The 71,951-nt window shown below is 43.9% G+C and overlaps 2 protein-coding genes across 2 annotated transcripts; one reads left to right on the top strand and one right to left on the bottom strand.

Moving 5' to 3' along the window:
* The first annotated feature begins 21,461 nt into the window (after nt 1-21,461).
* Nucleotides 21,462-57,288, top strand: LOC119973053 (deoxyribonuclease gamma-like). Its single transcript, XM_038810499.1, has 8 exons — nt 21,462-21,720; nt 28,807-28,895; nt 29,377-29,463; nt 34,021-34,124; nt 36,546-36,658; nt 51,849-52,006; nt 54,229-54,325; nt 56,628-57,288. Exons 1-8 carry the CDS (start codon nt 21,577-21,579, stop codon nt 56,724-56,726), a joined length of 891 nt encoding a protein of 296 aa, XP_038666427.1. The 5' UTR covers nt 21,462-21,576; the 3' UTR covers nt 56,727-57,288.
* A 10,218-nt stretch (nt 57,289-67,506) lies between these two features.
* Nucleotides 67,507-71,565, bottom strand: LOC119973052 (protein ATP6V1FNB). The gene is made up of 2 exons (XM_038810498.1): nt 71,042-71,565; nt 67,507-67,797 (listed from the first exon to the last, which is right to left on the bottom strand). Exons 1-2 carry the CDS (start codon nt 71,460-71,462, stop codon nt 67,670-67,672), a joined length of 549 nt encoding a protein of 182 aa, XP_038666426.1. The 5' UTR covers nt 71,463-71,565; the 3' UTR covers nt 67,507-67,669.
* Nucleotides 71,566-71,951: the final 386 nt, after the last annotated feature.

The raw sequence follows: 71,951 nt of genomic DNA, 5'->3' as shown, positions 1-71,951 counted from the left end.
AAGGGGAGTTTTCCTTCTTCTTGCATGTGCACTGGGTATACTCCTGAATAGATTTTTTGTGCTGGGGAAATTGTTACTCTCGGGGGTGTTGGGGCTGGGTACTGACATATTTTAAATAATGATATATCTAAAATATATTTATCACTCTTGAATCCACCAGGATGATAAAATGACCAATGGTTTACTTGTTGAAAGATGAACTATTTAATGAGTAATAAAATAATAAACTGTGAGTCCTTTCACTCAATACTAAACTAATAAAGAATTAAAGTACAATACAGATAACTATATAACAATACACTATTATAACAAACTAGCTCTAACTTCTCTCACTCTAGCTATTCGATGACTTGCTTGTTCGCTGTTCTGAATCAGATCACCATGTCATCATCATCTGCATCACCCATCATCTGCATCATCTGAGTGAGAAAAGGCGGGAAATCAGTTCTTATAGTATCTGACTGTGAGCCATCTAGTGTTGAAATGACTGTACTACATTTACATACATTGATCATGTATATTGATATCTGAATATCACTACAAGTACTTGCTGATTGTAATATCGGCCCATGCCCTACATTATGTGGATATACAGCTGGAGGTCGGCCGAGCCCACCCCCCCCCCCCCCCCACCCCCCCACCTCAGCCTCCGCCAACGGGAACAGTGTAGGTTTTAACAAGAATGGAGAGGCTTCAACCTGCATGTTCTGGGAAGCATTGAAGTCGATGGTCAAGGGGGAGATAATTTTATATACGGCCCACAGGGATAAATCTAGGAGGGCGGAAAGGCAGAGGTCAGTTGACTCCATTTTGGAGGTGGGCCGGCAATACTCCACGTCCTTGCTGGCAGAGTTATTAGTGGAGAGAAAGAGGCTACAGATGGAGTTTGAGCTTGAATCAACGGGGAAGGTGGTGAGCCAACTTCGTCGCTCACGAGGAGCATTTTATGAGCACAATGAGAAGACTAGCCAGTTATTGGCTCACCAGTTGAGGCGACTGGTGGCCACACGGGAGGTAGCCCAGGTAAAGGACAAGTGGGGAGAGCTGGTTACTACTCCGGACAAGATTAATGGGGCATTTGAAGCTTTCTACCGGGGGCCGTGCACATCTGAGCCTCCAGAGGATGACTTGGGGATGCAGCAGATTTTGGGTGGGTTGGGCTTCCCGGTAGTGAAGAGGGAGAAGAAGGAGTGGTCAGAGACACCACTGGGGTTGGAGGAAATTATGGACTGTGTTGTTTCTATGCAGTCAGGGAAGACACTGGGGCCGGATGACTTCCCGGTGGAACTCTATGAACAGTTTGCAGCTTTGTTGGCACCACACTTATTGGGGGTGTTTAATGAATCTCTGTCTCGGTGTGGGCTGCCAGCCACGTTGGCGCAAGCGCAATCTCTTTGATCCCAAAGGACAAGGATCCCGTGTAATGTGGGACCTACAGGCCTATCTCACTGTTGAATGCTGATGTGAAAGTATTAGCTAAGGTGCTGGCTACGTGTCTGGAGGGAGGGGTGCTTGCTGGAGGTCATCTCTGAGGACCAGACAGGGTTAGTCATGGGCCAACAATTGTCAGCCAACATCAGGAGACTTTTAAATGTGGTTGTGTCAACCTCTTTGGGGAAGGTTCCGGTGGTAATAATCTCCATGGATGCAGTGAAGGCATTTGATCATGTGGAGTGGAGTATCTCTTCGAGACTTTGGGGCGATTTGGGTTTGGGACAATATTTATCTCCTGGGTGAGACTGCTGTATCGTGGGTAAGACTTCCAGGATTCAAAGAGCTTTCCTGCAGAGAGAGCGCCAATCGGGAGCGTTGGCCCTACCAAATCTGATGTTCTATTTTGCGGGCCAGGTCCGCGAGCGGCATCCGCCATGAAGCACGGCGCGGCCGCTGCAGGCCGCCGCCATTCACCTGCGCGGCCACGGACCCAGCAATTCTCCGGGGTCTATCGGCAGCTAGAGCCAGGTGCTCTGCGCTGCCTCCCTGCTAGCCCCCAGCAAAACGGGGAATAGGTGTCCATTTTGCGCCAGTTTTCCTGTCTCAACTGAAAGACCTCCAGCAATGCCAGTTCCTCAGTACTGCAATGTCATGCTTGCCTAAATTATCTGTCCAAAGCCCGAGGACAGAATTTGAATTTATAACCAGCTGACACAAAAGTCAGAGCCATGTTGACACTTATTCTGAATCTTCAGATCCTTCAGTTTCTCTTTTCTGCGTAGGTGAGCTTGAATGTCTCAGCAAGTACCAAGTTCTGACAGCAGACCATTCCTGGATTTTTATTATTAGCTACGGCAATACTAATGCCTGCCTGATTATAGGATAAACAAAGACGTGCTAAGCAGAGGCAATTAAAGAACAATGCTGCTACAGTAGGAGCTGTAATGAAGATGGCAGGAATCTATACCAATACAACAGCAAAGTGTGGCACAGGAACACTGGCAATAAGTTCATCTTGCGTTTCAATTGACAAACAAGTCACCTGCACTTTGCAACTTCATCCCAATCACTTGATTATTGCCTCAGTTGCGTCTTGTAAGTCGTAGACCATCTGTCTTCTCATGAGTAAAGTGTAGAATCACTTTTTTTTTGGTTATCTTAAAGCTGGGTAAGTCAACGTTAACAAAGTGATGAATCAGTGACTACGGAAGCCATCTGAAAATGATATGTAATTATGGGACAAACAAATGACGCAAGTACTTTTCAAGTTGCTTTGCAGAAAAGAAAACATTTTATAAATTAATATTTTACAGTATTGGTTATTTCAATGACAACATATTCTTTACAGCATCCAGCAAGTGGGAGATTTGTTCAAAAGTCCCTTCTGAAGTATTGGTGCAAATACGAGACACATGAATGGGTGTAAGGAAGTCACAGCTACATCTTGTTCCTCATAATGAATCTGCCAGATAGTTTCACTACCTGGTGCCGAGAGAATGGGGAAACCAATAAAGTGCAGAATTACCCTAAGAGTTTCTTTTTTTTCAACCTACATGTACATTTTCTTCTATTCCGGTATTTAACATCCAATCATTCAACTTGGAAACTTTCAGTAATCACACTGTTTTAACCACAGCCTATTTTGTGTGGTAGAGAAGTTGAAACTTGTATTTACTATAACTTAACTTAACCTTGAGAGTTAGTTGACAAACGCGTCACCTGAACTTCTCTACTTCACCCCTTAGTCTCGATTATAGCCTAAGATGTACACTTATGTGTGACATGTAATGTCTGGCACATGAAGAGTTAATGTGATACTTTATTCTACCACCAGATGGAGCTGGGGAGCAGACCTATGAAAGTGAATGCCTCTTAGGCTTCTGAAAGAGTGTAGAAAACGCGATAGAAGGTTAGAGAGACAAGGAGCAGAGCAGAGTTCAATTTAAGGTAGTGTGCATGAGACAAGAGTTAGCATAGTGTAGATTGTAGTTTAGTTATAATATTGCTTGCTTTAAGAATAGTGAATGAACTCGATGATAAGTAGTGTAATAAATATTAGCTTTGTTTATTTGACTTAGCCTTTTGCGGACTTTGTGTACACTACAAGTCCATCCTGAGTATAAGCATCACATACCAGCCTCCCCGGACAGGCGCCGGAATGTGGCGACTAGGGGCTTTTCACAGTAACTTCATTGAAGCCTACTCGTGACAATAAGCGATTTTCATTTCATTTCAAAGAACACCACAGTATGGTCATGGACCATCTGGTTTGGGCTGGGTCAATGTATAAACCCTTTTTCTTTGTTATCGTCAAGCTGGTAAGTCAATAATAATGTAATGAATAAGTCAATACCAAAATGATACTGAAAATGTTATCTCATTTTCCACAAAATAGAGATGCAACTGTTTTTCAATGATTTTGTTGCAAAGGCATTTTATTTGGTCCCAAGTGTTTGGGGTTAAAGAATCAATAAAGTACAGAATTATCCTGAGAAAGTTTTCTTTCTCAATTTCAACCAATATATAAATTTTATTCCATTTTGTATTTGACATCTTTGGTGAAAATTCATTAGGACCTGTTTTTGGGCACGTGGGTTGCAAGTTGTGATCTGCATGCACACCTTGGCATTGAAGTAGGCTTGGTTCTTCCTGCTCATTGAATATAAAAACTAAACTGCAGAAAAAATACAGCCGATCTGGCAGCATCAATGGAGAGAGTTAACATTTTGAGTGCAAAAAGATCTTCTGCAGAACATTCCTCCTCATTTACCCGATTACAGTGTTGGTCTAAATGGGGCCTGGGCAGCAGAGGACCAAATATCGTATGTTGAACTCAAGTAATGCAGCCCAACCTGTTCCTCTTAAAGGGAAGTTGCATTCACTGGAAGGATGGTGTGGCTGGCTCCCTGCACTGACAATGGCTGCATGTGGGAGCTCTAGAAATGGGGCACCAGGGAAGAGAATGATATCTTAGGTGCCCAGATGTACCACTGGAGGCGCTAGTCATGGAGGTTAAGAGATGAAGAATTCCTCTTTCGGGATAGCCCTCGAGGTCCAACCTCTGAGGGGAATGGGAGCAGATGACCACAGAGGTCAAGCGGTGTGTCTAAGAGAGCCTGGCAGTAGCTCCACAAGATGTTTAATGATCACCCGTGGATAGTTAAAGTCAGTGAGTGCATGTTGGAAGGACTTCATACTCATTACAACGCCAACCTTTGTAACTGCATTACACCACTATTACTCACCCAGCAGCTGTCCATGGCATTCAGAACTTACCTAATATCTACATTAATATCACTTCAATCTCACACACATTCCAATTGTGCCAGCCTAACTCAGCTCCTGTTGCTTTGAGATACCTTCAACTATTCAACTGCGCCAAACACAGAGGGACATAACCACCGACATACTCCTCTCTATCTCTCTCTGCAGTACTAATTCACTAATAACCGCTTGGTGCAGAGCAGAGCCAATGTGGGACATGGACGCTTACATCATCTGAGCCCTGTGAAGGAGCTAAGAAATGGTTCTCTGCATCATGGGGCTGGTTCAAACAAAGCCTGCAGTATCTGACATTGCTGAGACTATTGACCCCTGATCTGGCATGAAGAGCAAGCTGCTGATTGGGTGGTCTTGTTTCCCACTCCACCTCACTTCCCTCATCCTAACCTTCCATGTCTGAGTTTCAGCTCTCAAACACCATAAGTGCTATCTGCCCAGCTAGAAGACACACAGGAGGAAGGGAAAGAGCAACAGCACAGCACTGATGAAGAGGCACCATCACGTGACCAGGCACATGCAGTCCCCACTTGAGATACATTTTTTCATTGGTTAAGGCAGCATTTGTAGCCCATTCCTAATTGTCCTTCAGAAGGTGGTGGTGAACCGCTTTCTTGAACCATTGCAGTCAATATGGTGCAAGTTAAGCCACAGTGTTGTCAGGAATTTGATGCAGCAACAATCATAGAATCCCAGTGCAGAAGGAGCCCATTTGGTCCATCGGGCCTGCACCGACCCACTGAAAGGGTACCTTAGGCCCACTCTCAAGCCCTATCCCCACCTAACCTTGGTACACACTAAGGGCCAATTTAGCATAGCCAATCCACCTAACCTCCATATCTTTGGACTGTGGAAGGAAAGTGGAGCACTTGGAGGAAACCCACGCAGACAGGAGGAGAATGTACTCCCAACAGATAGTCGCCCAAGGTCAGAATTTAACCCAGCTCCCAAGCGCTGTAAGGTAGCAGGGCTAACCACTGTGTCACCGCGCCATCCAAACATTGAAGGAACAGGTGATATAGTTCCAAACCAGCATAGTGTGTGGCTTGGAGGGAAGGGGGTGGGGTGTTCCCATGCATTTTTTGATCTTATTGTTCCAGGTGGTAGAAGTTGCAGGTTTGGAAGGTGAGTTAATTGCCATTGAATTTCCAGCCCGTGACCTACTTCTTTAGTTGATCTAATTCAGTTTCTGGTCAATGGTAATTTTACATCCAAAGTTGTAGAATTGGTTTCCAGCCAATCCTTGTTTCGGACACCACTTTAGACCTTTTTGGGTGGGTTGGCTAAGCTGTTGCAAAGGTCAAGTAGCTCACATCCTGAAATCGAACTGTGGTAAATATAACTAAATGTTGATTGGATGTCTTAACCCAAGGAATCCCTGCTATGTCAGGATATTGATGTTGTCAGGCCAGCAAGTTTTATAAGAATGTAGCAATTAGAAACTGAAAAATCCTCTGATATTACAGAAAAATGTCACATGGCTGCCATAAGATCACTGAGACCCTAGCACTATACATTGCCAAAGTAAATACTGACTTAAGCATTACTAAATTCTTATAGCCTCTGGGAATTCAATTGGATAACACCCAAAAAAGGGCACAGGATTACGATGTGTGATTAGCTCATGCCCAGAGATTGAAATGCAGGCAGGTGCCAACTTTCTGCTGCCTGTACAGTACCATCATTTCTACAAGCATGCAGCGCACCTCATGCCAGTCATTGGCTGCAGACATTAGCTGGGTGAGCAGCCCGATGAATGCCCAGCACTGCTTTAAGCTTTCCCACCATGTCGAGCTAGCCTGAACTATTTAAAGGGGAAATGCATTGTGGCTGTTGAAGGTGCTGAGACCATTGGGAATAATGTGCTGTGCAACAATCAACAATGGCTGATTATCATAGAATTTACAGAATTTACAGTGCAGAAGGAGGCCATTCGGCCCATCGAGTCTGCACCGGCTCTTGGAAAGAGCACCCTACCCAAGGTCAACACCTCCACCCTATCCCCGTAACCCAGTAACCCCAACCAACACTAAGGGCAATTTATCACGGCCAATCCACCTAACCTGCACATCTTTGTGACTGTGGGAGGAAACCGGAGCCCCCGGAGGAAACCCACGCACACACGGGGAGGATGTGCAGACTCCGCACAGACAGCAACCCAAGCCGGAATCGAACCTGGGACCCTGGAGCTGTGAAGCGATTGTGCTATCCACAGCGCCGGCCCTAGGGTTGCTGGCGCCCCGGGCAAGCTGAACTTCGGCTCCCTTCGGGGGGGAGGTCGGGTCCGGGGGGGGGGGGTGGGTCCGGGGGGGGGGGGGGGGGGGGGGTCGAGTCCGGGGGGGGGTCGGGTCCGGGGGGGTTGTCGGGTCCGGGGGGAGGGGGGGGGTCGGGTCGGGGGGGTCGGGGGCGGGGGTCGGGGGCGGGGGGGGGGTCGGGTCGGGGGCGGCGGGTCGGGGGCAGGGGTCGGGGGCGGGGGGGGGGTCGGGTCGGGGGGGGCCGGAGTGACCTGGTATATGATCGGGACTCACCGATCGGCGGGCCGGTCTCTCTGTCGGCAGGTCTCTGACGCCGGTCACGCACTCGTGGCGCCCCCAAGCACATGGCGCCCCGGGCGACTGCCCGAGTTGCCGGTACCTTGAGCCGGCCCTGGCTATCCACAATGCTACCGTGCTGATGATGGGAGAGCAGAGTGGACAAGACCTTCAGATGCTGCAGTTCTTCATTGCTCATCTCTTGACCACCCTCTCTTCCATTTTCACTATTTTAATATATTTCTATTCCCTAAGTTTTGATGTTTTTTATTTTTAATTATTTTACCTTTAAAGTTCAAGAGCAATACAGCACAGAAAGTGTGTGGTGGTAGGGGGTGGGGGGCGCGGTTATTTAGCCTATTATGATTGTACTGAACCTTTAAAAGAGTTGTATTAGTTCTCCTCCGCAACATTTTCCTTTTCAAATATATATCCAATTCCTTTCTTATAGTAAATATTTTTATTCTACTCTTTTTCACATTGTCATCCAGATTTACACCCACCAACAATCAACGGTAACAAATACAATGTCAATCCCTGGCCAACAATTCCTCCCTCCCACCAACCCCCAAACACCCCTCAACATTTTAAATACAAACATCAAAGAAAAGGATTCAAGAATCCACCATCCACCCATACATAGTCAACAACATACACAGTTCAACCCCCTCCCCACCCCAACCTTGCCCCCCCCCATCCCAAACCCCCTTATGTTCGATGTCTCTATGTCGATAGGGGCTGTTTAGCTTACAGGGCTAATCGCTGGCTTTGAAAGCAGACCAAGGCAAGCCAGCAGCACGGTTCAATTCCCGTAACAGCCTCCCCGAACAGGCGCCGGAATGTGGCGACTAGGGGCTTTTAACAGTAACTTCATTTGAAGCCTACTCGTGACAATAAGCGATTTTCATTTCATTTCATTTTCATGTCATCCAATTCTTGAAAGTGCATAATAAACAAAGCCCATGAATTGTAGAACCCTTCCATCCTTCCCCTCAACTCCAACTCCTTTTTGAAGTTTATTCCTAAATCTGCAGGATGGCATGGTGGCGCAGTGGTTAACATTGCTGCCTCACAGCGCCTAAGTTCTTGGGTCATTCAGCAGAATGTTGGTGAATCTTTGGACTCCAGAAATATTCAAAGTCTAATCCACCAAAACTGCCTTTTCAGAAGTAAACATACGTCAGTGATGAAATGCCAAAGATAGATCAAATAGAAAACAGCCTGCCCACCTTTTGTATATTAATAGGATAAAGGGAAGCAGCTTGCAACTGAGTTTGAACTCAAACTTCCTCTTTACTCTGACTTTACAAAGCTCACCAAGTTCACACCATCCATCGTTGCAATGTGACACAGCCTGTTTACAACAGCAGATCACAATCTGATGTCTTTGTTGACTGTTGGTTAGATATATTGATGCTGTCTGACTAGCCCAGCAACAGTGAGGAAACTGTAGATGGAACATTCCCAGACAGTTGGTGGCAGGGTTTGTGGTGGGTGTGAAATTGCATCACATTCTCCACCCTACAAGCGAGTCTAGTCTCATCCCATTCCCACAGACAAGGTGGCATTGGAAATAAAGGGCACTGTTACACTTCCCAGGGATAGCAATACATGGTTCTTTGAATTAAAATATTAGCATCCCTCAATACCCAAGTGAAGTCTTTTTTTCCACTAAGACTCTTTCAGTCTGCTCTTTTCCAGGCACTGACACATTACATGCCTGTGGCGGTTGCTCTCTGCCTAGTGGAACTCCTGAGGGCCTCTTCAAAGATTTCCCTTCTGTGGTGGTATGAATAGGAACACTGCCATTGGTGCAGAGCACTGGTTTCCCATTGTCTCTGGCTGGTCATGTGCCTCTCGGCTGATTGGCTGGGACTAGTCATATGACTGCTCACCAATTGGTCGAGAGGCAAGTAGACCCCGCCTCCGAGGCGGGGTATAAGTACCCAGCGTTCCCGGCGGTTGGCCTTTCACTGTAGTCGACCACCAGGCTAACATCTAGCTGATTAAAGCCTAAGTTTGGACCTTCATCGTGTCTCGCGTCCAATTGATGGTACATCACCTTCCTTCATCTGTGCAGAGGCAACATTAATCATGGGGTTAGGTGTCAGCTGTTGAGCCTTTCTCAGGGGAACCGTTGTGATGCACTATATTGGCCTTGAGGAAAGCCCACAGTGCTATCATCCTGTCCACCTATTCCCTCGCAGGGCCCATCTGCACCTCCTCGCTACCCAAGTGTAGGGGAGTTTCTGGATGCATTTGAAAGTAATTTAGGTTATCAAGGCAACTGTTTACTCAATGCTTTCTGAAGTAGGTGCCATTATATCAAAATCAATGTTGGCCTGCTGAATCTGATTCTTTGTTAGAATGGTCATTCTTTCAGTGGACGTCATGGGCTCAAATGCCAGAACTATGATGGCAACATGGCCTCAATGGACTCTTCCATCTTCAGCGCAGATCGCACATGCTCTGGGAATTCAGATAGATGAAGATGAGACATTGTTCCACATGTACCTGCTTAGTCAATGGCCATGATCTACCAGCTGAGTCGCCCCTGAAAGCCAGTGCAGCACTGCCGAACCTGGGTTCTCAGCGCCATGAGGCAGCAGTGCTAGCCACTTCACCACTGTGCCACCCCGAGGACACCCTTATAGGTGGGATGGGGCTTTTGGGGGTTGCATCGGGCATCCCAATCTCCTTCTGCGCTGAGGAGTTCCGGCGAGTGGAAAATGGGACTAAGTGCGGCCTTGCTGGGACATTCACCGCTGCAGCCCCGATATACCCGAATATGCGTTCAATAACATGGTGTTTCTCGACGCTCCAAGCGCCTTGAAACACCCGGCTAAATGCTCTCATTAAGGGACTTTATTCCTATTCGGGTAGATCGCGTGCGATGAGTCTTGAAGCTCAGCATCTGCGCCTGGCTGAGCATAACTGATTCCACAGGCCTCCAATGGGGACCTTCCACACCAGCAACTTCTATCACCTAGGGTACCGGGTAGCAGTCATCTCGATGTCTGAAAATTACTGTCAAAGGAACCTTGGCAAGTTGCTGCAGTATCCAGTGGCGCAGTGAGTTAGCCCTGCTGCCTAACGGTGTCGAGGTCTCAGTTCGATACCGGCTCTGGGTCACTGTCCGTGCCCCTTAATTGGAAAAATTAATTGGATACTCTAAATTTATAAAAATGTTTTTAAAATTTTTAAAAAGAGTATGTGAGAGGCTGGAAATTCTGTGGTAAATAACTCACTATCTTACTCCCCCAAATCTGTCTATAAGGCACATGACAGGAGCGTCATGCGAAGTCCTCCACTTGCCTGGATGAGTACAGCTCCCACAACACACAAGAAGCTCAATACCATCCAGAACAAAGTAGCCCGCTTGATCGGCACCAATGCACCACCTTAAACATTCATTCCCTCCACCTCCTTTGCACACTGACACCCATGTATACAGTCTACTGGATATACTTTCTAAAAAATAAATTTAGAGTACCCAATTAATTTTTTCCAATTAAGGGGCAATTTAGCGTGACCAATCCACCTACCCTGCACATCTTTTGGGTTGTGGGGTGAAACCCATGCAAACACGGGTGAATGTGCAAATTCCACACGGACAGTGACCCAGAGCTGGGATCGAACCTGGGACCTCGGCACCGTGAGGCTGCAGGGCTAACCCACTGTGCCACCGTGCTGCCGTACCTGTCACATATTCTTGAAGACTCGGCATTTATGTGGTTGCTCCAATTAAATTTATGGCCAATGTCCAGGCTTTAGTGGTGGGGGTATTCAGCGAATGGTAATGCCATTGAATGTCAAGTGGAGATGGTTAGATTCTCTTTTGTTGGAGGTGGTCTTTGCCTAACACTTGTGTGGTGTGAATATTACTTGTCACGTATCAACCCAAGCCTGAATGTTGTCCAGCTCTTGCTGTATTGAGCACACACTGCTTCAGTTTCTGACAAATTGCAAATGCAGCACGGTAGCATTGTGGATAGCACAATCGCTTCACAGCTCCAGGGTCCCACGTTCGATTCCGGCTTGGGTCACCGTCTGTGCGGAGTCTGCACATCCTCCCCGTGTGTGCGTGGGTTTCCTCCGGGTGCTCCGGTTTCCTCCCACAGTCCAAAGATGTGCAAGTTAGGTTGATTGGACATGATAAATTGCCCTTAGTGTCCAAAATTGGCCTTAGTGTTGGGTGGGGATACTGGGTTATGGGGATAGGGTGGAGGTGTTAACCTTGGGTGGGGTGCTCTTTCCAGGAGCCGGTGCAGACTCGATGGGCTGAATGGCCTCCTTCTACACTGTAAATTCTATGATCATCAGCTACCATCCCCAGTTCTGACTTAATGTTGGAAGGAAGGTCATTGATGAAGCAGTTGAAAGTGATTGAGCCAACACACAACCTTGAGGAACTCCTGAGTGAAGTCCTGGGCTAAGGTGATTGGCCTCTAACAACTGTGCTAGGCTTGACTACAAACAGTGAAGTGCTTTCCTCGATGCCCAATGACTGCAGTTTTGCTCATGCTCCTTGGTCCTACATTCAGTCAAAAGCTGCCTTGGTGTCCAAGACAGTGACTCTACCTTACCTCTGAAATTCAGCTATTTTGTCCATGTGAAGGCTCTAACAAGGTCTGGAGCTAAATGGCCCTGGTGGAACCCAAACTTAGTACCATAAGCAGGTTATTGCTTTGTAAGTTCTGCTGATAGTTGGCGATACCTTTATAATTTTCTGATGATTGAGAGTCGATTGATGGGGTGCTAATTGGTTGGATTGGATTGGATTTTGAGGCCATACCTGGGCCATTTCCTACATTGGCAGGTAGATGCTGGTGTTGTAACTGTATTGGATCAACTTGGCTGGAGGTGTGATTAGTTCTGGGTCACAAGTCCATACTACAGCCTGGGTGTTTTCAGGGCCTTTAACTTATGCTTTATTCCATGCTTTAACCTATGCTTTATTCCATTCCTTCAGCTGTTTCTTGATCTCATGTGGAGTGAATCAAGAGATCTGATGACTGGCATCTATGATGGTGGGGGCCTCAGGAGGAGACTAAGATGGGTCTTCCACTTGACCCTTCTGACTGAAGGTGGTTGCAAATGCTTTAGCCTTGTCTTTAGCACTGACATGCTGAGAACACCTGTCAAATTCCCCTCCAACCCACTCACCATCCTGATTTTGGGGCAGCACGGTAGCATGGTGGTTAGCATAAATGCTTCACAGCTCCAGGGTCTCAGGTTCGGTTCCCGGCTGGGTCACTGTCTGTGCGGAGTCTGCACGTCCTCCCCGTGTGTGCGTGGGTTTCCTCCGGGTGCTCCGGTTTCCTCCCACAGTCCAAAGATGTGCGGGTTAGGTGGATTGGCCATGCTAAATTGCCCGTAGTGTCCTAAAAAGTAAGGTTAAGGGGGGGGTTGTTGGGTTACGGGTATAGGGTGGATACGTGGGTTTGAGTAGGGTGATCATTGCTCGGCACAACATCGAGGGCCGAAGGGCCTGTTCTGTGCTGTACTGTTCTATGTTCTATGATTCCACTGTTTTCATTTCACCTGCCTGCGCCTGAGGAAACAAACAGAAAAAGGGAAAATCTTAAGAGATTTTTTTTAGATTATCTGACAGAATATGCAGGAGTTTCTGAATTCTCCCTGCAAGGTAGTCATTCATTCCTGAGTCAACTGGATAGTAATCTAATAATGGACCATTGAAACATACAGCTGACAATAAAACCAGACAATATTTCAGTAGCATGCCACCTCTGAACAACTTGCTTCAAATTATATTTTGACATAAAATATTTTAGCGACACGTATATTTTTATGTTGCCTTAATCCAAAATTTATGATAACATTTTAAAAGCCATCTCAGTCAAGCATGTGGATCAATCTGCTGCTCAGTAAAAATGACACAAATGGCACCATTTGCTGTTTTTATATAAAAGCACCACATAACTGAATGGTAAAATGTACAAGATTTTTAACTCTGAAACCTCCTACACAGGCTGCTGTTCGTGAATCCACCCTAATACCAGTCCGCCTTGATCTCCCAGAGAAATCTTGTTTTTTGTTTTAACAATCACAAGTCACACAAATTAATAATCATATACAACCCATCTTGGAGCTTTCACGTGCATCTTGTTGATCGGATTATCCAATGGATAATTTTAACTATCATTTTTCCTTAGTCTTCAATGGTCCAAAATTCATTGTTAACGCAAAGGAACCCAACCCTAAATTTAGTTTCACTCAATCTAACAGGTATCAGTGTGTCTATCTGAAGATAGAAATTGGTCTTCTTCAGGTGGGTACATGTTGAGGTGAGCACCTTGGCTTACATATCAACTTCAACTCCACGCCAAGCACAATGTATTAATTCTGCCAGATGGGCGAAAATAATAGTTAGGGGAAATTAATTTTGCCCAATTGTCTACCATTGCTAAATATTAATGGTGGACGGTTGGCTCTTGAGTTCTTCAACTTTCTTAGAGGTTAGGGCAGCTGCTTTTGCAGCTTTTTCAGTCCAATTAAATCCTTTTATTTCTGTCACGTTTCTCTGTGCTCAATAACTTGCTTCTCAAAGCTGCATCACATTAACTGTACTTTCTCCTTCAAAAGAACAGTCTCTCTCACAAGCTGCATTATCTATTCCTCCTACTCAGCTGCTTTTTGTTCAGCCACCCTGACCACAGAGTGTAGGTTTCACCGACTTGTTTCGGACAAGAAATGTACTTCCTCCTTTCAGTCTCCTCTCAAGTATATCTTTTCTCACAGATACACATCCAACTCCATGACAATTGCTTGGCATGTATTCAGGTCTTGAATGGATATGAAGCAAACAATCATGAATACAACAATTCCTGCTGGTCTTTAATCAGAGAATGTTCATGTTTTCTCATTTTGTTTGTATGAGCAGTTTTGCTTTTGTGGCTATTTCTGCACAGACTGTCTTTAAGTTCACAATGTCCCAGAAATATAAATGTACAATGTCCCAAGGATCATTGTTACTCCCATTTAGCCCTTCCCTGAAGTCACTCTGTCAGATTGGCAAACTGATTCATTTTATATACCTTAAGCATTGATTTTGTTTGGGCTGGATTTTTGAGGGGACTGTGATCCCCACTCAGGGTCCTCGGGTGGCATTTTGCTGACTGTAGCCATTTAAGAGGCCTCCATCGGGGCTGCTGTCCAAATGAGGCAGCCCCACTCCCAAGAGCTGCCAGCCCAAACAGAGATGATCTTTGCTGAGGCTGCATCACTAGGGAGAGGGCACTTCAGTGGTAAGTTGGCCCCGAAGAATTGCAAGTTTGATAAGGTGAAGCCAGTTCCAAGCAGGCAGGCCCCAGAAATCGGGGGGGCAAATGGCGAGGGGTAGCTGGTTGTAAACAGGCCCTGCCATCAGCCCCACCATCGGATATCGAGTACCTATCAGGGAAGCTCCCCTCTGAGAACCAGCTGGGAAGTGACCAGAACTTATCTGGTGGTCTCCCTGTGTGGCTGCCCTTCCTAAGTGGGCAAAATACCTGAGGGTGAGCGGAATGGCTCTTAATTGGCCACTTAAATGGCTCAATTGGCCACACAGCAGGCGGTCGGACCTGGACGGCTGCAGTTGCTCGTAATATGCCATGGCAACAGGAAGATATAAGGCTTCCTTCCTGATCCTTCCGCTGTCATATTACCAACCCACCCACCAGCCTGACACCAATGAGGCAGGAAAATTCACCCCATTGTATTAGATTACACATAAGAACATTATTTTTTAACATATTTTTATTCTCCTCCTTTTTCACATTTTTGTCCAAATTTAAACCCACCAACGAACAAGCAACAATAACAAATGCAATGTCAAACCCCTGGTCAACAATCCCCTCCTCCCACAAACCCCCAAACATCACCCAACATTTTAAATCCAAACATCAAAGAAAAGGAATCAGGAATCCACCATCCACCCATACATAGTCATCAACATACACATTCCAAACTCCCCCGAACTCCAACCCCCCCCCCCCCTAATGTTCAATGTCATCCAATTCTTGAAAGTGCATAATGAACAAAACCTGTGAATGGCAGAACCCTTCCATCCTTCCCCTCAACTCAAACTTCACCTTCTCGAGTGTTAAAAACTCCAACAGATCCCCCTCGCCACGTCAGGGCACAGGCTGGAGAGACTGACCTCCTCCCCAACAGGGTCCGCCTTTGGGCGATCAGCGAGGCAAAGCCTAAAACATCTGCCTCTGACACATAGAACATTATTATAACAAGTACTAGAATACATTGTGTCCATTTTAGACTCATACTAATTATTCTAATGTACAGTTGTTGAATATTATAAATCATTTTCCACCATGCATGGTTCAGAGAGGGAAAATCAGAATAGATCCTACAGAAAGATAAAATGGACCAAATGAACAAGAAATTGTGGACTTAACTAGCACTCCCTTCATTCTCATCCACCATGAGTGTAACAGCCCGCAAAGGGCCTAGGGTTGGGAATGATTATCTCCCCCATGGTCCTTGCAGAGTACAAGCTCCCCGCTAGGGGCGGGGGATCTCTATTAACCTTTGTACAAAAGGTCAGCCAGTAAGGCACCAACCTGTATAAGAACCCTATAGGGATCTACTGGGCAGTGTATAGATCATGTTGTAAATAAAACTACGTATCTTTATTTTAGTTGGTGTGGACTCCCTGATGGATCTCTGTGTCTATTCGGAACCCTGGATATCCATTATCCCTTCTTAGTTCCCATATAACAGAGATCAAGTCTGTGCTTATTGAAAAAGCTCAGTTGAACTTTATTTGTCAGCTTGTAGTGCCCACTGGTAACTTTATTTTCAATACATTAAGAGAATTCCGACTAGCCCTTTAGCAGGCTAGTCAGATTGATTGTCTTTAGCAAATACAGTGGTTGAGTTTAAAATACAAATCGTGCTAATTCTTCAAATCATAATACACAGTATAAAAAGACTGAATGATTTAAACAAAAGAAAGATGGCGATTTAGCAAATGCAAGCCAAGAAAATAGGTTTCAAAAAGAGAAAGATTGATTCCGGAATGGATTTTTCCATCCCGACAAATGATTCTTAAAAAGATTATAATCTTAAGGTTTCACCTTCTTTATGGCTATGATTGGTTTTAACTAATTTATAATTCACTCAATTCGGCCAAAGTGTCTGTCCATCAATTTAAAAGAGATATGTATTTAAATAGATCGGTGTGAACTTCTCATACCATCGCTTGCCAATTTCCCAACTTATCGACACCTGCATCTCAACATAGAATGGCTGTTACTATAGAAACGGAACTGACCATACTGGGCAGCCTCCCAGTTTTTACCAAACAATAGGGTCTTTTAGCTAGTTGAGTCACTGACCTTGCAAGCCTCAAGCGACTTGGCAAATGTGAAAATACAGAGTCTTATCTGATTAATTCCCAGCTATAGCTGCACTGAATTAATGCTTAATATGATTTCAGTTAATTATTCTTAATGAGTTCTCAATTAAACCGTTTACCTATATCATCTATAGCTAACTAGAAACGCCAATTTCTAACACTCCCCATGTCTTTATTAAAATGAGAATAATCCTTGCTAAGTATTATTTCTTCCAAGTTTGCAGTTGTCCCAATTTCATTGTTAACTCTAAAGAACCCAACTTTGAATTTTCCAAGTCCAAATTTTGTGTTTCTCTTTGCTTCAATCTCAATCCCTTGGATCCGACCAGACTGCTCATCAGTTAGTTGGTGTCTTTACGGAATATATGTTCAGTGTCTTGATTTAGAATGTTTTCTCACTCTCAGAATAGTCATATCATGCTGTGCTGTTATCAGATAACTGAGCATGCGTGAGGTTCATTCTTCGGTGCATCTTGAGCAAATATTTGCACACGCTCGTTGCCTCACACACAACAAACCACATTTGCTCACATTTGTATCCCAATATTATGCCACACATGACTTTGGGCACTAGCCTTCATTGGGTTTTCAGGTGATCTAATCGAAGATTGGAGTGGGGGTGTGATGGTTGGTATGTGGAGATCTTTGCTTATTTCATCTACATGGCGGGCAGCACGGTGGCCTAGTAGTTAGCACAACCGCCTCACGGTGCTGAGGTCCCAGGTTCGATCCTGGCTCTGGGTCACTGTCCGTGTGGAGTTTGCACATTCTCCCCGTGTCTGCATGGGTTTCGCCCCCACAACCCAAAAATGTGCAGAGTAGGTGGATTGGCCACGCTAAATTGCCCCTTAATTGGAAAAAATAATTGGGTAATCTAAATTTATTTAAAAAAAAATCTTTTATTGAAAGCGTAATTATCCCCATAAACTTCAGGGGCTGGATTCTCTGGTTCCCCAGCCACATGTTTTTCGGTGATCCGCAATTCACTGGCAGCAGGATTTTCTCTTCGCACCATTTGTCAATTGGATTTCCCATTGCAGCCACCCCAATCTGCCAGGAAACCCACGGGGGGAGAATGGGGTTCACCATGAGAACAGAAAATCCCAACGGCCGGAGAATTCCGGCCCAGGTTAATTTCCTCTTCATCTGTAAGGACAGTTCATATCAAATTCTCTTAACAATTCCAATTTCAGAAACAAATGATGCCTAGGCTTGATGATTTTACGTTGGAGACAGAGGTGAATACCTCTGGAGGTATTATTACCTTTGGAGGTAACACTCCCATACCTCCCCTTCTCGAACACTCTGGACAGAAACTTACTAGTCCCACTGGGGTGGCTCTGACCACAGGGAAGCTAAGATAGTGGCTGCAGGCAGCAAATTTGAGTGTGTAAATGTCAATTTGTGAGCAAATTAGACTTGTTGCTGGGACTTCCCTCATGGCGGATAGCTTCCCATCGGCACAAAGGTCTTGCAACTGCCTGGAGGTAGCTTCCAGTGGCTGACCAGGCAGTCCACGAGGCCTCCCACATTAACCCCTCCTCCTCAAAGCTGGAGGGATCAGTGGCTTACAGCTGATGCTCAGGCCATTCCCAGGAAGGAGTAGCAGAGCCAATACTGTCTGGTATCATTGAGAACATTGTGGCTGAATGAATGTTCCTGCCATATGCCCCTTCTCAACTCCCAATTCATCCTCATCCTGCTATTGGACATCATTTTCAAGCTGCAGATGGTATCCTCATGGACTTCTTGCTTCCCACCCCAAATCCTTCATCCCAACCTCACCCTTCTGATTTCCTACTTTCAGACATCAAAGAATTGTCACCTCTCCAGACACAGCAGCCCAAGGAGGAAGAGAGAGAGCATCAATGCAGAACTAATGAAGGGGCCCTGTCACTTCATCTAACATCAACACCCATCGCAACCAACTCAGACATTGGCACTACATATACTTTGGAAACTAGTATAGGGTTGGAACCAACACATGGTGAGCCATGTCGGCATAAATGGGCTGCAGCCAGGCCAAGGTTAATGGATGGTTTGTTTGCTAGCTTGCCAGAAGGTAGAAACTCAGAAGAGGACCTCAAAGGAGCAGCACTGATGGGAATGCACAACCACATGCTTGGCACAATAGCTGGCCTAGCTCACAGCCACCCTGCTATTGTTGAGGAGCATGGAAGAGGGAGGTTTGATAAGGTGCAGAATTTTCCCTCTCCGCAGCCTCTTCTCTAGCTCCATGCTGTGCTGCCGACCCAGAGGCACCGGCACCCCTGCCACCGCACCTATGCCAGTGTGACTAGGCTGCCAACTCCCCTGCCATCCCAGTGAGGGTAAGGTAACGCTCTTTGGCAAATCCAGGAATTCTCCAATATTCCTCAAACATCACTCCAGAGAACATCCAGGCACTTTGCAATTACTGAAAAATGTGAGTGCCTGGCCCTTAAAAGAACATGAGTGCAGGGCCCATTTTCCAGCTTCATGCTTGTTGTGAACGATTGATGAATTCATTTACTGAAGCTGTGTAGCGAAAATGTGGTATCCTCGTGTTACATCTGCAATTTGGCCAGTGCGGATTCAGGATACCATGGAACCACAGGCTTCAGGCACATCCTGGCGATGTCCCCGCTGGCACCATTTTACTATTAGGACGCCATGCGAACCTTGCAGGAAATGGACAGCGGTACATCATGGCCCCAGCAAAGTGGCACTAGGGCAATACTGTGTCCTGACATTTTCTGTCTGCTTCTTACTTGTCAAACTTTAAGAGTTGGGGAGAAGTCAATCATAAAAGCAGGTCTCAGATTTGAACAGATCAAATTAAGAAAATGGTGCTTTATAAAAGTTTGCATTGATTTAAAATGAATTAATTTAAACGGCATGAAGAAATAGCAGTGCCGCTTTATCTGTAATCTAATTAAAGCAACATGCTTTGAAAAACTCAGACTAATCTACCATCAGGCACCATAGCAACTGTAACTTGAAGGTCAATCTTAGTGTTTTTAAATCAAACTCCCTCTGATTTTCACAGTTGCTTAAGTAAGCTTTAGTCAAAAAATACAATAACAGTCTTTAACTTTAGATGTAAGTCACAAAACTTCTCCCACTTCTGGGTGCCCAATTTTAAATAGAAATTATTATACTCAATAACAATATGCATATTTTTATATATCTTAGAAAATGATGATCCATGTAAATGTTGTGCTGTTAGTATTCTATTGCTTTGTATATTTGTCTACACGATAGATTACAAGTGAAATGTAGTTTAATTCAGTTCAACAATAAAAACATCTCAAAAGAAATACACTTGTATACATAAATAGAGAAAAAAATCAACAAAATGAAAAAGCTTGTGGAAAAGACAGTCTAAAATGCATAAAATACTTCCAAGATCAAAGACTACAGATGTTAAACATTCATAGGTTAACAAACCTCCACACAATCACACCCATTTTCAGACAAAGTTGCTGAGGGAATGTTAAAGAATCCCATCTCAGTGCATGCTACATTCATTTTTAATAACAATTTGGGTCACATCACTATTTGGGGAGCTTGGTGCATGTTAGGAGGTCCTGCTTGGGAATCCTAATCATTGCACTCCCTGTCTCAGTTGTCGTCATACTAAAAGCCTCAACTAGTATGCTATACTTTACCTTTTCTTTATTCGATATTCACCATCACTATCGTCGCCGCCATTCATCAGACAGATAATCTTCACGTCTTTACCTCTTCCTTCAAACGAACAATAATTTTGTTAGGTTTGGCATGGGAGATACCATTTGCTATAATTTATCTGATTGTTTGATGCTCTTCTCGTAAAGCAGACTACAGACAACCTGTCATTCCATTGAATTTGCCAAAAGGTGAGTACACAGCTCAGTATAACTACTCAATTTAACAAGACAAGCACACAATAGTATGCAAAGGTAGGGAGGGTACAGGTTCACTTCCAAGGACTTTGGTGCAAAAAATGACGCAATAAACTCAGTAACACACAAGCATAACACAAAAACTCTGATTTTCATATTCATCTGGCAGAGCATAATGTTACTTCAATGCTCAAACAGAAGTCATTTTTACCGTGATGTGCTACATCAAAAACAGCACCAGTTCTAATACTGAATGAAGATGCATTCCTTCAATCAGAATGTGTGGGCACATGTTTTGCATCATCAGAGGCGAGTCACACCATGGTTTATTAGCATTAAATTATTTCCCACAGAATATTCCTAGAATTATAGCTTACAGCTAGGCAATCATTTCACAACAAGATATAGCTTGTTCCTTCGCAGTTTGACAAGATATTGTGAATCTACCGTCTCAGGGCAGCACGGTGATGCAGTGGGTTAGCCCTGTTGCCTCACGGCGCCGAGGTCCCAGGTTCTATCCCGGTTCTGGGTCACTGTCTGGGTGGAGTTTGCACAATCTCCCTGTGTCTTCGTGGGTTTCACCCCACAACCCAAAGATGTGCTGGCTAGGTGGATTGGCCATGCTAAATTGCCCATTAATTGGAAACAAATATAATTGGGTACTCTAAATTTAAAAAAAGTGAATCTATACATGCTTGTGTGTTACTGAATTTATTCTGTCATTTTTGCAGCAAAGTCCTTGGAAGTGAATCTGTACCCTCCCTACCTTTGCATACTAATGTGTGTTTGTCTTGATAAATTGAGAGAGCATCAAACAATCAGATAAATGATAGCACAGAAACATCAGAGATGTTTTAGATGATTTAGTTGCGATCTGAGGTGTCAGGAACTATGCAAAGCGCTTCTCCAATCCAAACTTACAACTACTTGCTGTTGGTCATCTCCACCCATTGGCTAACAAAGCAAAGGGGGAAGGAACAGGGTAGTACTATCAGTGTAATTAAAGACAAACTGTGCTAAGGGAGCTCTCATCATACCAACGCACTGCATTCTGACACTAGTTGGTGTCTCTCTCTAATAGCTGAAGATGGTAAATATGCTGTTTCTCCATGGTGTTCTCCTTCTTGCCAGTTTTCATGAGATTCAGTCTCTTAAAATTTGTTCCTTTAATGTGAGGACGTTTGGAAAATCAAAAGTAGCCAAGGAAGGAATCCTGGATGTGCTTGTGAGGGTGAGTTTGAGACATTTCACTTTAGAGAATTTTTTACTTTGTATTTTTAACATTGAATTTCAGTATGATTTAAAATTGATTCAATTTGTAACAGACTTTACTGATCTTGACTGGGTCAAATTAAGCCGGTCCTGTATCCTTCTGATACATATAAAATTCCTCTATTAAGTATAATTTACCAAACTGAAAGAACATTTTAAGAATGATCAGATTCCAATGCACAGGCTGAATTGTGAATCACGTATGGTCTCCTCCAATTATTTCTGTGTAAGAAGCTTCTAAGTTATATAGGATGAAAAACATGAGTTATTTCCATAAATTGGTTTGACAAGAGTAATGATTAAAATATCAAAGAAGAATTAATGTGGTGCAAAAAAGTCCCTAAGTTCTGAACTAAAAAATGCTTCCATACCAAATGTTTAGTGACTGTTAAAGTCTCAATAACGTTAACAAATAAAAACAATCTCTGATTTCGCATTGACTTTTAACTCATGCTGTCCAGGGTCATTGATATAAAAACAAAATACTGTGGGTGCTGGGAATCTGAAATAAGAACGGAAAATTATGGATAAACTCAGCAGGTCTGGCAGCATCTGTAAAGAGAGAAACAGAGTTAACACTTTGAGTCCTGTATGACTCGTCTTAGACTCCAAACGTTAACTCTGTTTCTCTCCCTACAGATGCTGCCAGACTTGCTGAGTTTGTCCAGCTTTTTCGGATAATTGTTATCTTGTTCTGGTGCAGTATCTTTGGTTCAAACACTTGCCCAGTAACCTGATACAGTGGCCATCCTTCATGCAACCTAGATAGTGAATTTCAGAAAGCTGTTCCATTGTTGAGAGCATTTCAGACAAAATCAATCCTGTACTCACTCTTGTATGCATATCTTCCAGTTACTGGCTAGCAACCAGAAGTCCCAAATGACATTTCTTTTTGCCAGCTTTAGAACTCAGAGTAATTGTAACATCAGTGTTCTGCAGTTAACAATAAATGGGAAGGGTTAAAGTTTCCGTTCAGAGTACAACAACTTTCAATCCAAAACTGTGAGGTCTAGTTATGTTAGCAGAAAAGTCGATTACATTTATGGTGACACAGATCACCATTTCATTTTTATACTTGAAGAAAATGCCTTATAAAATTCGGCGTGTTGGGAACAGTTGTACATTTTGTTTGTACACTTTATATGTTCTGCAGTTAGCGAAATGCGTTTCAAGGGATATCCTGTGAATGGAATTTCAGGGGACAGCTTCAAAAGGAAGTTTAGGAAATCCAAACTGAATGATCAAAGCAGCAGCATTTAAAAATAATCTCCAAAGTAATAGCAGTTTAAGTGACAGATTTTATTAGTAGATTCAGGTTTCACAGCTGCTTGAGCTCACATCTGATCATGCTGCTCTCGGACTGGAAGTTGTAGAGCTGCAATTCACAAGATTGCACGTCCAGGATTGATAGACAGACTGAGCAGAAAGAAATGGACCATCATTTGCTGCGGGACTGACTCTAATTGTCTTGAGACCTGCCCTTGTACGTTTCGGATTTGAAAATGTTACTGTGTGGCTAATTACTGAGAATGCAGTGAGGGAAACCAAGCCGCTGGGGTGTGAATGGACAGGCCATGAAAATGCCTGGCTCTTTACCAGACCAGGGTGAAGAATTGTTGAATTAACGATGCAGGATCTGAAGGAATTGCACATTTGAATGGGTGAATTCAATGTCAAATCAGAGAAATAAAGAGTGAAAAGGGGAGATTGCCTTGAGAGGGAGAAAAATACAGAACAGGAATGTCAATTTTAGGTAAATTAATCTTTTCTTCAATGGTTTCTAACCAGTTGGTTTTGTTACGATCTATTTAGCAAAGAGGTTAATATTTGTTTTCATTCAACATTTTATGGAAAGCTTCAATCAATCCAATGGCCACGCTGAGCCTGAAAAGCAGCTCGCCGTGGCACAGCATGTCCAGTAAAAGCCCCAGGATCTACCTGGCTCCCAACGCCTCACGAGATCCAATGCAATCTCGCGAGACTTTGCAATGTAAATCACTTTTGGCAAATCTGCATATTAAAGCGAGACAGTTAGTCTCACTCTAATGCGCTGATTCCTGAGTTACCCGAAAATGGGGACCAGATGGAACGGCACTCGTGGGAGTCTCCCAGGTGATCAGAAGCAAGGTCATATATATTGTGGATATAAATAAAGGAAAAAAACATGCATTTATAAAGAGTCATTCCAGTTCTTTCTTGCTTGAAATAGTTTTGCAATCTGAATAGGATCTGGTTGGTGAAAGAGGAAATTGGTAAACAATGCTCAGCATGCAATGGCACAGCCAACAAAGACAATAAATCACTTCCCCAAACTTCATTCTGCTTTTCAGGAGTCTCTGTTTTCTGGAGTTTTCTGGAGTCTATTTACTTCCTTGTGCTGCCACTGCGGCTGTTTTTCCTGTTCGCTGTTAAGCTTCTGTGCAGAGTGTGTTAAAACGGAGGATTGTCTATGCAGGGGGTCGGGGTTGAGGGTGTTGGCAACAGCGCCGCTACCGATGGCCCCAGAGGAATACTCAGGGAGTCCGGTGGCAGTGGCAACGCTCAAGATCTGGAGGTAGTTGCGGCAGCACTTTAGGTTGTGGGCGGGGTCAAGGGAAATGCCGATTCGAGGGAATCATAGATTTGAACCAGGGAGGTGGGATGGGAATTTCTGGAGATGGGAGGAGAGAGGAGTTAGGGTATTAAAGGATTTGTTTCTGGGAGGCCGGTTTGAGAAGTTGGTAGAGCTGAGGGGAGGGGGGGGGGGGGGGGGGGATGTGGGTTAGAGCAGGGGGAGAGGTTTAGGTATAAGCAGGCCCGAAAATTTGCCAGGAAGGAGGTTCAGAGCTTTCCGATTGCACCGGCCCCCACACTGTTGGAAGAGATATTGATGGCGGGGGATTGGAGAAAGGGGTGGTGTCGGCCATTTATGGGGTTATTCTGGGAGAAGATAAGGTATCACTGGATGGGATTAAGGCAAAGTGGGAGGGAGAGTTGGGGGAGGGCATGGAGGAGGGGTTGTGGTGTAAGGGGCTACGGAGGGTGAATACATCAACTTCATGCGCGAGGTTGGGGCTGATATGGTTGAAGGTGATGTATAGGGCACACCTCACAAGGGCGAGGTTGAGCTGACTTTTTGAGGGGGTGGAGGATGTTTGCGAACGCTGTGGGGTGGCCCCCGCAAATCACGTTCATATGTTTTGGTTCTGCCCAAAACTGGAGGGGTATTGGAGGGAGGCCTTTAGGGTAATCTCAAAGGTGGTGAACATGAGACTCGAATCAGGTCCCCTAGAAACCATGGGCGGAATTCTCCGACCCCCCTGCTGGGACGCACTTCTCTGCAGTGCAGAGAATCGCTGCCATCAGCGCTGGTGTGGTCGGTGCGGCGCCGGTTGGGGTATGCGTCGACTCTTCGGCCCGGGCCGGCATGAGCCGGCACGCTGATTCTCCAGCCCGGATGGGCCGAGTGGCCGTCAACAAAAAGCCAAGTCCCGCCAGTGTCGATCTAACATCCTCTAAGCCGGCGGGACCTCGGCGTTGAACGGTGCGGGGGGGGTCCAACCCCATAGGCGGGGGCTCTCCATAGAGGCCTGGCCTGCGATTGGGGCCCACCGATTGGCGGGCCGGCCTCTCTTCCCCCGGCCTCCTTTTCCCCGCGCCGGCTCCTGTACCCTGCGCCATTTGGCGTCAGGGCCGGCGCGGGGAAAAAGGCCACTACGCATGCGTCAGTTGGCGCCGGCCCAACTGCGCATGCGCGGACCCCGCGGTGCCGGGTTTAGGCCAGGATCGGCAGCTGGAGCAGCATAGGCCGCTCCAGCGGTGTCCTAGCCCCCTGTGGGCCGCAGAATGGGGTCCGAGAACGGGCGCCGATGCCGGAGTAAAACACACCCATTGGGCGTATCCCGCCCCATATTCGGGGTGTCAGATTGGCTGGGGTTGGAAGCGGGTGCGGAGGCAGATGTCTTGGCCTTCGCCTTCCTGATTGCCCGAAGGCGGATTCTTTTGGGGTAGAGGTCGGCTTCTCCGCTCTGTGCCTCGGCGTAGTGGAGAGATCTGCTGGAGTTATTAACGCTCGATAAAGTAAAGTTCGAGTTGAGGGGTAGGATGGAACGATTCTACAACTCATGGGCCTTGTTCGTTAAGCATTTCCATGAATTGGATAACATTGAACATTAGAGGGGTTGGGGGAGGGGTGTGTTTGGAATGTATAAATGAATGATGATTCTTTTTCATTGGTGTTTTGTATTGGAAATGTTGGGAGCTGTTTGAGGGTGGGTGGGATTGAGGGGGTTATTGACTATTTGTTGTTATTGTTAATTATTTGTTGTTGTAAATATGATAACTGTGAAAAAGGAGTAGAATAAAAATATATTTTTTGAAAAGGTTCTGTGCAGAGCCTATGCCTGGTAAGTGCTCATGATGTACTGGCCACAGTGCCAAGTTGCCACAAGCAGAATGCCCATCAGGGTGCCAGTAATCATTGGTGACCTTCTCTGCACTTATTACCATTCCGCATTCTAACCATATCTGATACGTTCCCCAAGGGAGAGCCACAAATTCCGGTCAATAAATCGTTAAGAGAGCAATGTAGCATCAACTAACTGCAATTATTCAGGGCCGTGGTGAGGCCACACCTGGAATATTGTGTGCAGTTCTTGTCTCCTTATCTGAGGAAGAATGTTATTGCCCTAGAGGGAGTGCAGGAAATGTTTACCAGACTGATTCCCGGGATGGCGGGACTGACGTATGAGAAGAGGTTGAATTGGTTTGGATTGTATTCACTGGAGTGCAGAAGATGGGGGAGGGGGAATATCATAGAAACCTATAAAATTCACAGAATCACAGAATTACAGAATCCCTACAGTGCAGAAGGAGGCCATTCGGACCATTGAGTCTCCTTCCCCCCTTTGAGAGAGCGCTCCACCCAAGCCCACTTCCCCGCCCTATCCCAATAACCCCTTAATCTAACCTACACATCCCTGAACACTAAGGGGCAATTTATCATGACCAATCCACCAAACCTGCAAATCTTTGGTCTGGAAACCCATGCAGATATGGGGAGAAGGTGCAAACTCCACAAGACAGCCATCCAAGGCTAGAATTGAACCCAGGTCTCTGTGCCATCGTGTTGCCCATTTTCTAATAGGATTAGACAGAGTTGATCCAGGAAGGATGTTCCCAATGGTGGATGTATCCGGAACCACGAGTTGCAGTCTGAGGATACAGAGTAGATCATTTAGGATAGAGGTGAGGAGAACTTCCTTCATCCACAGAATGGTGAACCTGTGGAATTCGTTGCCACAGGAAGTAATTGAGGCCAAAATATTGCATGTTTTCATGAAGCAATTAGATATAGCAATTAGGGCAAAGGGGATCAAAGGATATAGCGGGAAAGCGGGATTTGGCTATTGAGTTGGATAATCAGCCATGATCATAATGAGGGGAGTCAATGGCTTAGTGTTATTGTCGCTGGAATCGTAATCCAGAGACCCAAAGTCATGCTCAGGGAACTCGGGTTCGAACCCCGCCATGGAAGATGGTGAAATTTGAATTCAATAAAAATGAAAACATTGTCAATTGTTGTAAAAAGCAATCTGGTTCATTAATGGCCTTTAGGGAAGGAAATCTGTCGTCCTTACCTGGTCCGTCCTACATGTGACTCAAGATCCACAGCAATGTGGTTGACTCTTAAATGCGCTCAGAGATGGGCAATAAATGTGGGCCCAGACAGTGCGTGTTGCACATCCCATGAACAAATAAAAAAAAGAATGGCGGAGAAGGCTCAAAGGGCCAAATTTGTTTTAAATTTATTTACAGGATGTGGGCGATACTGGCTAGGCCAGTATTTATTGTCCATCACTAGATGCTCTTCAGAAGGTGGTGGTGAGTTGCCTTCTTGAACTGCTGCAGTCCTTGAGATGTAGGTACATATACTGTGCTGTTAGGGAGGGGGTTTCAAGATGTTGCCCTAGCAACAGTGAAGGAACAGCAATATATTTCCAAATCGGATGGTGAGTGACTTGGAGGGGAACCTCCAGGTGGTGGGGCTCTTAAGTATCTGCTGCTCTTGTCCTTCTAGATGGTAGTTATCATGGGTTTGTAAGATGCTGCCTAAGGAACTTTGGTAAGTTACTGCAGTGTATCTTGTAGATGGTGCACACAGCTGCCACTGTTCGTCAGTGGTGGAGGGTCTGAATGTTTGTGGACGGGGGAGCAATCAAGCAGCCTGCTTTGTCCTGGATGGTGTTGAGCTTCTTGAGTGTTGTTGGAGCTGCACCCATCCAGGCAAGTGGACAGTATTCTATTACATTTCAGACTTGTGCCTTGTAGATGGTGGACAGGCTTTGGGGGGTCAGGAGGTGAGTTACTCGCCATAGGATTCCTAGTCTTTGACCTGCCCTGGTAGCCACAGTATTAATATGGCTAGTCTAGTTCAGTTTCTGATCAATGGTAACCCCCAGGATGTTGATTGTGGGGGATTCAGCGATGGTAATGTCATTGAATGTCAAGGGTCAGTGGTTAGATCCTCTCTTGTAGGAGATGGTCATTGCCTGCCACTTGTGTGGCATGAATGTAACTTTCCACTTGTCAGCCCAAGCCTGGATATTGTCCAGATCTTGTTGCATTTAAACATGGACTACTTCAATATCTGAGGAGTCCAGTCATCAGCAAAGATTCCCACTTCTGACCTTATGGTGGAAGGGAAGTCATTGATGAAGCAGCTGAAAATGGTTGGGCCTAGGACACTACCCTGAGGAATTCCTGCAGTGATGTCCTGGAGCTGAGATGATTGACCACCACAATCAGGTATATGCCAGGTATGACTCCAACCAATGGAGAATTTTCCCCCTGATTCCCATTGACTCCAGTTTAAATAGGGCTCCTTGATGCCATACTTGGTCAAATGCTGCCTTGGTATTAAGGGCAGCCACTCTCATCTCACTCTGGCATTCAGTTCTTTTGTCCACATTTGAATGACCTGCTCCTGCTCCTATTTTCTATGTTTCTAACCCTTTTTGCAGATATTTATACAGAATCCACTCAGCATCCCTCTTGTTTTCTGCAGATAATTTCGCGTTGTGATCTATTGCTGATGATGGAAATCAAGGATTCAAGTAACAAAGCCTTTCCTATATTAATGACAAGTTTGAACAAGTAAGATCACAAAAGTGCTTTTGCTTCTCTAAACAGTACAGGTGCGCACAGTGAATATGAGCTGCCTTTTTACCTTCAATGCTGTTGTCTGCTGTAGCAACTCCAGGAATTATGTTCCGTAATCTAGGAAAACAACACGCCCAAGATAGAATAGTCCTCCATGGGTTGTAGACGGAACAGGCTTGAAGGATTGAGGAGCCGTTCCAGAATTTCTTATGTTCATACAAAGCTTCATTTTAGTCCCTTTAAAATGAGTCATGGTTGGAATGTCAAGATTATGCTTGATATTAATTATTGGAAATAATATATGGAACTGTCCATTCAGAGCAGTCAATAAAAAACAAGTACCATCTAAAAATAGAAGGTACGCACCCTGGACATACTTTAGTATTCAGATTAGAGATTAACTTTCTATTGTAAAATAAAGTCATTTAATAGTACGCTGAACCTGAACAATAACAATTTCAATATTTTACCCCAGTCAAAGCAACAGAAACGAATACAAATTCATCATTAGCAAACGTTTGGGAAGAAAAGCCTACAAAGAACAGTATGCTTTCATTTACAGGTATTTTTTCAGATTATTTCTATTTTTAAAGATAAATGAACAATACCTATGTTCTAAAGGTGCCAACACCTAACAACGCCGTTACATTGAGAATACTCCCAGTATTTAGCCTGACTTTTGAAACATTTCATCCGCCCACTTAAAGCAAGTTTCAGACTTGGATTTATTTTTCATGTTTCCTACCAAGTGTTTGAGCTAGACAACCTCAAGCACAAACATAATCAGCTGCAAATTTCTGTAAATACATATTCTGCCTGCTGGAACATTTGAGAAATGTAAGTTTATTGCAATTATCCTCTTTCACTTTAGAAAATGTTACATTCAATCTCCAGTAAATCTTCTGGGCAGCACGGTAGCATGGTGGTTAGCATAAATGCTTCACAGCTCCAGGGTCCCAGGTTCGATTCCCGGCTGGGTCACTGTCTGTGCGGAGTCTGCACGTCCTCCCCGTGTGTGCGTGGGTTTCCTCCGGGTCAGGGCCGGCCCAAGGCACCGGCAACTCGGGCAGTCGCCCGGGGCGCCATGTGTTAGGGGGCGCCAGAGACTCGGGTCCCGCGCATGCGCAGTTGGGCCTGTGCCAACCAGCGCATGCGCGGTGGCCGCCCTCCCCCAGGGCGACCCCCTCCACCCGCCCCCCCCTTCCGTCCGCCCTCGGGTCTGCCCCCCCCACCGCCTCGGCCCCGCCCCCCCGCCGCCTCGGCCCCCCCCCCCCGCCGCCTCGGCCCCGCCGAGAATGAAGATATTCATTGAAGATCTGCACAGTGTCTGCGAGGTACGGAGTCCCGTTTCAACACTCACCCAAACACCTAATGTGTTCTGTGGGTGGTCAGGAAATCTGCACAAAGAGTGAGAATCAAGTGGCGTGGATGTCCTGGGATCTGGTCAGTCTATCAGGAAGAATCTGGGATCAGGTCAGTTAATTGAGGCTGGGGGTGGTTGGCAGGGTGTCTGGGTTGGAGTGTTGAAGAAGGGGCTCAATAACATGGCAGGAGGTGATCATTAACGATGAGATGGGGTCAGTGTAATGTGGAGAGGATCAGCTTAAAGGGGTAAGAGTAGTGTAAGGGTAGGAGGGGGTGATGTTTGGTGTCTAGGACCAGTAAGTGTAATTGGTGGAGGGGCCAGTCATTGTATTGTGGGAGGGTTAGGATCAGTTGGGATGAACTGTGCATGAGGAGCTGATAGGACTGGTTAAAGTGCAATTTAGTTCCTTTCCTCTATCTAACCCCCGCCTCGGCCCCGCCCCCCCCACCTCGGCCCCGCCCCCCCGCCTCGGCCCTGCCCCTCCCCCCGCCTCAGCCCCGCCCCCCCGCCTCGCCCCCCCCCGCCCGCCTCGGCCCCCCCCCCCGCCCCCCCCCCCCCCCCCCCCGGCCCCGCCCCCGCCCCCCGAAGGGCGCCGAAGTTCAGCTTGTCTGGGGCGCCAGCAACCCTAGGGCCGGCGCTGCTCCGGGTGCTCCGGTTTCCTCCCACAGTCCAAAGATGTGCGGGTTAGGTGGATTGGCCATGCTAAATTGCCCGTAGTGTCCTTAAAAAGTAAGGTTAAGGGGGGAGTTGTTGGGTTACGGGTATAGGGTGGATACGTGGGTTTGAGTAGGGTGATCATGGCTCGGCACAACATCGAGGGCCGAAGGGCCTGTTCTGTGCTGTACTGTTCTATGTTCTATGTATGTTCTTTTCACCTTCCCAATTGTTTTCATTTTTAAAAGAGCTATGGAAATGAAATAGAGGTGTTGTGGCAGAGTAGGGAGCGTCCCTAGCTCTGGGCCAAGAAACTCTAGGTTCAAATCCCACTTCAGGACTTGATGGCTACAGAAGGTGCACTTGTAATGTGGCCAAACAGGTTGAGTTTCAGGTTGTAAATCTCTCCAATGTGCCTGATGGCAAGTGGCAAGAGTAGGAGAGCTCCCTGGTCAGATGCAGAAGGCAATAGCAAACCATTGTGGCACTTTGCCAAGCATAATCATGGGCCAATCCAGTGGAATTCATGACCACCAATGTCCTTTAGGGTGTGGTACCTAAAGGAGTAGGAGGAGGAAGAGAATGAAACTCTCTGTAATGTTTTAATGATTGTGATAACCACAGAAAATAAACTCAGACATTTCCTTGTTTCGGATATTCTCAGAACAAAGTTAAGAATTTTGTAAAGTTTTTAAATGTCTCTAAATTTCATACATAGCCTCCAAAGGGTTAAGGCTGTCCAGCGGAGCAATGCACGCATAGTTTTGTTCCGATTTCCACATTTCAATTTCTTGAGATAGTGTTCAGAGTAAAGCATTTCTAAATGGGGGGGAAAGAAGAAAATGAGAGGCTGCACTCCTGTGCTCTTCCTTCAGGGTAATTAGGGGCTGTTTAGCACACTGGGCTAAATCGCTGGCTTTGAAAGCAGACCAAGGCAGGCCAGCAGCACGGTTCGATTCCCGTAACAGCCTTCCCGAACAGGCGCCAGAATGTGGGGACTAGGGGCTTTTCACAGTAACTTCATTGAAGCCTACTCGTGACAATAAGCGATTTTCATTTCGTTTTCATTTCATTAGGGAGCGGTAGCACCTTGAAGAAGGAGCTGCCTTCTCAGCCAGAGAGATTTGAGTGACACGGGATAAATATCACTAAAAGAGCCAGAGAGAAATATTCATTGGACAGTCAACTGAAGGATTTAAAAAAATACATCTGAGTAGTTCCTCTTTTTCTTCCATTTTTGGAAAAAATTATTATCTTTTGGTGATCTTGATCACTACCACCTTGCAGAATCGCGCAGTATTAAAGCATGCTTAGGTGAAATATAAAATGGCTTAAACGCAGAATAAAGTTGTCTCTATATAGTGCTAATTAGCACCACTTCCTACAGTTACTTGATTCAGTATCTTTAATCCATACATCAGCCACTTTGAGTAACTTCCTGAAGAAAATTGTGAATTCCATTTCAACTAATGCTGAATAATGACTGTGTTGAAATTATCAAATTTATTTTACATCACAGCAGACAAAGAGATTGCATCCTGTACTTTGGTCTAGGTTGAGAGATGAGCAGGCACCAGTCCAAATGCCACTTAATCTCCCAAGACTCTTGATTATTGAGCAATGTTCTGTTCCTTATCAAATGTCATCTCAGCTCGACCCCTCTTTCCTTGGATCAATTGCACCCAAACATGCATGAATGCTATTCGGAAATTGGTACCTAAAAATGTACATATGCCCCAGGGTAGGTAATATGCTACTAATCTACTTTCTCATCCAATGACTATCTCCTTCCTCTGCTCAACAAAGACACCGCTGAGGTTGGAAACATAATGCATGGAAGATTGAGACACCAAATAAAGTATCAGACCACTTTGTGGTGCAGATAACTCTAACGTTACTATTAGCGTGAAGTGCGGTGACAAAGTACTTGAAATCACACATCAAGGGCTGGATTCTCCGCACCCCGACGGCGAAATCAGGTTCGGCGACGGGGCCAAGAATCCGTTTTCCTGCACGAAATTGGGGCCGGCGCCGGTTCTGCTATTCTCTGCCCACTGGAAAGCAGCGTACTGCCCACTGCCTTAGGCCCGCCCCTCTATCTCCAGCCCTGACAGGCCGAATTCCCCACAGCGTGGTTCTAACATGATCCTGTCATTTGGGAACCTCGTGAAGCAGCTGCGGACTCAGTCCGGGCTGCCATAGTCGGGGGAGGGACCCCGGGGGAGGGACCATCGGAGGGCCGGGGGGGAGGGGGGGCTTCATTCAGGACTGGGGGCTATGTGCGTGGGCGGTCCGGGGTGCATGAGCGGCCAATGCAGGGCACTATTTTGGCGGTCCAGGTCTGCGGGCTGAGTCCGCCATGGAGCATGGCGCGGCCGCTGGAGGCTGCTGTCGCCGTGCGCATGCGGGGCCTCGGACCCAGAAGTGTGAGGGGATCCGTATCGGCAACTAGAGCTGCGAGCTCTAAGACAGCTGCCTGCTAGCCCCCTGAAAGACGGTGAATATGTGGCCTATTGATGCCAGTTTTCCTGGCGTAAAAGACCACAGTTTTCACGACGGCATGGGGACATAGTCCCAAAAGCGGAGAATGCAGCCCCAGATATTAACTGGGTCGAGCTACAGTTTTAAGAAAGCACCAAGAATTCAATTTCTTTATGAAGTAACTTTTTGTTTAAGGATAAACATCAGCCTTCTGCTGTTCAGGAGGTAATATTTTTTGCAAAGTAAACCGGTCAATGGAAGGTGTGTTCATAATGTGGCCAATCAGACTGATTACCAGCCTGTAAATCCTTCCGATAGGCCTGACCACATGCGGTAAGAGCTGGAGGATTACCTGGTCAGCCACACTGCAGAAGGCGACAGCAAACCACTACCACTGCAAGCACAATCACAGATCAATTCAATGGAAGCCCAAGGTCACCAATGCGCTCTTATGCAATGGTACCTTAAGGAGGAGGAAACCGGCCAAACAATAAGGCAATCTACTCAGTTTGTTACCCAAATGTTAAGCCTTAAAGGTTTGTCTCAGTTTCTGTTTAAAGTGAAATATTAGACTGTGGGACAACGACCTTACTGTATATGTTTCTATGTCTATTTTAGACCAAAACTATTATCAGTGAAAGAAAGTTATCAATATCCTGATGACCAGACAGATGTTTTTGCAAGAGAACCATTTGTTGTGTGGTTTTCATCTCCTCTTACCAGTAAGTTACTCTTTTTCTTTCACATACAAAATAGTTATGTTCTTGTAGAATTAAAAAGATGAGGAATATCTCTGGGTGGATCAGGCTGATTGCTCGCTGACACCCACAATAACTTTGTTCTTGATTTTAGGGGAATAAATAACATGGTTTCCTGTACTGTGGTATTTCCCTGCAGTGTTTCCTCAGGACCATTTATTAGCTGTCCAGATAGGGAGGACTTCTGATGTCAGATGCAAATGATAGAATCCTGAGAGTGCAGAAGAGGCTATTTGGCCCATCGAGACTGCACCAATCCTCCGAAAGAGCACCCTACCTAGGCCCACTCCCCTGCCCCATCTTTGTACTCAATTTAGCTCACTGGACAACTGGTTCGTGATGCAGAGTAAAGCCAACAGCATGGGTTCATATCCACGGTTATTCATGAAGGCCCTGCCTTTTCAACCTTTCCCCTGTGGTGATCCTTGGGTTAAATCACCACCAGTCATATCTGCCCCTCAAAGGGGAAAGCAGCCTATGGTCATCTGGGACTACGGTAACTTTACCTTACCTATCTCGTAACCCTGCACATTGATCATGGCCAATCCACTTAACCTGTACATCGTTGGACTGAGAGGAAACAAGAGCACCCGGAGGAAATCCACGCAGACACGGGGAGAAATTGCAAACTCCACACAGACAGTCGCCCAAGGCTGGAATTGAACTCAGGTCCCTGGCGCTATGAGGCAGCAGTGTCGCCCCCGTCTGATCTGATCTGAAGATATCTAAATTCACTCAATTCAATTTTGACAATTTGGTAGAACTGAGGTAAAGCCAGATGGGAGGTGGGTGGTGAGGGTGGTGTTTATTTATTACCCAAGCAGAAAGAAATTATATTGTTCATATTGGTTCACGCTTATAATTACATAATTAGTTTAGTGAAACAGTATAAATTAAGCAGGACAGAAAGGGAAGATGCCGGATGGGATTCTCCATCCCGGGATGCCCAGAATGCATTCCCCAATGGGACAGCGAATCGCCATCGGGGCAAAATCGGGCACTGACCCGAACACCATGCTCCCACCACCGCTGGCGACATGAACACCTGAATATCAAGTATCATGAGAATAATCAGTCAGAGTATCAACACATGCTGTATTTGACACTTTGAAAGGTTACTTACTTAAACCTGGATTTCACGCACTTTGGTTTCATTCAAATCCCCAGAGAGACTGGTGACTTTGAAAAAGATGTTTGAATTCCCAACAGCTGACTTAAAGGAATCTCCCAACAGGATTTCAAGTTTTAACACACAAAGCTAAAAGGAACAGGGTGGCATGGTGACGCAGTGGTTGGCACTGCTGCCTCACGGCACCAAGGACCCAGGTTCGATCCAGGCCCTGGGTTACTGTCCATGTGGAGTTTGCATATTCTCCCCATGTCTGCGTGGGTCTCACCCCCACAACCCAAACACATGCAGTGTAGGTGAATTGGCCACGCTAAACTGCTGCCCCTTAATTGGAAAACAGAGTCAAAGTCTCCCAGGGGCTGGTTTAGCACACTGGACTAAATCGCTGGCTTTTAAAGCAAACCAATGCAGGCCAGCAGCATGATTCAATTCCCAAAATTACCAGCCTCCCCAAACAGGTGCCGGAATGTGGCGACGAGGGGCTTTATTCACAGTAACTTAATTGAAGCCTACTTGTGACAATAAGCGATTTTCGTTTTCATTTTCCTCCCTGTTTCGCCAGGTTGTAACATCAGGTGACCATCAAAAGACGCTTCTCTCAGCTTTTGGAGAATTTCCAAACCAACTGCCATTAGTGAGGCCTATCCCTGGTGATTCCTTCCCCGGCCTTGCCAGGACACTAGGCAAGGCTTTTATCTCTCTCACTCTCTCTCATGTCACAAAGAAAGTCTGTCCACAATTAACCTGGCTACTCTTGCCTTTGTTACAGGATACATTTCACCCCTTGCTCCCATCAAGTCTCTATCCCCATGGCAACCAATCCACCCAGGCTTGGTGTTGGGCACAATTTGAAGCAGATCACATGACCCTCTTCAGTCCTCCATTTTATCTTGAATTAAAGTGACAGTCCAAAACATAGTTGTTTTATAAAACCGTCCATTCATAATTATTTTTATTTTCCTTCCGAAGCTCTGCCAGATTTCAAAAGAGAATTGGATAAGCGCCTGAAGAGAAATAAAACTGCGGGACAACGGGAAAAGGGCAGGGGAGTGGGACTCATTGAGCTGATCTTGCAGAGAGAGCTAGCATTCACACAGCAGGCTGAATGGCTTCCTTCTGTGCTTCTTTGATTTGACATTAATGGGTTTGATCATTCCTTTTTATTTCAATAAGACACAATTGCCATAGCTAAAAATGTGTAATTAACAGATACATAAAATCTTTGTAATAATCCAATGCTTTTGACATTCCTCAAGCTGTAAAAGATTTTGTCATTATTCCTCAACACACATCGCCAGACTCATCAGTCAGTGAAATTAACGCATTGTACGATGTTTACACGGAGGTGAAGGCGCGCTGGAGAGCAAAGGTACTTGTAAATTGTTTCTAAAATGGACTAGTGACAATGATGAGTGCACTTTGATCATATTATTCATAACAACACGAGGCCTTTGGTTCCTTGAACCTGCTCCATTATGCAATAAGAACATAGCCAAACCTCTACATCACACATAGTTCTTGACTCTCTAATGTATCCAAAGACTATTGACTTCAGTCTTGAATTTACTCATTGACTGAGGACCCCCAGTCCTCTGGGGCAGAGAATTCCAATGATTAATACATCTCTGAGTGAAGAAATTCCTCCTCATCTCTGTCATAAATGCCTCACCCATTTGCTGACACTGCGACCCCCTAGTTCAAGGCTTTCCAGCCAGTTAAAACAACCTCTAGGATCCATCCTGTGAAGCTGCAATTTACTAAAAAGATGGCAATAGCGGCAAAATCTGACTTCAGAAGGTCATTCCTCAGAACAAGATGACTGATAGTTGACAAAAATCACAGTGAATGGCAACTGCAGATGTAAAATTTGTACCAAACGTTGCCATAACAAATTGGGCGGAGAAGGGTTTACACAGACAGAAATGGGAAGAGGGACAGACCGATGGAGGGACAAACAGACAAAGGGATGGATGGCGGGATAGATAAAATTTATATTTGTATTTATAAAGGGCTTGCCTCAAGCACGCCTGTCTCATAGTTACACTTCAAAATGATTCATTTTACGACACAACGCAAAGTGTGTCATATTTAGGAAGAATCAACAGTCATGATCAGCCAGAGGTCATGGTCGACATTGGTACCAATGACATAGGTAATAAAGGAATGAAGCCCTGAAAGTATATTTCAGAGAGCTAGGAAAGAAATAAAAAAGCAGAACTGCAAAATCTTAGGATTACTTCCAGTGCCACATCCTAGTGAGTACAGAGTCAATGAACATGTGGTTGTTGAGATGGTGCAGGAGGGAAGGCTTTAGATTTCTGAGGCATTGTGACTGGTTCTGTGGAGTTGGAGCCAGTACAAGGAGGATGGGTGTCGAGGAAATTATAAATCAGTACTTTGAGTATTCACCAAGGGTCTTTTAATTAAGCATTCATGGAGGGCTGGATAAGTGACTCAAGTCACTCCAAAATGCTCTGCCTTACAGAGCTAAAAGCACATATTTATATTATGCAGTAAACAGTATCTGGGTAAAAAGCACAGCTTTAGATTAGAGAGAGAGAGACAGAAAAAAAGCAGCCGGAGCCATGTTTTAATATAAACCTTGGGAAATGAGCTTTCCTGAGCAAGATAGAAATTAAAAATCATGGTGGCAGCAAAACAATGTGCAGCTGTACATTGTTTACATTGTATGACTTTCTATTTCATACAGAACTCTTGGCTGAAATAAGGCTAAATATCCATCATGCTTTGCCAAGTGCCTATTCTCATGAAATATAGTTAAACAGCTAGTGAAAATGAATACCCTTAAGCAGCCAACTGATCTGCACACTAAAGTCCCTTCCATAATTCCCTTCTTGTTGATCTTATGATCAACACCGTTAGTTCATTACTGTGTCCTCCGCAGCAAAGCGTGGGTTATAATGTAAGGGGAGTGGACGTATGACAGGCTTTTGATTGTTAAGATGCTGGGACCATGGAGGCAATGCTGACATACGCACCCCCATGCCCTGACAACATCCTGAGCAACATTTAAATAGTAACCATGCGACAATCAGGATTACAACGGTGATTATAATCCAAAACACAATCCTCTGTCCTCACGATCCCAACCACCCAAAGCCAAAGTTACATCCCACATCCTCATGTAATCTTGTTACCACTCTACGAATGTGATCCACCAGGTTATCAATTTCTCTGAGTTATCAGGGATGTACGTGCAGCAGTCACTTCCAATCAGGGCACACGTACCTCCCTTTTCAGCTAGTAAGACGTCAAGGGCCATTCTATTCTGCAGAGCAACCGCTCTTATTGCAACCATCTCAGTTTATATCTGATGAACAGCTTCTGCAGTATCATGTGCTACCTGCTCAAGGCTGTCTCGTAGCTCACGTAGTTCGTATGCATTAGTGGTTATCCCTAATGGTGATATCATTATTCCCAGCATTTGTGCCGATGTCATAATACTTCGTGCCGTCCTGTGATGGGGATGGTCCTGCAATTGCTGAATGTGATGCACATAAGGGACTACATATCCCAAATAGCATGAGCTTTCCAATTTTCTGGTAACCCCGGGTAGGTCTTATTGCCACAGATAAAATGCATGCCGTTGTATGCGGTCAGGTTTCCTTTACTATCAGTCATCATTAGTCTAATCCCCTCCCCAGAAGCCTCCACTAGTTTGATTTTCAACTCCTGACCAGTCAAAGATGATTAGTCCTTTAGCTGTAAGGTGGAGCATAGGGGTTTGCCAATTCAAGGTCTGATGCACTGACTCGTGCCTACTGAGTGTACCCATATGTTTTATGTTTCCTAAAGCATATGCTACCCTTTGGGACTCCAGTATAATTGGGAAGGATGTAACAGGGCGGCTGGCATGTTACATTAAACCTAGGACACCACCATCCTTTAATCCTATTCATATTGTATCCAGCTGATGTCCAATCTAACATATTCTGTGTATTATTTCATCTTAGGACCCATTCTGCTATCTCGTTACTAATAATGATGATAAAATAATAATCGCTTATTGTCACAAGTCAGCTTCAATTAAATTGTTGTGAAAAGCCACAAGTCGCCTGTTTGGGGAGGCCTGTACAGGAATTGAACCTGGCCTTGTTCTGCATTAAAAGCCAGCTGTTTACTCCACTGTGCTAAACCAGCCCCAGACTTTCAAACAAACATTTTGCTCAGCAGTTTTAGTAAGGAAATTCCTCCAGGTTTTCCAAATCTCCTTTCAATATTCTTTTGTCTGGAATACATTCAAGCTTTCACAAAAAATCTCAGAGTTCCAGGCACATTTACTTCAACTATGAGTTCACAAGATATCTGAAACCTTAAAAATACTGAAAATATCTCTCTGGCTTCTCACAAGCCAACCCATTCTTAGTTCAGTCTGTGGCTTCACTGAAAAGTATCCTGTTCCAGTTTCTTCTGTTCTTTTAACTGCAGGCTCCCTTCTCTCCTCTAGTCTCTTCTCTCCTCTCGTTTTAGTCTTTCTGCATTTGCTTCATAGATTCCCTACAGTGCAGAAGGAGGCCATCCTGCCCATTGAGTCACCACCAACCCACCAAAAGAGCACTCTACCTACGCCCACTCCCCCACCCTATCCCCATAACCCCGTGCATTGGCCATGGCCAATTCAGCTAACCTGCACATCTTTGGACTGGAGGAGGAAACCGGAGCACCTGGAGGAAACCCACGCAGACACAAGAAGAACGTGCAAACTCCACACAATCACCCAAGGCTGGAATTGAACCAAGGTCCCTGACACTGTGAGGCAGCATTGCTAGCCACTGTGTCAGTGTGACACCTTCTGAACTGAAACCAAAAACCCCATATATGATAACACCTTTGTCTAACTGGAGTTTTACCCTTATACAAAAATACCAAATTAAACTCACTTATCCAACAATACAAACATATATTACTTAGGACAATATCTGATTCATGGCAGTAGGAAGCAAAGTGATAAGTGAAATTGAAACATAGCGGAAACAAAGGCCAGCATCAAATAAAGTCAAAATATGGAAAAGTGTTAAAAAGGCAACATTACAGGCACTCTATCAGAATACACACAGCATTCAAAACAAGGTAGATGAATTGACAAAAGAAACAGGTATGACCTAATTGCCTTTATGGAAAGGTGACTCGAGTGTGACTAAGGCAGGGAACTGAATATTCAACTGTATTTGATCTATCAAAGGACAAGCAAAAAGGGAAAGGAAGATCAAGATGTACAATCAGCTTGGGTTGAGCTAAGAAACAGCACGCGGCAACAGCCATTTATGTTTGGGATTATTTAAAGGCCACAAAACAGTGGTCATAGTCATGCTAATTAATAATATAATTGTTAAAGAGCTTTTAGGAAAAAGTGACCATAATATGCTTGAATTTTACATTAAGTTTAATCCGATTTAGGGTCTGAAAACTAAACAATAGAAACTATGAAGATATGTGGAGCAAGTTGCTGTGGTAAATCTGGAAAATAAATTAAAAGATATGATAGAAAAGCAATGGCTAGCCTTTAAAGAATTAAGACATGGTTTACAACAAATTTGCATTCCTTTGAGGCAACCAATGGGAAAAATTATCCACCAGTGGTTAACAAGATAATTTAAAGATACTATCAGATCAAAGAAACAGGATTATAAAATTGACACAAAAAATGCCTGAGAATTGGGGGCATTTTAAAACTCAGCAAGGAGGACCAATACACTGATAAAGACAGGGAAAATGAAAATAAACTAGTGAGAAACATAAAATGAACTGTAAAATCTTCAAATGTATGCAAAAATGAAAAGATTAGCAAAGAGAAATATGGGCCCATTACAGGGCGAGACAGGATAAACTATAATGGGGAATAAGGAAATAGCAGAAAAACGAAACCATTATTTTGTCTCAGTCTTCACAGAGGAAAATTCAAAAAGCCTCCCAAGAAAACTCGGGAATACTAGTAAGAATGGAAGAACTGAAAGAAATTAGTATTAGTATAAAAATAGTACTGGGTAAATTAATGGAACAGAAAGTTTGTAAATCCCTGGACCCTGATTGTCAACATCTCAGTATGTTGAAAGTGGTGACTGTAGAATGCATTAGTGATTATCTTCCAAAACGTGATAGATTTTGGAACCGTTCTTGTAGGTTGGCAGATAGCAATTGGAACCCCACTACTTCAGAAAGGAGGGATAGAGAAAACATGATTTAAACACCTGTTAGCCCAACATCAGTAGTAGGGAAAATGCCAGAATCTATTATTGTTAGACAGGAGGGGGGGTTATTTTAGACAGCACTAATTTCTGCTCTCACCACTTGTCCATAAGCAACTGCTGTTCTGATTTGCTTCCCCCTTCATGAGCAATGATGTATTTCCCAACCCCTCAGTTTTGGTGTGATTCAATTTTCTATTAATAACTCAACAGCAAACCCGAAATAGGATGAACTCAAAGAGTTAGTTTATTTGCACACACTCAAAATGTGGGAGGTGGGTTGTCACCTTTACTCATTTACATTTGTATAGTAAAAGAGGGACAGAGAAAATAATGATTGGCAATGCAGAGAGTACTGAGAAAAAAACTATTATTTTGTGTGGGTTTCAGAGTTCAGAAACAAATTCCAATGAAGTATTCCTTCATGTAGTGTAGTTCAGTGGGTTGAAAACCGATGTTGTATAATTCACTTTTCCTGGGGTGTTCACTTCAAACAGTGAGATAGGTATGCAGAGATTAATAAGTCTTATAAGTAATGGTACAGAAGCACCAGCAAAAAGAATGTAGAAAGGGCCAGGTATTCAACCTGGGCTGAGATCCTCTTCTGTGAGGTTGCTTATAGGATTTTAGACCAAGATTTTGCAGTACAACAAGGGAATATTACTGGTTACACTAGAGGTCCCTGTGACATGACTCCACATTTTCTCTGAAAGGGAATGCGTATCCCTTATCTGGGTCCCGAGATTGTTAAATGTCCCAACCATTAAGAAATGATAGGAAGGTTGCAGGATCCTTTGTCTTAGCAGACAATAAGACTCCTATTGGCCAGCTTCCATTATGAAGTGCAGATGGCCTTTGTATAGTTCTCTTTCAATCTGATCTGTGCAGCCTGGAAGGGGGACTTTAGTGTTTCTTCAGAGATAATGAGGTGCAGGTTTCTTCAATACTGCCAAGTCTCTACATAATTGGTAGCTTAGAAAGTAAGGTTGTATTGGGCAGAAAAAACATGGATTTATGAGAGGGAAATCATATTCATTTTTTTAAGGGTGTAACTAACAGAATAGATAAGGAGAAACAGTAGGTATGGAATATAATGCGGAAAAATGTAATCGAAAACAGAGATCAATCAATTTCTAGATATTAAAAATATCTAGGGGTACAGAGATGGTGCAGGAAAATGGTATTTGAGTAAAAGATTGGCCATGAACTAGCTTAATAGAAAATCTCTCTGGCCACAGTTCCAGGAATCTCTCTGCTCCTGCTCTCAGTCAGAAGGATGCCTCTGCATACTTAATACCCTGAACGCCTATTTGCCAAGTAACAACTTCAGCTCAGACCTTGGTTCCTGCTACAGCTTCCACTTAATTCAACTGCCTCCAACCACATGTTAAATTTCTCAGCTTATGGTACTTTCCAATGCTAATCAAAAAAGAGGAAATAGATCCTCAGAAAAAATATGGATTTATTTTACCTACATTTTCTGTAGCCATTTTGAGTTTCAATAGGAACATCGAATAACTAACAATGTAGGCTTGTGTTAATCCCTGAATCATTATTTACAAAGGCCGCAAGCAACTTACTAATAAAAACCCATTGTCTTTATCTTGTGGCTGCTCATGAGGTATAAGGAATAGTTATTGCTGTTACACCATGAAATATCTGAACTTAGGCTTCTTTAAAAGGGTGAATTGGTCAATTAGTCTTTGAAATTTGACTTCCTATTAGGGGTCTCCCACATCATTCAGGTGCGTTTCCTCTTAAGGAACAGAGCAACCGTGTACATGCAAACTCATGAGGAGGGATTGAATTATTATTCAGCACTGTTGCTTTACAGCGCCAGGGTCCCAGGTTCGATTCCCGGCTTGGGTGACTGTGTGGAGTCTGCATGTTCTCCCAATGTCTGCATGGGTTTCCTCCGGGTGCTCTGGTTTCCTCCCACAAGTCCCGAAAGACGTGCTGTTAGGTAATTTGGACATTCCGAATCCTCCCTCAGTGTACCCGAGCAGATGACGGAGTGTGGCAACGAGGGGCTTTTCACAGTAACTTCATTGCAGTGTTAATGTAATCCTACTTGTGACAATAAAGATTATTATTATATTCGCTAGAGTTCAGAAGAATGAGGGGGGAATCTCATTGAAACCTATAAAATTCTAACAGGACTAGACAGGGTAGATGCAGGATGTTCCCGATGGTGGGGGTGTCCAGAAGCAGAGATCATTGTCTAAGGATACAGGTGTCATGTGAGAGTTCCTTTAAGAAATGGGTGTTAAGAAATGTACCTTTATGAAATGGATGGTTACCGTGATGTCAGAGAGTGGGTGGAGCTGGGCTGTCTGTTAGCTTTTTACTTTTGTTTCAGGCTGTTTGTTGCAGGGTGTATTTTAGTTTAGTTTTCAGAGCTGGATAGCTGCAGTCACAGCCAGGAGGTGTATTAGCCTCTCTCTCTCTGTATGTAAGGACTGTATATCGATCCTTTGGTGATTTAAAATGAATAACTGCTCTCAATAGTGAATTTAAACCTGATCTTTGTGTTTTAAAGGTTTTTTAAAAAGTCTTATGGATGTTAAAATGAAAGCTTAAAGGATTACTTAGTGTTGTATTCTTTGGGGGTTATATTTGAATTGATGGTTGCTAAGATGTTCACTGTATGTTTTAAAAAGTTTAGCTTGGGTTCATAGAAAAAGCATTGTTTTGCTTTAAAAAATACTTTTCCATTTCTGCTGCACCACACCTGTAGAGTGGGCCGTGTGCTCCCCATACCACAATCTAGTAAAAGTTGTGGGCTAGGTGAACTCCATGATACACTTTGGGGTTCTCTAAACCCTGGCCCATAACAGATTTGGGGCTCGAGGGGCATAAAAGTCTATCTATTGGATTGGCTTAGTGAACGTAAAGACAGTGAGGGGTGAGCATATTGTGGGTGCTTTTTGGGTGTGGTATTTTAGTTTAAGTAGGGAGTGTGTTGTGGACAATGGCTCTTTCAGAGGCTCTGAGGTTTTGGGGGGTGGAGACGGTCACACGCAGTACCTTACGGACGGAGACTCAAAACAGACTTTTAGGTTTGGCAAAAACATTGCAGTTAACATGACCTGACAAAATGCAAAAATATGAGCTACATAAATATGTAGCTGAGCATTTAAAATCGCCTGAGATACAGTCTGACTCATTAGAAATGGCAAAGATTCAGTTGTAGATGAAGCAACTTGAACATGAAAAAGAATTAAAGCAGCTTGAATATGCAATGCGAGAAGAAGAAAGAGAAAGGGAGATACAGATCAGGGAATGAGAAAAGGAGAGAGAAGAAAGAAACAAAGAAAGAATAGCCCTAGCAGAACAAAAAGAAAGAGATAGCGAGGAAAGGGAAAAAAGAGAGTTTGAACTCAGAAAATGGCTATGAAACATAACAGTAAGTTAAAATTGACAGATGTAAGGGGAAATGTACAGTTGGAGGATAGTACTGAGGATAGTGAGAAAGAGCGTCATAGTTGAAGGCTTGGTGGGGATTTTAAAAATATGTCCAAGCATTGCCAAGGTTTGATGAGAAGGAGGTGGAAGCCTTTTTCATTTCATTTGAGAAGGTAGCTAAACAAATGAAATGGCCACAGGATATGTGGGTATTACTGATTCAAACAAATTTGGTAGGTCGGGCTAGTGAAGTGTTTGCATCACTACCGGGGGAGGTATCTGGGACGTATGAGGAGCTGAAAAAATCCATCTTAGGTGCATATGAACTAGTGCCTGAAGCCTACAGCCAAAGGTTTAGAAATTTAAGGAATGAATTTGGTCAAACATACATGGAATTTGAAAGGATCAAACCGAGTAGTTTTCATAGGTGGGTGAGGGCTTTGAAAGTAGACCAAACGTATGAAGCTCTCAGAGAAAGTATACTTTTGGAGGTGTTTAAAAATTCAATTCCTGATGTACTCATGTGGAAGAACAGAGGGTTAAAACTGCGAGATTAGCAGCACAAATGGCGATGATTATGAATTAGTTCATAAATCAAAGCTTGGTTTCCAACATCAGTTTCAGCCTGTGAGGGATAGAAACTGGGGACATGAGAAATACTCAAGTGATAAAGGTAAAGGTGGTCTGATGGGAGATAATAAGGAGAGTGTACCTCAGATTAAAAAAGAAATCCAGGAGGGTGGAAGAGACATGAAATGTTTTCACTGTAATAAACTAGGCCATGTAAAGTCACAGTGTTGGTGGTTGAAGAAAAGCACTGGGAAGGCTAATGTGGTAAAACAGGATAAGACAGTGGGGTTTGTTAAAGTGGTAGAGGGAAGCCCAAGTGAAGCGAAGGAGGTTCAAAAGATTGTACAGCCTGATCAAGAGGTGATTGATAAGAAGGTGCCAGATCTCTTTAAAGAATTTACTTGTGTGGGTAAAGTTTACTCATGTGTATCAGGAGGAGCAGGTAAAGAAGTCACAATTTTAAGAGATACGGGAGCTAGTCAATCTTTAATGGTAAGAGATGAAGAGTTATGTAATTTGGGAAGAATATTGCCAGAAAAGGTGGTAATATGTGGAATTCTAGGTGAGAGGAGTAGCGCTCCATTATATAGGTTGGAAAGTCCAGTGAAGAGTGGTGAAGTGGTAGTAGGAGTAATAAAGAAACTATCTTGAAATGAAATTAAATGAAAATCGCTTATTGTCACGAGTAGGCTTCAATGAAGTTACTGTGGAAAGCCCCTAGTTGCCACATTCCGGCGCCTGTCCGGGGAGGCTGGTACGGGAATCGAACCGTGCTGCTGGCCTGCTTGGTCTGCTTTAAAACGCCAGCGATTTAGCCCCGTGAGCTAAACCAGCCACCTTGTCCATGAATACAGTTTATTCTGGGTAATTATACAGCTGGATTGCAGGTGGGAGTGATGCCTACTGTGGTTGATAAGCCAGTACAAAATCAGAAAACTGAAATGTTGAAGGGCGAGTATCCTGGGATTTTTCCGGATTGTGTAGTAACAAGGTCGCAAAGTCACAGGTTAAGACGAGAGTAGAAATCAAAGAATGAAGGTGAAGTTGAAGTGCAATTATCAGAAACAATTTTTGATCAGATGGTTGAAAAAGAACAAGAACAGGTGGAGGATGAGGCGGATATTTTTAGTTCAGGAAATTGCCGGAGTTACAACAAAAAGATGTAGAAATAAAACGGATGTATCAGAAAGCATACACAGAAGAGGAATCTGAGTGTATACCAGAGTGTCATTACCATAAAAGTAATGTCTTGATGAGAAAATGGAGACCTTTACATATGCAGGCGGATGCAAATTGGGCAGACATTCATCAAGTAGTATTGCCAGTAGGGGATAGAAAGGAGGTGTTGCAAGTTGCACATGAGGTACCAGTGGGAGGTCATTTGGAATCAAGGAAAACCCGAGCTAAAATTCAGAAACATTTTTATTGGCCTGGACTACATAAAGATGTAGTTAAATTTTGTCAATCATGTCACACATGTCAAGTGATAAAGAAACCTCAAGCAGTGATAAACGCAGCGCCCTTAATACCCATTCCAGCATTTGAGGAACCTTTCACAAGGGTCCTAATTGATTGCGTAGGACCGCTTCCTAAAACAAAAAGTGGGAATCAATATCTTTTGACGATAATGGATGTGTCTACTAGGTTTCCAGAGGCCATTCCAGTACGTAATATTCCAGCTAAAAAGATTGTGGAAGAGTTTCTTAAATTCTTTGCTAGATATGGACTACCCACAGAAATACAATCGGATAAAGGATCAAATTTTACCTCAAGATTATTCAAGGAAGTTATGGATAGTTTAGGAATAAAACAATTTAAATCAGTTGCGTACCATTCAGAATTGCAGGGAGCGTTTGAAAGGTGGCATCAGACATTAAAGACAATGTTGAGGGCTTCTTGTCATGATTATCCAGAGGATTGGGATAAAGGAATTCCATTCGTACTATTTACAATTAGGGATGCACCAAATGAGTCAACCAAATTCAGTCCTTTTGAACTAAATTTTGGTCATGAGGTAAGAGAACCACTTAAATTGATTACAGAAAAATTGGTGAGTGGGAAATCAGAACTTACATTATTGGATTACGTGTTAAATTTTAAGGAACGATTAAATAGAGCAGGTGAATTGGCTGGACAACATTTAAAAGTTGCACAAAATGTGATGAAACGGGTAGCGGACAAGAAGGCAAAAGTTTGTAATTTTGCCAGTGGAGATAAAGGTTTAGTGTTGTTACCAGTGGTAGGTGAGCCTTTGAAAGCATGGTTTTGTGGACCTTATCAGATTGAAAGGAAATTAAGGGCAGCACGGTAGCATAGTGGTTAGCACAATTGCTTCACAGCTCCAGGGTTCTAGGTTCGATAAGCGGCTTGGTCACTGTCTTGCGGAGTCTGCACATTCTCCCCGTGTGTACGTGGGTTTCCTCCGGGTGCTCCGGTTTCCTTCCACAGTCCAAAGATGTGCAAGTTAGGTGGATTGGCCATGCTAAATTGTCCTTCATGTCCAAAATTGCTCTTAGTGTTTGGTGGGGTAATTGGGTTATGGGGATAGGGTGGAGGTGTGGGCTTGGGTAGGGTGCTCTTTCCAAGAGCCAGTGCAGACTCGATGGGCCGAATGGCCTCCTTCTGCACTGTAAATTCTATGATTCTATGAAGTGAGGTGAATTATGTGGTAAAACCACCAGATAGAAGGAAGATTCACCGAGTGTGTCATGTGAATATGCTTAAAGGGTACTTTGAAAGGGAAGGAGAGAAAAAGAAGGAGGTTTTAATGATTCTAACTCAAAGTGAAGAACCAAATACAGCTGACTGTGGATTTGACATACCTCAAATTAAATTGGAAAATGGGGATGTTCTTAAAAATTGGGATAAATTATTGAGTTACCTTCCAGAGGAAAAACAAACTGACCTGAAAGAGTTATTGATATCACATGGGCAAGTTTGTGGAGATACATTGGAAAGTACTAAAATGGCTATACATGATGTAGATGTGGGAAATGCTGTTCCCATCAAACAACATCCAAACAGACTTAACCCTTTAAAATTGGCACAGGTTAACAAAAAGATTGAGATTATGCTTAAAACTGACATAATTGAAGTGGCTTGCAGCCAATGGAGCTCACCCATTATGATGGTACATAAAGTAGACGGTAACCAACGCTTGAGTGTGCACTCTGGAAAGAATGCAGTTACTAGAATGGAGTCTTATCCTATCCCACGTTTGGAGGATTGCATTGAGAAAGTGGAACAATCAGCTTTTATTTCCAATCTAAATTTATTTTAAGGTTACTGGGAGTTACCTTTATCCGAAAGGGTGAAGGAGATTTCAGCTTTTGTGACTCCAGATGGTATATACCAATTCAAAGTTATGCCATTTGGCATGAAAAACACCCCAGCCACATTTCAACGGTTAACTAACAAAGTTGTTTCAGGATTACCCAATTGTGCGGTTTACATCAACGATCTGGTAATTTTCAGCCAGACATGGCGATAACATTTAAAACATCTGATGGAGTTATACGATCAACTTCAGGAGGCGGGTTTGGTGATAAACCGAGCCAAAAGTGAATTTGGAAAAGCCCAAGTCACTTTCTTTGGCCATACAATCGGACAGGGTCGAATGGTCCCACAGGATGTGAAAACAAAAGTTATTGGGGAGTTTCCGATACCCTCGACACGACGGGAAATAGTGCGATTTCTTGGGATGAGTGGATTTTACCGGAGATTTGTACCGAATTTTAGCAGTGTTTTCACTCCACTGACGGACTTGTTCAAGAAGCGTAACAAATTCCAGTGGACAGCGGAGTGTCAACAGGCATTTGACGGCTGAACCACTGCTCCTGTGTTAGCCATCCCAAATTATACGAAACCATTCAAAGTGGCTGTTAATGCGAGTGATGTGGGCGTGGGTGCAGTGCTTCTACAAGACGACGACAAAGGGCTAGAGCGGCCTATTGGTTATTTTTTAAAGAAATTGAATTTTCACTAGAAAAAGTATTCAACGATTGAGAAGGTGACTTTGAGTTTGGTGCTGGCTTTGCAACATTTTCACATTTATGTGACCAGCAATCCATCTGACACCATTATATATACTGATCATAATCCGTTGCCGTTTTCGGTGCGATTCCGGAATAACAATGCAAGGCTGTTTCGCTGGAGTTTATTGCTACAGCCATTTCATTTAAAAATAGTACATGTGGCAGGACGAGAAAACGTGATAGCCGATGCTTTGTCACGAATGTGATGAACGGAAGCAGGTTCAGTTGGAGGAAGAAGAATGAAAAAAATGGACTATATTATTATACTTGTTTGCGTGTGTTGTTTTTTTTTTAAACAAAAAAGTATATTTACTGTGTGCATTTCTTAAAGGATAGGGAAAAGGTGAAAAATGAAACCGTCTTAAAGTTGATGGGTTTATTTTCTTGGGGGAGGTGTCATGTGAGAGTACCTTTAAGAAATGGGTGTTTAAGAAATGTACCTTTAAGAAATGGGTGGTTATCAGTGATGTCAGAGTGTGGGTGGAGCTGGGCTGTCTGTTCGATTTTTACTTTCGTTTTAGGCTGTTTGCTGCAGGGTGTGTTTTAGTTTCGTTTTCAGAGCTAGATAGCTGCAGTCATGGCCAGAAGGTGTATTAGTCTCACTCTCTGAAATCTAAAGACTGTAAATCGATCCTTTGGTGATTTAAAACTAATAACTGCTCTCAATAGTGAATTTAAACCTGGGGCGAAATTCTCCCCTACCTGGCAGGGTGGTGGGTTCCGGCGTAGCGGAGTGGCGCCAACCACTCCGGCGTCGGGCCTCCCCAAAGGTGCGGAATTCTCCGCACCTTTACGTGCTAGGCCCACGCCGGAGTGGCTCCCGCTCCACCGACTGGCGCCAACGGCCTTTGGCGCCATGCCGATTGGCGTCGGGGCCACCAGCGCATGCACGGTGGAGGGGGTCTCTTCCGCCTCCGTCATGGTGGAGGCAGTGGTGAAGGCGGAAGAAAAAGAGTGCCCGCATGGCACAGGCCTGCCCGCCGATCGGTGGGCCATGCCAGGCCACCCCAGGACCCCAGGGCCCGCTCGCTCTGCCTGCTCCCGCTGGCACAGAGGTGGTTTAAACCACATCGGCGGGAGAGGCCTGACAGCGGCGGGACTTCGGCCCATTGCGGGCCGGAGATTCGCCGCAGCGGGCACGCCGACCGGCAGGGCGCGATTCCCGCCGCCGCCGATTCCCGGGTGGCGGAGAATTCCGGCCACGGCAGGGGAGGGATTTCCGAAGGCCCCGGGCGATTCCCCGACCCTGAGTTGGGTCGGAGAATTCCGCCCCTGATCTTTGTGTTTTAAAGGTTTTTTTAAGTCTTATTGATGTTGAAAGGAAAGCTGAAAGGACTACTTAGTGCTATATTCTTTGGAGGTAGTATTTGAATTAATGATTGCTAAGATGTTTACTGTATGTTTTAAAAAGGTTAACTTGAGTTTATAGATTAAACATTGTTTTGCTTTGAAAAATACTTTTCCATTTCTGCTGTACCACACCTGTAGAGTGGGCCATGTGCTCCCCATACCACAATCTAGTAAAAGTTGTGGGTCAGGTGAACTCCATGATACACTTTGAGGTTCTCTAAACCCTGGCCCATAACACAGGATAAACCTTTTAGGACTGAGACAGGAGAAACATCTTCATCCAGAGAGTGGTGAGCCTGTGGAATTTGCTCCCACAGGAAGCTGTTGAGGCCAAAACATTGTATGTTTTGAAGAAGCCGTTAGATATAGCTCTTATGGGGAAGGGGATCAAAGGGTATGGGGGAAGGCGGGTATTGGGTTGGGTGGTCAGCCATGATCATAATGAATGGTGGAGCAGACTCGAAGTGCGAATGGCCGACTCCTGCTCCCTTTTCTATGTTTCTATGTTTCATCTGAATGGATCCTCACCTGAGCTAATGATGCAATTGTATCCATGATACTCACTGGATCCTCCCAATTGTGACAGTCGGTCAGATGTGACTAAAGATGAAAGCTGTGAAATCAGACAGCATGGATAGAAGAAAGGAAGAAATTGTGCTCAAAAGATTCAGTGCCTTTTCTGGAACACTATCGTTCAAAGCAGGTTAATTTTTTAAATTACTATGACCACAGATTATTTACAAATTCGAGGTGGTAGCCTAGTACCAACTAATATTTGAAAACAATTAGTGCATTTTACCAACACCAGCACTGGTAGGGAATAGCAACAATTTACTTCAACATTAGAACATAGATTGCTCTCAAACCTTTCAACATTGAGACAGTACTAAGAGCTGTGTGAGACTCGGAAAGATTGTGAAACACGACCGTCCTGTCTGCATTTAGATAGAGATGATTGTCTGTTTGTAATACCATTTCCTTTTGTCTCCAACAGTACTTTATACTTATGGGCGACTTCAATGCAGATTGCGACTATGTTCGCAAGAAGGAATGGCCAAATATCAGGTTGCGAAATGATACCAATTTTGTTTGGCTCATTGAAGATAATAATGACACAACAGTGAGAGAGAGCACACATTGTGCATATGACAGGTGAGACGATAGATTAACTTGGGAAAGAGTAAGGTCATTCTCACCTTGTGTGAAAATGTTTCAAGCGTAATCTGGCTAGCAAGTACGTGGGAGAGAGGGAGACATATGTTATAGTATAAAAAACACAGTAATGGAATATAAAATTCTGCAATGAATAGGAACTTATTATTTTTCTTTGTTCCTTTTATTTTTAATAAGAACAATGTGAACCATGAAACATTCTATTTCGTAACAAAATGTAACAATAATCTTATCCCTCACTCCCTAAAAATAGGAACAATGGTATCTCAACAAGGCAGTAAATATAATGAATTAAACTGACACCTAATCAAACATCCTGCATCGAGGAAAGCATCAAGATTGACGTCCAGTTACATAAAATCATAGAAAGTTACGGCATTGATGGATGCCACTCAGCCTCTGCAGCTCGAAAAATATCTATTCAGCCTAAACCAACTTTGTAGCTTTTGGTCCATAGTCCCAAGGAAAAAACAGTTCAGACCAGTATTCTTATATTCCCGTTTCTACTGTTTTTCCCTTCTGGAGTCTTGTAGGTTTTACCACTCCAAGTGCATATTCAAGTATTTTTTAAATGTGATGAAGTTTTCTGCCTCTACCGTCCTTTCAGACAGTAAACATCACCATATTTGGTTGAAAAAGTAATTTCAATTCCCTCCAGGCCTTTTACCAATTATCTATGATCCCAGGTTATTTACACCTCAGCTAAGACAAATAGGCCCTTCCGATATACTCCATCTAGGCTCCTCAAAATGTTATACATGACAATCAAATCTTTCCTTGCCTCTTCTGTCACAACGACAACAACACAGCCAATCCAATCTTTCCTCAGGCATTGGAGAGAGTACAGGGGAGAGTCACAAGAATGATTCCAGGAATAAAAGAACTGTAGCTATGAGGATAATTTGGAAAGGATGGGACTGTTTTACTTGGAGAAAAGAAGGTTGATAGGAGACTTGATAGTGCTATTCAAGATGCTTAGGGGTATAGCCATGGTAAATAGTGAGGAACTGTTACCACTCAAAAGAGCATCAAGAACTAGAGGGCACAAATTCAAAATAATGGGCAAAAGGAGTAAAAGTGATGTGAGGAAACAAATTTTCACCCAGAGGATGGTTGGAGTCAGGAAATAACTTACTAAGAGGGTGGTAGATGCAGGTTTGATTGAGATATTCAAAAGGAAGTTGGATTGCTATCTGAAAAGAAAGAACGTGTAAGGTTATGGGGATAAGACAGGGGAGTGGGATTTGGTAGAATGCACTTTCAGCGAGCCAGTACAGACTTGATGGGCAAAATGGCCTCCTTTTGCACAGTAAGGATTGTGTGATTCTGTAGTTATCCATTCCTGGAGCATTCTTATAAATCTCTTCTGTGCACTCTCTAGTATGGCCTTTCTGTAATGTGATGATCTCTTAATGAGAGCTTTGAAGTACAGCCGTATCAGTCTCTCTATAATGTAGAAAGTGGGAAGGAGGAAACTCTGACAGCAGCAACAGTGGGGAGAAACCACCTAATTGCACCAAAAATAATAATCCTTTTAATGAGAAATAGCCATTCGTACATTAAATAAAATAATCCTACTGAAATAAGAACAACTCATCAGAAAAAGCAAAAACAGGCTGACTTATTCAACATCAACAATCGATGCACAAAGAAATAAGGGAACGGAAGGAGAAAATAATTTTACCCTACATAATAAAAGCGAAATACTGTGGATGATGGAAATCTGAAATAAAAACAGAAAATGCTGAATAAACTCAGCAGATCAGGTAGGATCTGAGGAGAGAAACAGCAGGCAGGAATCTCCGAAACGGCGGATAAGTGTTGACTCCAGCGTAAACACCGGAGCGTTTCATGTCTAGATTGATATAAATCTGACCTGTACAGTAAGTTTTTAAATCAGCAAAAGCCGATTTATTTACCCTTATGTTTATCATTGGGGATGTGCACAAGTGAGTGAATCTGCTCTGCGTCACACATGTATGATCAGACATCTTTCATATTTGTCAATGTGTGATTGACAATTTGATGTTTTATGTACACATTTGGACTGATTTTGATGGACAGATTGTCTTTTTTAAATACCCAGTCTGCTCCTGTTTTTCAACAGTCAAACATTTTCTAGTTACATTGGTAAAGTTTATCCAGCAATGTATATTATAGAGATTTTATAACCACATTTCTTTCCATTTAAAAAAAAATAGGATTGTACTTCGTGGAGAAAAATTAGTAAAGGCAGTCATTCCAAATTCAGTCAATATATTCAACTACAAAGAGGCTTATGGCATGACTGAAGCACAGGTAATTCTATGGTTTCATGTCTGTATGGAAATTCTGTACACTTCCAGGGAAACACAGCATTTGAAAACAGCACACACCAACTGGCTGAAGGTGATATTTTTAAATTAATCTGAAGATTTACTCGTGAAATATCCAACATGCAGCAAGATATCAACCTGCAATAGCAGTAGCAATAACAGTTAGAAATTTTATAATACCTCCAACGCAATAAAACAGCCCAATACAATAAAAAAAATCCAAATTCCTTACAAGGTAAAAACAAAATCACTGAGTGGTGATGAGGGAAGGGGGAGGTGAGTGAATGGAGGAAAGATCAAAGTAAGTTTTGAAGTAAGGGATAGAGATCGCAAAGGTGGAAGGGCTTAGAAGGAGCATTCCAGAGTGTGGGTCATGATGTGTTGGGTATGCTGGGTCTGCGAGGACTGCGTTTACCAGAGCAGTGAGAGAGACAGGCTACCAACACTTGTAGAAGTACAACTCTATTTTATTTAACTATGAGCTGTTAAACATACTTGCACTGTGGGTCGACACTATGTTTGGTTGACTGAAGACCTAAGGCTAACCTGACCAGACTATACTGCTAGCACATGGTAGATGTTCGTGCTACTGATTACGGGCTCTGGCTGTCTCAGAGGCTGCATCCCGAATGAGCGGGAAAACTAGTGCCCTCTGGCTTTATAGTGGCCGTGTCCTGTCTGGTGATTGGCTGATGTGTTCTGTGTGTTGATTGGTCTTTCAGTGTGATGCAAAGGTAGAGTCAGGAAGGAGGATGCAAAGGAGGCCGGAGAGGAAGGAATGCTGCAACATCACAGTGAATGCATGGTAGAGGTTGGGAGACTGAGGCAGGGACTTATAGACAAGGACATATAAAATCCTGATGGGACTGGACAGGCTAGATGCAGGAAGAATGTTCCCGATATTGGGGACGTCCAGAACTAAGGGGTCACGGCCTAAGAATAAGGGGTAAGCCATTCAGGACTGAGATGAGGAAGAACTTCTTCTCTCACAGAGTTGTGAACTTGTGGGATTCTCTACCACAGACAACTGTTGGGGCCAGTTCGTTGGACATATTCAAAAGGGAGCTGGACATGGCGCTCGCGGCTAAAGGGATCAAGGGGTATGGAGAGAAAGTGGGAGTGGGATACTAAATTTGCATGATCAGCCATGATCATATTGAATTGTGGTGCAGGCTCGAAGGGACAAATGGCCTACTCCTGCATCTATGTTTCTATGACAAGGCTTGACAATGAGAACCATAGCATTTTAATGATTAAGGCAAGAAACAAGTTCAATGTGTAACGAGTGATATGGCTTCAGCAAGGGAATTGTCACAATTGGAAATTAAATATTTTCTGCTACTGTTTAAGATTTTGGTCACTGTATAAAGAGGACAAAATAAAACACAACATTGTGATTTAAATAATAAGTATGTCATAATAGAAACTGAGAGATTTAGAAACTGAGAGATTTGTGAATTAATTTTCTACCAAGGTAATTCCACATTGAGTGTGCAAATAACTGGCATTTCCAATTTTGCTCCTTACTAGATCAGCAAACATATACATAGTAGATATTACTTTCTCACAAATATATTCAGTTATATTTACTCTTTTATAAGAAAGATATATTTCTCTTTCCCAAATATCAGAGAGGACACATTGATTTAGTGATTCATCACAGCTACTATGATAACCACTGGAATTGCACATATATGGACATTGAATGAAGACAGATTAGGCTTGGCTGGCGTGTCCATCATCGCCAGACAGCCCACTGATATTCACTGTCAAGTTTTTTGTGTGAGGTACTGGAGAATTACTGCCAACTGCAGAAGTGTACCCCAGTGGGAAATGAAGACTTTCACAAAGCATTACTTTTTCTCCTCCCTGTGAGAAAGTGCCTAGCTTATCCTCAACATCCCCATACCACGAATATGGTTCAAATCAGAAAATCATCGAGAGGAAGACTGTGGGAAGAATCCATTTTGTATTACTCTACCCTATCATTTGTTGATGCCACAACATGCTAAACCACCATGCCACCCTATATCATAAACTTTTAAGCAAGCTCATTGGGCTGGTGACAGAGGAAATGAAATGAAATGAAAATCGCTTATTGTCACGAGTAGGCTTCAATGAAGTTACTGCGAAAGCCCCTAGTCGCCACATTCCGGCGCCTGTCCGGGGAGGCTGGTACGGGATAAAACACTACTCTGGAACGTTACTTGAGATTAAACACTGTATGTGTTTCTCCACCATGGTTAAATCAAAACTGACAGTCTCCTCTTTTTCTAACTTCACAGGCCCTGGAAGTAAGTGACCACTTTCCTGTGGAAGTAGATCTGCAGGAATCCCATGGCTACTTTTACTGGTTAAGATCTTTCAAAGGTTTGAAAGGGTAGAAGAATGTTAAGTACCGGTTCCATTAGTCCTAAATGGAATGACAGCACCTTGCTTCTGTCAACATTTTAACCTGAAAATGATTTCATTTTCCATTACATTGAAATATGACATCCAAACTTTTGTATAAACATTACATGAAATTTGTATACCTCAAAGGAGCCATTAATTTACACTTTTGTTACATACTTCCATTTGCCTACATCCCCTCATCCACCCTGAATAAATTTCAATCCAAACCACAGAAGGTCAAATCATAGATCTTGCAATCTGCTATACGATCACCTTAACCTCTATTGACTCTCTATTCCCCCGTGTTGACTTGGCAAGGTTTTCATTCTATTTTTGGATTGCCTCCACAGTTTCATTCCACATTATCTGACTGACCCTCTCTAATTATACATCCCAACCCACCACTCCTCTTGTGATTCTGGATTGCTGCATGTCCCTGACTGCCCCCACCCACCACCTCCACCATCAGAAGCCAATTTTTTATTTACAGTTGCCCCAATATGACTGGAGTAAGATTCAGACATCAAACTGCTCTCCCCGCTACCACCACTCTTCCCCCCCCCCCTCCCCCCCCCCCTCCCCCCCCCCCTCCCCCCACCCTATGCAAGAAGTGCTGGGGATTTAGAATAAGAATCTTTATTAGTGTCACAAGTAGGCTTAAATTAACACTGCACTGAAGGTACTGTGAAAATCCCATAGTCGCCATACTCTGGCGCTAGTTCGGGTACACTGAGGGAGAATTCAAAATGCCCAATTAACCTAACAAGCAGTCTTTTGGGACTTGTGGGAGGAAACTGGAGCGCCCGGAGGAAACCCACGCAGACACAGGGAGAACGTGCTGACTCTCCGCACTGACAGTGACCCAAGTTGGGAATCGAACCAGGGTCTCTGCTGCTGTGAAGCAATAGCTTGCCTTGGTCTGCTTTAAAAGCCAGCAATTTAGCCCAGTGTGCTAAACCAGCCCCTAAGGACGTTTATGTTGGGCATAACACCAAAAATCTATATTTTAACATGTTACATCCGTGTCAAAACAGATCCTGGTACTCTAGCAAAGGAAATGGTTGCTAAAATATAACCAACAACAAATTACTTCAAATAGCTTGATAAATTGACAATAATATTGAAATAAAAAGGATTGAACAATACCGCCAATGATTTTTGTCAAGTCATAAAATGCTGAAATGTTTCAATAAGCTACATAAGCTCTCGCAGCAATGCTTCCACACTGTATACATGATGTACTTTCTGCAAAATAAGACCATGTCAAATACAATTGAATGAAATAAATCATTTACTGCTGTCAAGACAGAATTTTTCTATGACTGTCAAAGGCAAATCCATCTTCAATTCAATGACCTGTCATGCAGAGAAGAGCCAGTCAGAAGTAAGCATTACAACTGAAGATGAATGCATCCCATAGTGCACTGACAATCTGCTGTTCCAGCCTCAGTGGTGTGAACATCCTGATTAAATTGTTGAAATCACAGCTTACATTTCCTGAATTTTCCAGATTACTGAAATGAAATGAAATGAAAATAGCTTATTGTCACAAATAGGCTTCAAATGAAGTTACTGTGAAAAGCACCTAGTCGCCACATTCCGGTGTCTGTTCGGGGAGGCTGATACTGTATGTATATGTGACAGTTAAAATTCTATTTATGAGCCAGCAAGATAATGCCAGATGACAATCTATTAACACAGATGTTAAAAACCTGGGTACAAAATACTGTTGATGGGGTAAGTGATGAAAAAAAAACTTTAGTGACTCCAGGACATAAAAGGGAAAGAGTGTTCAAGGAATCCAAAGCCATGAACAACATTTTGTTGTGATTATGATGATAATGCATTGACCGTCCTAATGCAGGCTTTGATATCACTGTTTTCTTCCAATGCCTCTCATCCATCGTCCAGCTTGGTGGGCATTTTGCACACGCCTCTGAAGAGCATCGCCAGATGTGGCTACCTTTCAAGACCCCCAAACCATTACCTCGACATTCTTCCAATGATCTAAACTTGACACCATCCTCATGTTTATACTGGCCTTGGCAACATCATCTACAAACATAAGGCTAGTTTCCACATGTATATTGGTAACATACACCTTGACCTCTCCACCACCATTATGTGGTCAGGCTATTTATCCAATCTTCATTCAAGGTTGAGCAGTAGTTTTCTTCAGTTAAACGTTGGAAAGATTGAATTCATCATCTTTGACCCCGCCACAAATTTTCATAACATAACCATGCTTCCTTCCCTCCCTGGCCATTGTCATCATCAAAATCAGACTACTTGCAGTCTTGCATCCTATTCAATCCCAACTTGAGTTTCAAACATGCAACCCCTCCAACAGTAGTCTAATCGTCCCTTAGCCTTTATTATGCCAGGGACTGGGCAGCACGGTAGCACAGTGGTTAGCCTTGCTGCCTACGGCGCTGAGGACCCAGGTTCGAATCCCGGCTCTGGGTCACTGTCCGCGAGGAGTTTGCACATTCTCTTCGTGTCTGCGTGCGTTTCACCCCCACAACCCAAAAGATGCGCAGGATCGGCTAAATTGCCCCTTAATTGGAAAAAATTATTCAGTACTCTAAATTTATAAGAAAAAAAAAGAAAAAAAAATTATTCCAGGGAATGCACTCTCTTTTCATAGCGTAAACCTTGGAACTCTAATATCATTCCATGGAAAGTCGCCAAACCATCACATTTCAGATGAGAGGTCGGAGTTGGTGTAATGAAGAGAAGATGCACTCTTTGGCTGGAGGATTGAGGGGAAGAGAAGAATGAGCTTTACTGTCAGCTCAGCCAACTGTACACCTGAGTTAGGAGTCCTCAATACTGCCAATTGGCGTAAAAGTGACTTAATGAGGTATTGGGTATCGCAAAAGTTCAGTGCGCAGGATTAGCAAGTAATGAGGAAAGCTAATAGAATGTTATAGTTTATTGCAAGAGGAATTGAATACAAAAATAGGAAGGTTATGTTTCAGTTATACAGGATGTGGAGATGTCAGCGCTGCATTGGGGTGTGCACAGTGAGAAGTCTCGCAACACCAGGTTAAAGTCCAAAGGTTTATTTGAAGTCACAAGCTTTCGGAGCGCTGCTCCTTCATCAGGTGAATTGGAGGCAGGCTCGCAATCACAGCATATATTGGAGAGACACAATTGCAAGATGATTACAGATTGAAATGTGAAGAACAGTTGAAATGTGAGTCTTTACAGGAACAAACAGTGTGAGCGGAGTGAGTGATAATCCCAGGTAATGGAGGTGAGAACTGTCTCAAGCCAGGACAGTTAGTAGGATTCTGAAAACCCAGGCATCATGGTGGGTGGTGTGATACGCCTGTGAATAGTATTATACTTAGTTAGTAATGCAACCTCCAACCAGAAGGTGGCATCATACATCAGTCATATGACATGAGACGCTCGCCAGTTGGTAGCAAGGCGCACAACAGAACAGTCGCACATAAGGGTAGTTCCAAGACAGTTCACGGAACTCAAATAGTAACTTTGTCTGTAAGGTATTCTGTTTGCTATCCTTCCACGTGGTCATCAATAAATCATGATTCTAGTTATGCAACCAGATGTTCTGTGACTATCATTACAACGGCAAGGTCACAGAATACAACAGCGGGGGTTACATGTAATGTGACCTGAACCCAAGATCCCGATTGAGGCCGTCCTCATGCGGCGGAACTTGGCTACTAGTTTCTGCCTGGTGATTCTACGTTGTGACACAGTTTGTTCCTGTAAAGACTCATATTCCAACCATTCTTCACATTCCAATCTGTAAAAGGTAACAGCACTGGATTTGACAATGTGTGTATTCCAATGCCGTTGGTTTGGGCACTTTATACCCGTTAGTGGGGTAGCTCTGGCAGGACAGTGGTGCAGAAGGTGTAGAGGGAGAGGTTCTCCCCAGGATTGCTATGTCGACTGGCTACCGGAACCAGCAAAAGACAGTCAAAGACCTGGCTAAGGAACTGGAAGAAACCTGTGGTGCAGCAAAGTTGTGAAAATGGAATGGGGTGGGTCGACGCCAGTGGGAAAGGCCCAGATGATACAGTCGATGGCCATCCTCAAAGATGAATTTCTGTTTTTTTAAAATATTTTTATTAAGGCTTTTATATATATATACGTCAAACACAGCCAAAACCAAAAAAAGAATAAACAGGAAATCCCACAACAAACATCCAACCAACACCTCCGCACCCCACCCTCCCTGCCGTTACCCTCCATTCCCTCAGCCTCCTTTTATAACCCCAAGTCCCAACAAGATCCATCTCCAGGCTACCGAAGAGGCAAAGTGCCTTTAGGTCACAAGGGGCGAAGATACGAGAGGTGGAGACGGTGGTGTCTGACTAGAGGTCGTATGTTTGGAGGCAGAGGTGGGCGCTCTGGGAGACTTATGCAAGTCGCTGAGGGTGAACGTCAAGGAGCAAGACAACAGGTCTAGGCGGCAGAGCCTACGGATTGTGTGGCTGCCAGAGGGTGTGGAAGGAACGAGCGCCGCAAAATATGTGCCAAGGATGTTCAGAGAATCATAGAATTTACAGTGCAGGAGGCCATTTGGCCCATCCAGTCTGCACCGGCTCTTTGAAAGAGCACCCTACATACGCCCACACCTCTACCTTATCCCCACAACCCAGTAGCCCACCTAACATTTTTGGACACCAAGGTCAATTTAGCATGGCCAATCCACCTAACCTGTACATCTTTGGACGGTGGCAGGAAATTGGAGCACCCGGAGTTAACTCACACTGACATGGCGAGAATGTGCAGACTCCGCACAGACAGTAACCAAAGCCGGTAGTCGAACCTGAGACTCTGGAGCTGTGAGCAACAGTGCTAACCACTGTTGACTAGGCTGGTAAAGCAGGGAGTGCTATACAAGGCCCCAGAATTGGATAGGGCCCACAGGTCTTTAAGGCAGAGGCTGAGAGTGGGGAGCCCACAGGCAGTGATTGTGTGGATGCACACATTCGTGAACAAGGAAAAGATCCTACAGTGGGCCAGGAAGGAGCAAGACTGTGAATGGGAAGAGAACCATGTCCGAATACATCAGGACATTGGTGCGGAGCTGCCGAAGGGGCATTCAGGATTCAAAAAGGCCAAGGCTCTGTCTTACCGAAGGCAGGTCCGGTTTGGGGTGTTGTACCCGGCAAAATTGTGGGATGGAGATTTTAATTGTGCATTGGAACCGAGGGTGGACAGATCGAGCCCCAAGTCAATGGGAAGATTGAGGATGGTGAAGGAGTTGGGAGGGTGTATGAATGGATGGGAATGGTTGACCCGTGGAGGTTTAAGAACCCGGGAGTACTCCTTCTTCTCACACAGGTACAAGGCGTACTCGAGAAGTGATATCTTTGTGGTGAGCCGGGTGATGTTGTAGAGGGTGGTGGGGGCAGAGTATGTGGGAATTGTGATATCCGATCATACGCCACATTGGCTGGAGATGAGGCTCAGTGAGGGGCAGTGTAGAGGCCGGAATGGAGGCTGGATTCTGGTAGGTGGCGGATAAGGGGTTCTGTGAAAAGGTGAGGTCGGCGATCGGGGAGTATGTAGAAATCAGAAGAGGGAGGTGTCAGCGGCCACATTCTGGGAAGTGTGCAAGATAGTGGTCCGAGGAGAGATTATCTCATTCAAGGCACACAGAGACAGGAGGAAGGAGGAGCATGGACAGTTATTGGATGAAATAGTCAAGGTGGATAGAAGATACGCAGAGGTCCCCACTAAAGAATTTTTGGCAGAGGCAGAGGTTGTGAGGGTGGTTCAATATGAATATGGAGCGAAGGTGAGCTGCATGCTGGCCCACCAGCTGAGGAGGCAGGCTACGTCCAGGGAAATTCTAACGGTGTGACTGGAGAGGGGGGAAGTAGTGACAGAGCTGGGGAAGATAAATGAGGTGTTCCTGGGGTACTATGAAAAGTTATACAGGGCTGGGCGGCATGGTGGTACATTGGTTAGCACTGCTGCCTCATGGCGCTGAGGGCCCAGGTTTGATCCCAACTATGGGTCACTGTCCGTGTGGTGTTTATACATTCTCCCCATGCCTGTGTGGGTCTCATCCCCACAACCCAAAAGATGTGCAGGGTCGGTGAATTGGCCATGCTACATTGCCCATTAATTGTAAAACATTAGTTGAATACTCTGAATTTCTGTAAAAAAGACAAGTTACACAGAGCAGAGCCGTGTGGAGAGGAAGGAGAAATGGGATGGTTCCTCAATGGATTGGAGTTTCCAAGGTTGGAGGAAGCGAGGAGCTGCTGAGGCTGAGGGAGATGATCAATAGCATTAGGGGGATGAAGTCGAGGAAGGCTCCGGGGGCCGGATGGCTTTCTGGCAGAGTTCTATAAGGAGTCTGCAACGGAGTTGGCACCGCATCTATTGGGGATGAGACAGTGAGTTTAGTGAGACAGTGGAGGTGGGGCTGGAGAGGGTGAGGGCAGTTTGCATGGCGGGATAAGTTGTGGGAGAGGTTTTGTTGCCAAGGGGGTGGGTGAATTTAGATATATGCAGGTGAAGGACTTTGCAAGAAAGAAGTGGAGGACATTTCCTACGTTGCCGGGATATATATCCGACTGGAGCAACTGCTGCTCCTGGATGAGTATGCAGAGGGGAGGATTGAGGAAATATATGGGTGGTTGGGGGAGCTGGGGTGAGGGGGGAGCAAATGGTGAGGATTGAGAGCAAGTGAGAGGAGGAGTTGTGGAGGGAAATCGACTGGGGTTTATAGTGTGAGGCGATGTGTAGGGTGAATTCAACCTTCTCTTTTGCGAGGATGAGTTTGATTAAGTTCAAGGTAGTCCATCGGGTGCTTATGATCCTTGTGAGGATGAGTGGGTTCTTTCAAGGGTTGGCTGACGAATGCGAGAAGTGTGAGCGAGGGCTGGCGAATTACCCGCACATGCTCTGGGGTTGCGGGAAGCTGGAGTGTTTGGGACGCTGTCTAATATTGTGGGGGTGGAGGTCAGGCTGGACCCGATGGTGGCGATCTTTGGAGTGTTGCAAATGCCGGAGCTGCTGTAGCAGAAGGGGGCCGAATTTGTGGCCTTCGCCTCTCTAATTGCCCGGTGAAGGATCTTGCTGAATTGGAGGTCAGATACGCCACTGGGGGTGGCGGCCTGGCTGGGGGACCTGTGTGACATTCTCCAGTTGGAAAAGATCAAATGTGGGTTGAGGTGGTCGGCGGAGGGCTTCGAGACGAGGTGGGGGTTGTTCATCACACTGTTTTGAGGAACTGTTCACCACGGGGGCTGGGGTATAAAGGGGAAAAATTGTACAAACTGTGGATTGTGAGGTTGTGGTGTGTGCTATTGTAAATGTTGCTGATTTTACATGTTTGTAATAAAAGAATTTTTAAAAAAAACAATGTATGTATTAGTTGCAAAGCATATATTTTTGACAGAGAGGGTGCATTTTCAATGAATTAGTCATATACTAACTTGATTCATATTGTTAAATAGTTTCTAAATATGCCCCTTTTGCAGCTTATTTTCTCTTGGGATGATGCATGGCTCGCAGAGTTGATTTGCTCCTGAACCAGTTAGTTGCTAAGGCAACGGAAAACTTCCTCGCTGTCCAATTTCCCTCCTTGTAGATATGTGTTCCATCTGCAGCATCACTAAAATTCAGCAGTGTGTGTACCACGGCCATCAACTCATACTTTGGTATTTATGGCATTTTGCTTTGGATCTCCAACACATCATCAAAACGTTCAGAACTAAGGAAATGTTACAGCCATAACTTAAAACTCCTGAGTAAACACAATAATAAAGCTCTTTATATATTTACAGATATTGATAAAAGTAGATTGAAAGACACTGGGCTGGATTCTCCGATTGTCGACGCCGGAGAATCCATTTTTATGCTGGAATCGGCACCATTTTACCGATGCACCGCCCTCTCAAAAAACGGCGTACTCATGCCGTCGGGATGGCCTCAGGACGTCATCTGAGGCTCTCCCTTGATGCTCCGTCCTCGATGGGCCGAGTCCCTGACGGCGTGGGGCGAGTGTCCTCACAACTTTCGGGGACCCAGTATGACAGCTGTGTCCAGCGCCGCCACAGTCGGGGGGAAGGGAGCCATTCCGCTGGCAGGGGGGCTTCGGCGAAGGCTGGGGGGACTGGTGGGGGGTGGTCCTGGGGTTGCAGGGGGGAGGTTTGTGGCATTCCAGGTCTGCGCGTGGCCGGCGCCATACTGTATGGCACAGCCGCCACAGGCCGCCCTCTTGCGCATGTGCAGCCACAGACCTGGCCATTCTGCGGCCGTATCCGCAGGTAAAGGAGGCTTTACGCGGCGTGGCTGATAGCTCCCCAGCGGGCAGAGGATCGATGCAGGGGGGCGGCGCAGATTTTCTGGTCGTAAGATCAGGTGGATCCTGCAGACATAGCTGCAGAATCGGAGAACCCAGCCCACTATTTCTGTGTGTTATGATTAATATTTAGATGTTTTCTAATTGTGATTTAACCAAAAAGACTCATTGAGGATACAAAAGAAATGAGGTATGAGGAAAAGTTGTGCAAGTTTGAGTTTTAGAGTGTAGAATGAAAGGCTAAAGGAAGATCTGAATGAAAAACCATGGTTGGATATTATGATGGGAGGGACAAGAGCTTAAGGGGAAGGAGGGGAGATGCGTTGGTGTGAGCACACTGAATATCCCAACAACAAATACATGCCAAAGGAAGAGATAAATCATGTAATACTCACATTAACCCTTCACTAATAAACTTCCATGGGTCAACCATTCCATCCATTCATACATAATAAACAGTCTGAGGTTTAAGCTACCCTTGAAAGAACTCTCACATGGTTTGCTGAACTGTCTTACATTCACCAGCTTTCGCCCTCTTGGTGTTTATTTCACCAACCCTCTGTTTGCTAACTACTAAATGAATTAACTACTGGATGAATCAAGGGAGAAGTTAGATGACAAATCACGTCCTAACAATGATTAATTGTGCAGAAAATTACAACTGAAAGCTGAACAGCAAGCATACAAGCAATAAATAGATATGGCAGGTTTAGTCAGGGTCAGCGAGCAGTTTGAATAGCAAATTATTAATAGGCAGAGTTATTTAGCAACAGCAATTCATAAAGGTAGTTCAGTGCACCACTGTAATTCAGCAATAACTGCACGCTTAAAGTAAACACTAAATGAGAGCATTGTCTTAAATTAGTGGGGTAAAATTATGATTAAAGCATTAGATAGCCAGAATATAGGATAGGTAAAGTCTAGTGTCGATTACTACTTTTTCCAGAGCTTATATGATCTTATCTTTATGAGTGGAGCGATTGATTCACTCTCCTTCCTTCATCAGTGTTAAATTCTGAATCACTGAGTTGATGAGTGCCTTTGATGAAGGAAGGAGTTGTCTTTTCCTTTATTTTCCGGCTACCCACTTCTGCACACTCAATGATATTTGTTAGCTGACTTGACTGCTGCCTTTCTTCATCTCAGACATTTGTACGGTTAAGTGGCACACTTATCTCTGACTGTAACTGGTTGTCATTACCACAATTTAGCGTCATCCTCTGATACTCTACCCTTTGTATTTGTATAAGTGCCATTTTGCATCTGCCAACGAGAAATCACAGAAAATAAATCTTCTTTTAACTGCAAATACCTTAATATAAAATCTCTGCTTCTATAACAACAGACTATAAAGAGAGATACTACTTGAGGTGAGCTACCTTTTTTTGTACCTTTATAGTGAAGTTTCCCACATTCCCTTGACCAACTTGAGTGACACGTTCAATCACAAAGTTTTATCCCTATTGCTGCCAATTGTCTCCAACAAACATGGAAGATCAAAGGCATCTGCAGGAGATTTGATGCATATCCTATAAATTAGTGAAATATAATACCTTGGTCAGCGATGCAGATAATTTTTTTTTCGCTAAAGTTGGAGATCATTGGAATTATCTTCCTCAAAAGGCAGTAGCAGCAGAGTCTTTGAATATGTTTAAGATGTAGATAGATTCTTGATAAGCAGGGGCACGAAAGGTTATAGGAGATAGGCAGCAATGTAGAGTTGAGGTTACAATCAGACCAGCCATGACCTTAATGAATGATGGAGCAGGCTCAAGGGGCTTACCCCTGCTCATAATTTTTTTGTTAATACATTCAACTCTATGCTTCACAGTTTCCTCTTGATGAGGTGTTTAATGTTTGTGTCCTAAATGGCTTCCCAACACTAACAAAAAATGCCCCTCTTATACACACAAACATTTATGTTTTTCAGCTTAGAAGCTTCCTGTAGGAGCTTAAAAGCCTAAGATTCAATTAGCTTATAAAACTGTTTCTGACTGCCAGAGAACTTTTTATTCCAGTTATTTCCCAGCATCCAGTACAACCACTGGCTCCACTTTGTTGACAGTTTTTAAGCTAAAACTCCATAATGAACACAACTTTGGCAGTTTACAAGATATTTTCCTCACAAACTGTGATGGTGAACTTCAGGTAATTTGCAGCATATGTTTACTACGAAAACGGAGCTTTAATGGTTTGAGTAGCCTCTCAGCCCACACTTTATTCTCCCTTATGCAAACGTGTATTATAATTGCTCTTTGCAAGACAAAGCAAGTTTTATTCTGACAATTTTTATCCCAAAATAAACTGCTTTTAAGAGCAGTAAATCCCATGCAATACATAAGATCATTTGAAAGAGGTCCCTTTGATCTACATATTCAGCTGATACAAAATGGTATGCTGAATTACACAGCATCACGAGATTGCAGTATTTGAAGCACACTGAGGACATAATAGTAACAGACCGATTCAAAAAAATACTGCAGGTTTTTAATGAATTATTTAAGCAATGAATGGTAAATCAGAAATATTCCAAAAAAAGGCCACGGATCAGAAGCTCTATGGGATTACTTCAGTACCAGAGAGAGAAAGCGGGACGAAAGCATTGTTGCAGGAATGCTGTCGACGTTCTCAGTTTGGTTTAGCAAGTGCATCTGTTGCAGTTATCTTGGAGAAGACACCATTTCTCGAAAAGAAAGTATTGTCTACAGTTCTCAATCGACCATGAGCTGGTAACTGGAGCTCCTCTATAACATCACCTGCCAAACAAGTTTGAAAATAAACATTTAAATATTTTGTTAACATTGAACCAAATAGTTTACAATATTAATTAATGGTAAATTTGTAACATTTTCTGTTACAGTTTAGTCAGCTACGCATTCCACCAAAAATAGGTAGGGTTTATAGGATGGGGTTGCTCTTCTAGGAAGGTACAAACAGTTGCAAAATAGACTCCTTGCTGAAAGTTGGGGGTAGTAACATAATACCTTGCACTTGCAAAAATATCTCAAAGCATTTCAGTGAGAAAGATTGGGTTATGATTGTTCTGTGCAAATCTTTCTGTACCAATGCTTTCTGTCCTTCTGTCATCTGTCATGGTGCAATATCTGTCCTATACATATAGGAGAACAGGGGACAATGAGCTCAGCAACCAGAAAGATTGTGCGTGCATATATATTGCACATGTTAGCATAACTTCAAAGTAATCCTAAATATTCAAGGTTGTCATTCTGGGCACACCCGACTGCGGTCCTGGGTGGGTTGACCTCTAAAACCCACCAAGACACGTGCCAGATCCAGTATGAGTGATAGGGTTGGTGGCTATTTAATACTGGCCTTGACCATCTGAGGCAACCGTTGGAGCTTCAACAATTTCAGTACTGCCAATTAGAACTGTCGTCTGTGCTGTAACTGATGGAAGTGGCATTGGAAGGTATTTGGCTCTCATTCACAAACTGGAAGTATTATGCAGAAATGGGCTTGCCATGATAGGCTCTGCACCAACAATTCAAAATGGTGAAGCCAAGCTCTTTCCAGAAATACTTTTAATATGGCCCAATGACCATGGGGAGAAAAACAAAACATGTAGCTAATGTTCCACTGGAAAAATGTGAAATAAAGTTCAGTAGAAAGGGAACGAAGGAGCAGGCCCAATGGATCGCAAGGCCTACTCCTATTACTTATTCAGAAGCCAGTTAAACAGAAAGTTTGGGTTTGGAGGAGGCTACAGTCAGGGAGGAACAAGGCTATTAGCTTTGCTAAGGTGATACAGGATGTTGCTGTGAACACATCGGGAGTTTAGTGTACAGTTTTGATTTCCTCATTTAAGAAAGGATATGATTGCATTGTAAGCAATGCAAAGAAGGTTCACTAGGGTGATTTGGGGATAAATCTCATGATGGAAAGGCTGGGCAGATTGGAACTGTATCCATTGAAATTTAGAAGAATGGTATTGAAAGTACGTGGATGTTTGCACATTTTTGCCTTATTTGCTTTCTTTCTGATGATGTCTGTAACTGTTTATCAAGCCAAAAACTACCTCAATAAAACTGTTTATTAAAAAAAAAGAAATTTAGAAGAATGAAAAGTGATCATATTGAATAACAGAAGAAGCTGAGGGCACGTGTCGGGGTGGATGCTGTAAGGATGTTTCACCTGGTGGGACATACTAGAGCAAGGGGGTATATGGTTTAAAAATAAGTAGTCCTACATTTAAGTAAGAAATTAGGAGAATTTATCTTTCAGAGCTTCGTTAGTCTCTTCCCCAGAGAGCACTAGTAGCAGGGTCACTGAATTTCTCCAAGGCCGAGTTAGGTAAATTCTAGACTGACAAGTGGTCAAAAGTTATGGTAGGTAGAAAGTGGAGGCCACAATCGTTCCAAATGGTGGAGCAGGTCTAGTGACCAAGTTGTCTACTCCTCCTCCTAATTTGTATATATGTAGTAAGGAATGTACACGCAGAGTATTTTAACATTGAGCTATTAAGAACCAGGAGGTAGGTTAGCAAAAATGGATAGATGTGCAAGAGAGGCAGAGCTGTTTAGATGAAGGCCCCGCCTTCTTAACCTTGGCCATCACCTGGGGTGTGGTGATCCTCAGGTTAAATCACCATCAGTCAGCTCTCCCCCTCAAAGGGGAAAGTGGCCTATGATCTTCTGGGACTATGGCGACTTTACCTTACCTATAGATAGAGGAAATGTTGGTAAACTGAAGGTGGGGAATGGGAAATTGGCAAATGGGATTTGGATTACTTGATTGTGAAAGCGACATAGGCATTGATTAGGGTTTCAGAAGCAGACTGGTTGAAACAAGAGCAGATATGGCGGTGGAATCAGTCAGCCCTGTCTGGGGGGGCTATGGAAATGGAAAGCCAGCTCACAGTTGAATAGCAGTCTGGTTCAGCCACATATAGTGGTCATAAAAGGACCATGTAACAAGGGTAGAGTATTTGCATCAGGGTTGAAGAGTTTGACTTCTATCTGAAGGAAGTTACAGCTCATAAAAGACTAAATGTTGGCCAAGTAGTCTGGCAGTACAAGCCTAGTGGAGTGGCCAAGAGGGAGCAAAGTTGAGCTGGATGTCATTGTGCATGTGGAAGCTGACCCTACACTTGTGAATCATGTCCCAAGGATAAGCATGCTGATGAGAACATCTAGGATGGGACCCAGAAGGCTGGAAGTACTAGTTCCCTGAGTAACAGTGATATACTGGGGTCCACATCACTGATAGCACCTAAATTTCATTCATGGCTGCTGAAGATGACAATTCACTGATGGAAAGTGGGGCAGCATGTGCTTAGCTAGTTTAGATAGCTCACACATCAAACCCAGAGAAATACCATCAATATCCCAACTGAGGATGGACAGAATATCCAACCTTATGGAAACATGTTATTGGAATAGATTAATGGTTTAATATACATCTTCACAGATGCTGCATAATTATTTTTTCTTTATTCTTTTATGCATTTGTTACCCATCCAAACTGACTTCAAACTGAGCGGCTTGGTGTTTCAGAGGGCAGTCAATCACATTTCTGTTGGTTGGAGTCACCGTAGATCAGACCAGGTAAGGAGGGTAGGTTTCCTTCCTCAAGGACATTACTGAACCAATTGAGTTTTTACAACAATGAACAATCGTTTCATGCTCAGTATTACAGAAGGAGCTTTCAATTCCAGATTTAATTAATTGAATTTAAGTTCCACCAGCTGCGGTGCCTAGATATGAACCCTCTAGATTGCTACTTCAGTGCTATTACTATTACACCACCATCTCCCTCTCATAGTACCTGTAATCACTCACTGCCCTGCCTTATTCATCATGAGGAGGGTGTCACTCTTGCATGACAATACATAATTTATCAATCTTAGTTGATAATATTGACCAGCACAGTGACAGCAATCCTTACTTTAGATTTGAGAACAATCAAAGCAATTATGCAATCATTAAAATGTTTCTATTTTATAAGGGCTGGTTCTCCGAGTCATGGATGTATTTCGCTCACCCTGTCTCCAGCCATACTCCCAGGAGGATAGAATAGGATATTGGAATTTTTCCTCTGGCGGTTTTGCCTTCCTCTTTTCCAGGTACAGGTACCTGCCTCTTTGCTCTTTAGAAAAGCCATCGTACAACAAAGTTCGGATCTGAGGAGTTACTGGCCGCATCTCCTGGAACTCCTCAGGTTTGGAAAGTGCTTCCTGAGCTGGTTTCTTTGCTTTTTCCTGTTGTCTTGGAACGTCAATTGCCGGAAGGGTATAATTCCTGACAGGAAGTTTGGGAACTTCGCTCCTCTTCTTGAGAATAGTGGGTGGAAACCTGGAATATTTCGCCCCGTACTTGTCTCTCCAGGCTATACGAGTATAGGCTTCTTTTTCAATAAGTTCCGTCCAGCACTTCTGAGTGCGTGTATCAAAGAGATGTTTCATCTTTCTTAATTACTTTGACAAGAGAACAATGTCAATCTGATGAAAAAGAGAGCTTTGATTTTGAATGCTGGCATACACTGCAATTGGCACGGCAATTTTATACTGAAAGCTTCCGTCTATCACCATGGTTACAATCAACATGCTTAAAGCCCCAACACACTTGTAAATCCTTGGGGACCCCTACTGGATGGAGGACTTTTGTTGTGTGAGTAATTCAAGTGATTCTGAATCGGAGCTTTGAACTGAGTAAAGGAGCAGAGAACTCAATTTTTGTAGCTATGCCAAGAATTACTTAAGAACATAGAAAATACAGCACAGAACAGGCCCTTCGGCCCACGATGTTGTGCCGAACTTTTGTCTTAGATTAAGAACAAATTAATCTACACCCCATTATTCTACCATAATCCATGTACCTATCCAATAACCGTTTGAAGGTCCCTACTCAACTACTTCCACTGGCAGTGCATTCCATGCCCCCACTACTCTCTG

This window comes from Scyliorhinus canicula, chromosome 11 (genome assembly GCF_902713615.1).
Source record: "Scyliorhinus canicula chromosome 11, sScyCan1.1, whole genome shotgun sequence".
Lineage (NCBI taxonomy): Eukaryota > Metazoa > Chordata > Chondrichthyes > Carcharhiniformes > Scyliorhinidae > Scyliorhinus > Scyliorhinus canicula.
Note: the sequence above shows the minus strand (reverse complement) of the source record. Positions and strands in the feature narration are given on the sequence as shown.

Excerpts from the sequence above, each read along its gene's own strand:
- LOC119973053 (XM_038810499.1), top strand. The coding sequence starts at position 21,577 with ATGGTAAATATGCTGTTTCTCCATGGTGTTCTCCTTCTTGCCAGTTTT. Across the intron at positions 28,896-29,376 it reads TTAATGACAAGTTTGAACAA|TCAAAGCAACAGAAACGAAT; the intron begins GTAAGATCACAA and ends ATTTTACCCCAG. Across the intron at positions 54,326-56,627 it reads ATGGCATGACTGAAGCACAG|GCCCTGGAAGTAAGTGACCA; the intron begins GTAATTCTATGG and ends CTAACTTCACAG.
- LOC119973052 (XM_038810498.1), bottom strand. The coding sequence starts at position 71,462 with ATGAAACATCTCTTTGATACACGCACTCAGAAGTGCTGGACGGAACTT. Across the intron at positions 67,798-71,041 it reads GGAGTATGGCTGGAGACAGG|GTGATGTTATAGAGGAGCTC; the intron begins GTGAGCGAAATA and ends CTTGTTTGGCAG.